Genomic DNA, 72,089 nt, shown 5'->3' with positions numbered 1-72,089 from the left:
CTGATTTCTAAACAAAACCGTTTGATAAAAAGAGATTTTATTATCTTTTAAAATTGAATGGGATGAAAAATTTGCGTTCTGGGAGGGTCGAAGAATGTGAAGCCGAGGAGGGCGACGATCTGATGTGAACTAAGTCGTGTTGTCAACTTTGTTTGTACAGTTTATTTTCTGCTTTTCGATAAAGACAAAAACACAAAAATATGTTTTTATTTTTAGGGGGAGAAAGTTGCAGAAAAATACAAAAACATGATAAAACTAGAAAAATCCAAAAACATTGAAAAATTGAAAAAGAGTTTGTGTATAATAGGGGAAATGATAGTACATCAGCTAGACAGACACAGTACGCTAAAGAAATGTAATGTTTAATATGCGTTAAGCAGTCTCGCTGATGATGTGCCGACAGGTTTTTACAAAATTAGTAGATTTGTTTGGGATATAAACATAAAAATTACTTGCTTTTACTTGGGGAACATCTCCAATATATGGGTAACCCCTGAAATCTTGTTTGAAAGGTCCCTCTTTCTGAGATACTAGGTTTTTATGCTTAGTGATATCTGGGGTATTATCCTGGGACTTCTGCTGAATGGAAATTCTGACCTAGTCCCCGTATAATACTTTGCACAATGCTTTAATTGTAAAGCCTACCCTCAGCATAAAAAATGATAACACATTGCAAAATGTTAATCATGTGCTGTTGTAAAAAAGATTCCCTAAAGGGAACCCACCAAAAGTCGAGCCGTCATCTCTCTGCTGAAGGGAAGTTCTGACCTGAGCTCTCACGGCCTCGCAATTCACCCCATTACAGATATCATCTAGGTATACTCACCTGTAAGACTGATTATTGGGATCTGGATACAGGAGTATATACTGAGGTGGGACACATGTAAAAGTTTAAGTCCTAAAACACTAAATTCGTATCCTAAACAGATTGAAAGTTGTGTGAAACTTTATGAGGATCAGTATATCGACAATCTATGCGAACTGTTTAAAGTTGAGTATGAAATATAAGCTTAACGGTGCGTGTGTCTTGTTGGAAGCTCATATGATCCCCTAACACGCTCACAAAAATATTGTGTGTACAGATTTCTGCATATCATATTCTAAAAACCAAAAAGATTTTATTTTCATCTTATTTTCGACAACAGACGTTGGGGATCAGATGATCAAAGTCTTGTGCAGAACATGTCTGATTCATGAGGTTTGGGTAAACAGGAGATTCTGAAAAGTGACTGGTACATGTTTTGAAAGTTTGAAAAGTTCAAAAGTTCATTAATTTGAACTGATTTCAAGATCAAAAAGTCAGCATACTTCATAATCTGGTCAACCAAGGTCATTAATTTGGACTTGGTTGGCTGAACAGTTGACCAAGGTCATTAACTTGGACTTGGTTAACTGGGTGTGTAGGTAAATAATCAAAAAATGCCAAAAAGTTAAATTTTTGAAAAAGTTGAATCTGATTCCGCTTGAAAACAAGATTTCACATTAAGTTGTGTAATTCCGCTTGAAGCTGCTTTATAGTGATTCCGCTTGAATCAGCATCGAGGGTCATTTCAAGCAAAATTAGGACGGCTATAAATAGGCCAGCTGATTCCGCTTGAAAGCCATTTATCTTATTCCGCTTTAGTGTCTTTGCTCCCGGTGATTCAAGCGAAACCCTAAGAACATCGATTTACAGCCGAAACTCTGCTTGTTTGTTGATTGATTTCCTGTTTTTAGTTGGTGTACTCAACTACTAACATGGGAAAGGTGAGAAAACGGTCTAATATGACCCAAATCATGGTTAATTTTGACTGTCGGCGATGTTCAAAACTGATAACGTAGATTTAGGGTTTAAAGTTGATAAAAATGAACAAAGAACATGTGTGTGTTGTCGGATTGTATTATAGTTCATGTGTTTGAGTGTTGATTGTACCAGATCTGAGAAAATTGTATGTTTGACGATGAATCGGTTTTACAAACTTAGATCTAGGTGGTTTTTTGAGGGTAAAATTGAAATTAAATCATAATACCATGATCGGATTTCACTTATAAACATTCCAACATGTTTAATTTGATCATCAGAAAGTGTTTGAGTGTTTGATCATAATCCCGCTTAAATCTCATGATTCTGCTTCAAAATGTGTTATGAGATTCCGCTTCAAATGATGTTCACTGATGGTTTATAATTCCGCTTCTGAGTGTGTTATCTGATTCCGCTTCAACTTATCTCTTGTGATTTCGCTTAAAATGTTATTGCATTTCATGTGATTTCGCTTGAAAATGGTTTGATGATGAAATTTTTAAAATTTTTGATTACTCTGTTGTGTGTTGATTTGCAGGCTTCGAATGTGATCTTTGATCCATTGCACAATAGTTGCTGTGACTTTGACGAGGATAAGAATACAAAATGGTCGGAGTTCAGTAGCATTCTGGAATTTATGAGGAGAGTACCAATTCAGAAAGCACTAACGGATCAACATCTGGTGTATAGATCACATGTGAAACGTTTCTGGAAGTATGCAACTTATGACGAAGCAAACAAAGTGATTCATTCAGTTGTGAAGCAGTATGATGAGAAGAAGTCAATTATTGTTACTGAGGCGCTTGTTTGAGAAGTGTTGAATTTTTCAGATGATGCAGATTCACCAACTAAATTTCCTGAGAGGATAGTCAAGGGGTGTATGCTGAGAATGGGATATGATGGTGCTTTGAACAACGCAAATTATTTGAAGTCAAAGTTTCGAAAGCCATACAAGTTCATTGTTCATTTAGTACTGCAGGCTTTAAGCCATTGCAAAGGAGGATATGATGCCATGAGGGATTATCAGATGAATATGGTTACAGCGTTGGTTTTAAACAAAAAGTACAATTTCTCTCACATCGTGTTTCATTACATGGCTGAGAACATTACAACAAAGAGTAGAACTTGGATTTATCCAAGATTTGTGCAAATGTTGATAGATCATGCGTATTCTGACATTGAAAGAGATGTAAACAATGATTTGTTGGTATTATCACACATGAGCAATGCTTCGTTGAAGCAGCTAGCTAGATATCATCCGAATCATCCTGAGCCGAAGAAGATAGCTGAATTTTTCGGATTCATCAAGGATGTGAACCAGTTGATCCAGATCCAGTGAATCACCAAAACTGGAGGAATGAAGAGGAGATGAAAGAAGCTGCTTATGCTGATGAGTTAAATGCTCTTGAAGAATTCAAAAGTACACGAAATGATTGGTTTGTGAAAGAACAGAGGAAGAGAGGCAAGAAAGCTACTCCCAAAGCACAAAAGGGAGAGGGTTCATCTTCACAGCCCAAGAAACGTCAAAAGAAAGTTGCAAAGACTTTGCTTATTGATGAGCCTGATGTGGAAGAACCAGTACCAGAAGCTGAGGTTGAAGTTGAACATGATGTTGAAGCTGAAGCTGAGACTGAAGCTGAAGCTAATATTGAGTTGATGTTCGTTTATCGCCTAATTCTCAGAGTTTGCTAAAGAAACTTAAGGCGTTTAATGCACAGAAAGACAAAGCAGCTGTTGATGCTCAGAAAGGAAAAGCTGTTGATGATATAAAAGGTGATGATGTGAACAAAAGTACAACAAGTTCTTCTAGTTCTTCTGAAGATGAAATTGATGAGGTAGAGCATGAAAAGAGAATTCAAGAAGAGATTGCAAAATAAAGGCAGTTAAGAAGGAGAAAAAGACAGGAGAAGGATGATGATGCATATATTCCATCTCCTGAACATGTATCTGAATCTCAATCAACTCCTTCAGGTGGAAGGAAGAAAGCTGGTGCTAGAAAAAGGATTGTGTCTCCAAAGATAAAGAAGGTTACTCCAAAGATCAAGAAACCAACGAAGATTGTACTAAAGAAGAAACCTTCCCAAGAACCAAGTAAACCACCATCACCACCACCTGAACCTATACCACATCAATCACCTATACACTCACCACCTCATCAATCACCTCCAAAACATCCAACACCACCAAGACAACCATCACCATTACATCTCTCACCACCTCATTCACCACAACAAATTCATACTATTACACCACCACAACAACATACTTTACTTACATTACAACCAATCTTCCAAACACAACCACCTTCGCAACCACTTATTCAAACCACACCTGGTTCTTCGGGGTACAAAGGTTTTCCACCCATTCCTCCGAACTTGAGTATGGGTCTTGATGAGATTGGAGACTTTGATTTTGCGAGTAATGTTCAAGTGAAGAATGTGGAGAGTAAAGTTGATGATATTGTAGTTGAAAGCAAAAGAGTGGCTGATCGTGAAAAGATTCTCGAAATGCGTGTAAAGAAATTAGAATCTGAAAACAAGTCATTGTTGAAGAAAATAGAATCCGATCAGACAGAGACTGATATCTTGAAGGTGAGGGTGGCAGAGTTAGAGGAAGAAAAGACTCGCCGAGATGAACAGAACAAGTACTTTGAACTGAAGAACAAAGAACTTGAAGCTGCAAAGGCTTTGAAGGAACATGAATTTTATATGATGAACAAAGTGATAGAGAGTATGCTCGGGAAGTCGATAGAGCAAAGATTTGAGGAAATTCAAGTAGAGGAAGTAAGGGCTAAACGCCAAGCTGAACTGGAAGCTCAAATGAGAGATAAAGGCAAGAGTGCTGCAGGCAGTGTTGCAGTAGCTGAAAGATCAATTGTTCCATCACTAGTTGTTGAAAATCCTATTCCTATATCTTCTGTGTCAGCTATTTTTGAAGAAAATGTATCACTCGAAGATATTGCTGGGAATGACGATGAAGAAGATGATGAGGAGGATAATGATGAAGAGGATGAAGATGAAGGGGATGATGATGAAGGAGGTGATGACGGAGAGGATGATGATGATGAAAAAGTGTTTTCTGCGAGTAGTCATGGTTCTGATGATGATAATCAGGGAGGTACAGGTGTTACTGTGAATGAAGCTTCAAATGAAAAGATTGTTGATGACTACATGAATGATGATGCTAATGAAGTTTCAGAGGGAGCTGATGGAGAGGGGGAGCATGTAGATGATCAGAATGTTGATCAAGTTGAAAAGTTAATTCTTCGAATCGAGCCTCATGTTGAAGAGGGTGAAATCAGGCATACTTACACGTTGGATGAAGCCCTGAAGATGTTTAATGTAAATGAAGATGAATATTCGTTTGATTTTGAAGAGGAGCTGAATGCATTCAATATCAATTATCAACCGGAGTATGAATACAAGTATGTTGAAGATGCAAATGTTTATGACAGGGTTGAGGTTGAAGATTGTTCTGATGAAGAGAATCTGAATGAAGACACTTCTGAATTTCCAACACTGATGGAATTCTTTAGTGAAGAAAACACTGATGAACTTAGAAGAAAAGTCGCTAAGATACTGAAAGATAAGAATTTCGATGGTACTCCAAAAGATCTTCAGAAAGAAGAACATAAAAAGTGGTTCAAAGATAGTCATGAAAGAAAATTCAAGCGCCCGCTGAAGTATTATCAAAGAGATAGAAGCATTTCACTTGGTGATATCATTAGCTGGGGTTTTCTACCTCATGTTAATGCATATGCGATTAGAAGAGAATGTGGCGTGCAGTATTTCGAACGTTTATATGATATTATGTCCCTGCCATGGTGGGATGTAGAGGAATTATCGAAGGTGAGAACCTTAGGGTATCCAGTGAGGAAAAATGATGCAGCTATGTGGGGCTTGATAAAGTTTGAAGCTCTGAAAGACTTCAAGCATTGGAAGCCGCATTACCCTAAGAAAGTTAGAAGAGTGAATCCTGAAACTGGTAATGTAGAGATTATCTTGAATGTGAAGAAGCCGAAAGCGATGAAGAATATACCAGTGCCCAAGATGGAACAGGAGTTCTATAAAGGTTTCATGGGCTGTGATCACTTATCGAGCTGGGAAGGAGATCAGAGAGATTTTTGTTTACAACCCGATGTGGTTGGTAAATTGTTCAAGGAAAGATATAGAGTGCTTTTTGTGAACAAAATTCGCTTCCAATCTAAAGATAGAGAGCAAGCGATGTAGTTCCAGAAAGTTGTAACTATTTGCTTTCGGAAAGACATAAATTCTGAAAGTAAATGGAATTCAAATTGGTGGTCGCTTGAGGAAAAAGAAAAGAAGAAAGCTGAAAAGGAAAGAAAGAAACTTGATGAAAATAGAGGAAAGTGGATGAAGAAGCAAGCTGATGAAGCTAAGAAAGCGAAGAAAGAAAATGAAAGGCTGAGGAACTTGCTGAAGAAAAAGCCAAAGCCAAGAGAAGAAAGTTTTAAGTCACTGTGAAGAGCTGAAGACCCGAAGACCAAGACTGAAGACTCCGGCTGTATCCAAGGGGGAGTTTGTTAGTGCACGATGTCTAAAGCCTACGTCTTAGTCTTAGTCATTTTTGTATAGGGTCTAGGGGTCTGATATGTCAGTTATGTATAGTGCTGGGGTCAAAATGTAAAAGTTATGGTTTAAGGTAGTGATTCCGCTTGAAATGACATGTCATTTCAAGCGAAATCAGATGCTAGTGATTCCGCTCGAAATGACAGCATGTCATTTCAAGTGGAATTAGATCAGTATATATATGTGTAGTTGTTTCTCATTTGGCACGGAATCAGAAAGTGTGTACTGAACTGCTGCCCGATTTTCAAGTGAATGTTAATGAGAAACAAGTGTTAAAAGTGATATTCTTCTGTTTTCTACTCATTTCTCTCTGATTCAAACTGTTTGTTTGTTTCCACCACTCAAACAGTGGTATTTTGACTCTGATTGACTCACTAGATCGTCAATATCGATCCTACAACACTGTTGATAGATGTTTTGAGTTGGTTGGATATCCTTCAGGGTTCAAAAGAAAACCTGGAGGTCAGGTTGGGAAAAATTTTTCAAATTCTAGATCAAATGTGTCTTCTGTTCCATCTGTATCTCCTTTTTCTCCAGAACAGGTTGCTAAACTTGTTGGTGCATACATCTGTCGACTTCGTCTTGTATCGAGTCTTAGAATACATTGTATAGATTAGGGCACGTTTTACGAGAAAATAGGAAAGTGTATATGTGTTAAATGCTGATTTTGCTCCTAATGCATTTGTATGTGATTTCGCCCGAAATCACAAGTGCTGATTCCGCTCCAAATGATTTCATGTCATTTCGGGCGAAATCAGAAGCACTATATATAGTGTCCTCTGGAGCGAAATCAGGAAGAAGAGCCTTGTATTCCATGCCGAAGTGCTGCCGGTGTGAGATTTGAATGTAAACGTTGTCAGATCAATATAATCAGTGAGTTAAGTGAAGATTTAGCTGTTTCTACCTTTGTTTCTTGTTTTCCGCACTTGAAACGAAGTAAAACTCCTCTGAACGACTCATTTGGGTCAGTAGCACGATCCTACAATTGGTATCAGAGCCAGTTGGAGGAGTTCTGCAGTTTACAGCCGAATTTCATTGAAATTTCTCAGCTTCTACACCTTCTTTCATCATTTCAGGAAGTTCTAACGGTCAAAACCAGATCAAATTTTCACAGATTGTTTAAAATTGGACATAGACAAACCCTTGAAAGTTTCATAGCTAAATTCGAACTAAAAATAGACCAAAATGGACCTCGAGCTAATTTCGCTCAAAATAACCATTTCTGATTTCGCTCGAGATAAGGTTTTGATTTCGCTCCAGGAGACAATTTTTGTCTAATTTCGCTCCAAAACTATGTTCTAATTTCGCTCCAGGATAATTATCTAGAGGTTTCGCTCCAAAGTTGTTTCTGATTTCGCTCCTAGATACCAAACATCTGATTTCGCTCCTGTGTTTAGTGTGATTTCGCTCCTAACAACCAAAGTCCAGATTTCGCTCCAAACATTAGATAGTGATTTCGCTCTAAGGGTGTTTGCAATTTCGCTCGAACTGGTTATTTGTTAATTTCGCTCGAAACCAACTGTTTTTGATAAACGTGATACGTAATCATGAGTGAAGAGTTTTACAACGCGTTCGCTTCATCTCCGACTACTCCGGCTTCTATTGCTCAAGTCATGAATTTGGAAAATGAGACAGGAACTACACAGAAGCCCCCGAAACTGATGAGTATTGAAGAATACTATGGGTGGAAAGACAGATTCGAAAACTGGGTTCAGGCAAATCATCTAAGGTCTTGGGAATGTATTCTGAAGAAATATGTGTTGCCATGAACAGATTTGCATGTTATCAAAGAGCTATCAGAGTTTACAGATCAAGAACGGAATATGTACAAAGCCGAGAAGATGATGATTAGTCTGCTTCAACAAGCTATTAAAGAAGACATCTTTATATTGCTTCAGCATGACAAAACATCAAAATCGATTTGGGATGCACTCAAAGTCAAGTTTGAGGGTAGTGAGAACATGATTAAGAGCAAGAAAGCATTGCTCAAGAAAGAGTTTGATTTGTTTAGCAGTTTACCGGGTGAAGACACAAAGAAATTGATTGAGCGATACTGCCACTTAGTGCGATCCATGTCAATGCTGAGTATTACAAAAGATCGTGAAGAGTGGGTAGACAAGTTAGCTGATGCGTTACCGCAAAAAGAATGGGGTACCTACTTGATGATTCTGAAAAATACCGGGGTTTATGATGGGTTAACGATTTCTCAGTTTATTGAAAAGATTGAAAGTCAGGATTTGGAACAGAAGAAGATCGCGAGGATGAATAGTCCAAGTGGTCAACAAGATGTAAAGATGTATTACAAAGGCAGTGTTCCGGAAGCTGAAAGAAGCCCGAAAATCCAAACTGCTTTTAGTGCTGGGGATTCAATCGAAAAGGTTGATCAGGGTTCAAACAAAAGCAGCAGTGGATTCTCTTCATTTTCGAGTGTTAATCCGAAAGAATGAACTACAAGTTTCCATTCTCAAAGCACAAAGACAGGAAATGGTTATGTGATCCAGTGTAATATTGCTTTGAATCTTCCAGAGGGTCAAAGTTTTTCTGAAGAAACTGCTAAAGACCACATGGCTTTACTTGGTTCTGTGCTTCTCTCGTATGAAGGTCTAGTTGCAGGTCGGATCGGGAATCCTATGCTCACAAAGGAGGATTACGATCAGATAGACGCCGAAGAGATGGATTTAATGGATATCAAATGGTGTCTAGCTAGTGTTCTTAGACGAGTTGAAAAGTTCAAGCTTATTACTGGGAGAAATGACTTTCTTGATGCACATGTTTCTACTTTAGGTTTTGATAAATCTAAAGTTACTTGTTTTCGTTGCAGGGAGAAAGGCCATTTCAAGCGAGAGTGCAAGAACAGGGAAGCTAGTGGAGCTCAGAATCCGTTCGGAAAAGACGATTACTACTGGAAAGCCATTTATCAGCAAGTGGGTCAGCAACAACTAAAAGAACCACAGGCGGCTCATGGTAGAAAAATCGAGGATTCTAAGAGAGCATGTTTGGTGCATTTTAACTGGAACAACTACATATCACCAGAAAGCAAAGTCTGTTTAGTCAATCAGGATGATGAAAGATTACCTGAAGGCTTCAGCTGGGATATGTTTGTTGATGAAAAAGGAGAATTCAAAGCATTCATTGCTAAGATTGTTAAAGAACCAGATATGTTTGCCACATAGATGAAGTCTATTGGAGAGAATGTGAAGAATGTGGAGAAAGAGTCTGTTGTTTCTGATGAAAGCTTAGAAACTTCTGATGAAAGTTCACAGAGTTCAGATGAGAGTGTACAAAGTAATGACAGTTCTAAAAAGGAAATTGTTTTTGATAAAACTCCATCTGATACTGGTTCATCGGATGATAGTTCTGAAAAGTCTGTAGAGTTTGATCAGTCACCTCCAGATGACAGCAGCGATGATGAGGAAGAAAAACATATTAACATTGCAAAATGTCATCTATCTCCTGAAAGTTTTCATTTCTATTTTGCAGATCGATTGGAGAAACTAAAGGAGAAACGAACTGCAAAAGAGCAACAAGAAATGAAGATTGAAAGTGTTGTTCAAAATGAGAAAGTTGAAAGTGTTGCTGAGGAGATTGAAGAGACTGAGCAGGATAATGAAGCAGAAAAGGTGACTGAAACTAAGAAAGTTGTCGAAGTTGAAAAGATTGTTGAAGTCATCAAGCCTTGCACAAAGTGTTTGGAATCTTGCAAGGAATGTGCAGTTAAAGATGAGATGATAGCTGAATATGAGAAGAAGAAAGAGCAGTTGTTGTTCAATCTCAACTATGTAAAAGAATCTTATGATGTCTTGAACAAAACTGTAACAGGTCTTCAAAAGACAAATTCTGAGAGAGAACAAGCACTAATGATGATGAATGCTGTTATGATGACAAAGCAAAAAAACTATCAATTTCTACATCGAAGAAAGTGCAAAGTGGAAGCAAGAGTTGGAAGCTGAAAAGATTGAAAATGAGAGAATCAGAAGATTATTGCAGAGTTATTCTAGTTCCGATTTCCTTATTGATCGAATTTATCCAACTGTTGCAGGTATGGAAGCTTTTCAAGATGAGAAGCCAAAGAAGAAGGATACTGGTAAGAAACCGACTGTTAGCTATAACAAGTGTCCGCCTCCAATCTGGGAAGGGTATTCTCCTAGAAAACCAAACGAGGAGCAACTTGAAAAAGCAGTCAATATAAAGCTAAAAACCGACACAACTGATGAATTACCAGAAAACATTGACGTCACGTTTACCTCGTCTCACATTGATCATGAGTCTGAGTTAATCAAAAAGGTGGTCGATCAGGTGTTAGATACTGATGAGGAGGCTGAGTCAAAGTCTGAATCTGGAGGGTCAAGTTCGTCAGTCAATGGTCCAAAGTCGTCGGTCAAAAAGGCTTATAGTAAAGAGTTCTTGATATCCAAATCAAATTTGAATGATGAAACATTCGAAGTAGTTTATACTTTGAATGATTCTGACAAATTATATTACAACAAAGAGTTTCCTATAATAAGTGTTAAAACGGAATTGATTAACAAGACTTTCAAACTAATAGAAATTAATATTCCAGAATTGAAAGCTTTGAAAAATCTTGAAAAACCTAAAAATACACTTCTAGAGTTCAACAACGTTTAAACAAGAAAAAGGGTTACAATTCTGGTTCTGGTTTTCAAAAGAAACCAAACCATAATCGTAGCTACAAAAAAGAAAGGTTTAGGTTTTATTCCACCAAAAAATTCAAAAAATGACAAAAATTCTAAAACAAAAACAGAATTTGTTTCAGGTGGAAGTTCAGAAGATGAACAGAAGAAACCATTCTGGAAACAATCTAACTAGGAGTTTCTTGCTGAGAGGAAAAGAAATGGAACTGGAGTGTTTCATCCAAGAGAAACTCGCACCTGTTTCAAATGCAATGAAGCTGGTCACATTGCATGGAACTGTCCAAAAAATGCAAAAATAAAACAGGGAGTTTCTGAGAAACTAAAAGAGAAAGTTGTTGATGTTGAACCACCAACCAAAAACGTTAAAATTTTTGAAAACTCAACTTATGAGGTTGGTGAGTGTTCTAAAAAGAATCTTTACAAAAAGAAAGCCAAAGACAACCAAGTGTGGGTTGTTAAAAGGGTTGATGAGAAAGTCGGCAATGATTCTGGTTCCACAAAGCCAGAGGAGCCACAAGGTGAGGTAAAAGAGGTAAATTCTGTGTTTTCAGTGAATGATGATGAATTTCCATCACTAAAGTTTGAAGAAATTAAAAAGAAAATTGGTAAAGTTGAGATCTTGGATCAGTTTTATTCCGAGAAAAATGAGTTTGATGTCGAGAAAACATTCAATGGGAATGTTAAGAAATTTTTTAGGAAAATGCTTAATGGGAAAGCAAAAGGGGTTAAAGATTTCTATGCAACGAAAAAGGCAACTTTTAACCCAACAGAACAAGAACTGAAAGAGCTAAAAACACCCAAGGTTGGTCAGACTTGGGTGGAAATTCTTTTCCCTTAAACATCTGACTATGCCGGAGATCCCAAGTTTGTAATCGTGGATCAGGAATCGGCATCATTCTTGTAAAATGTTTTTGTGAAAGATTTAAAAAATTGTTGAAATTTTACAGGTGAAAGACTACGCCGGAGCTTCCAGGTTGGTAAGTGTGAAGCAGGAATCGGCATTCTGTTCTTACAGTTGGTAAATGATATAGTGTAGATGTTCTATTCCTACACTGGACAATGGTGATGGTTTTTACAATTGGTACAGAGTGTGCATACTTGCATATGGTAAATCAGGGACATTAATTTGTACTTAATCTACTACAAGTGTTTGATGAACAAGATGATGAACCATATCCCCGAATTTATTAATGATGATTCTACAATTGGTAAAAACAAACTTATTTTCCAGAAAAATCATGTTGATTAAAACAAACTTAAGTGTTTTGAAATCTAAATGAGAAAATAGTTTGTTGAAAGGGGGAGTTCTGAGTGTTTATGCCTAAGTGGATGGCGAATTGATGTGATTCGATATCGGTTGTCAACTTACTGTATAATTTTATTTTTCAATTGAGTCAAAGAGTCTAGTAGTGTTTTCAATTTTTCTTTAATGTGTTTGCATTTTAGGGGGAGTAGAAAATTTCAGAAAATCCAAAAACATTAGAAAATTTGAAAAAGCCAAAAACATTATAAAATTAAAAATGAGTTTGGTTGTGAAAAGAGGAAATGATAGTACATCAGTGGACTGTCACAACATGCTAAAGAAATGAAAAGTATAAACGTGATAAACAATCTCACTGTGGATATGTCAGTAGGTTTTTACACATTTAGTAGATTGTGACAAGATATAAACCTAAAAATTCAAACTTGCTTATTTTGTGGGTAACAACTTCTTGGATATATAGGTAACCCCTGAAATCTTGTTTGAAAGGTCCCTTATTCTGAGATACTAGGTCTTTATGCTCAGTGATATCTGGGGTATTATCCCGGGACTTCTGCTGTATGGAAATACAGACCTAGTCCCCGGATAATACTTTCTACAAATGCTTTGAAATATAAGCTCGCCCTCAGCAAATTGATGAAACAATAAAATTGATAGTCATTGCTGTTGAAACAAAAGATCCTCTAAAGGGGACACACCAAAAGTCGAAACCGTCATCTCTTTGCGTATACGGAAGTATCGACCTGAGCTCTCACGGCCCTCGCAATTAACCCCTTAACAGATATCATCCGTGGTATACTCACCTGTAAGACTGAATATTGGGATCTGGATACGGGAGTATATTCAAGTGGTGGGACACACAAATAAGTTTAAGTCATTAAGACATTAATATCGTATCTTGAAACAGTTGAACTTTGTGTGAAAATTTAAGTGGACAAATATACTGACAATCTAGGTGAATTGTTTAAAACTTAAAATGAAATGAAGCTTAACGGTGTTTGTGATTAGTCTCATAAACTGATATGATCCTCTTACACAAACTCACAAAAATATTGTCTGTAAATATTTTTTTACGACATTTTATTTCCCCTATTTCAAAATCCAAAAAGATTTTTAGTGTGTTTTAGCATAAACTTTTGAAAATTCAAAAAGATTTTCGACAACTGGTATTGAAAAGTTGATTTTCAAAATTCCGAGTGCTAAACATGATGAACAGAATTTAAGGGGGGTGTGTTCTTTGAAATTAAATGTTTTCAAAATCTAATTTTTCAATTGGTTCATCAAAAATCTTTATTTAATCTGAGGGAGAGTCAGTGTTGGTGCATATTCTCTAAATTGTTAGCTTTGTAAAACTTACTTTGAGGTAGAGTTTATGCAGGTTAATTTTGAGCTGAGTTATTGATCCTGAGCAGAACTAGAGACAAATTTTCAATCTTGAAACAATCTTCTGAAGAGCCAGGTCATTCGAGTCTGAGAAGCTTTTGAGAGCTAGATTCAGATACCTGAGGACTCTATAGATAGAGCATGTGCCAGGTTTTGATTCGGTGGATAAAGCTTGAGCCAGGATAACGATCAATGAACCTGTGAAAGCCAGACAACAATCCTAAAGCAGATGATGCTGAAGAACTAAAGGAATGCCGGCATATCGCAAGGGGGAGTCTGAAGATGTGAAAGAGAAGAAATAGTAAAGCCCAGAGGCTGATCAAGACTGAAGTTTGAGAAGACTCGACACAGTCAGACTCGTCAACATCTGAGGGGGAGTCTGTTGGTGCATACATCTGTCGACTTCGTCTTGTATCGAGTCTTAGAATACATTGTATAGATTAGTGTAACACCTCGTGTTTTCGAATGTCTAAGTCAAAGTCAAAGTCCAAGTCAACTTTGACTTCCTTGACTTTAATCAGTCGATTTTGTGTTTTATTTGTATTATGTGGAGTAAGTGTTGTCTAAATGAAATGATCGAATGTTTAATCAATGCGACCGATTTACGACTGTGAATAATAGGAAGTAACAATGCGATAAAGTTAATCAATCAATAATCAAGTTAATTGAATCAATCAATCGAACTCGAGGCTCGAACTATGCGAAACTGGTGTGGTAATACTTACATGTGTGTGTGCCTTATGTGTTACTTGTGCATGTTTAATTTATGTTTGTGTGGTATTCAATCGAGTCAATCGAAACTCGAATCGAAACTCGGAAAGCAATTAAACTCGATCGAAACCGACATCGAAATGTGACTTATAGATGATTGTATGTTAGGTATAGTCCCAACTACTGAAAGTAATTTGACTAGGAACTCTATCGTATTCGTATCATCGTCTATCGAAATCGAAATATCGAAAATCGTCGTGAAACATTCGAAAAGGGTTGCTGATCGAACAGGACGCATCCTGATCGAACAGGCCAGCCGATCGGCTAGCACTTCTTGGCCGATCGAGCAGGCCATTCGATCGGAGATCCTGGCCGATCGGTTGACACTTTCCTCTTTGGGAGGCCTATAAATAGCCCTGTCATTGTCACTCTTTCTATTTTTGGAAATCTCTGACCGAACTAGCCTTGTTCTTCACCTTTTCTCAGATTTCTCTCAACTCCGGTAAGTTTTCACTCTAATTCTTGTACGTTTTTTATCATTACATGATTCTACACCTTTCTATCTTTCAAAACTCGACTTCTAACCGTGAAATCACCAAGATCTAAGTGTTCTTGGGTGATGTCATCATGGTGTTCTTGAAGAACATCATGCTTTAGCCTCATTCAACCATGAATAGCTTAGATCTGACCGATTTCCACATGAACAACTAGGATTTTGCAAGAATCTTAACATTTCATGGAAAGATTTCCAACTTTTCGTCAACATTTTACACTCAAAACCTTAAAACCGATAGAAGCTGTGACAAATGGCAAATAACCGGAAATTCCGTACAGTCTAATCACTATTCTTAGTATATAATCTCATGCAATTAGCATAATTTAATTACGTAACTGTGTCGTACATTAGACGACAGTGTTAGGACAAGAAAACAATGAGATAATATATGTTGGTTTTCGTCGTATTGCGAAATCAATTAAATAATGTCCTAAAAGTGTTGGTAAAAAGTGTTGCGTGCACTATTCACGGTCACACTATTCATGCCAGCAAAACCGTGAAAACAGAACGAAACAAGGAAAAACGACACACATCTAACATAACTGAGTCCGTTTATATAAGAAAACACTAATACGAAAACATATCTTACAAAGATACAAGACTTTCCGGTACAACGCCCTAATCGCTAAATCGTCCGTTTCACTAAAAATAAGACAATTTTAAATCGTCCAAAATAATAATTTAGCATTTCTGGGACTCCGGAAATATGACAAATGATGATAAACATATGGAAACAATATGAGGATATTAATGGGGTGTCCGAAACATAAGCTTTCGACGCTGCGTTGCAACCCCCACAACTTGTCCGTTTCTGCACCGACAAGCTAATAAATGGCATTTCCGACATCGAAAACAACCAAATGAAAGCTTTGGTGAACTAGTTAAGATTATTTTGAGATTCCATATCCCTTTATACATCTCTTGGTTGCGGATTTACAACTTACGGAAAAACTTCGTCGGTAGGAATTAAAAGTGCTTTTATCGAACCGACGACCAAACGGAAGTCGTTTAAGAAAAAAAAAACATTTCTACTAGTTTAGTGAATTTGTTAATAATAATTAACATTCCGAATCACTAATTACCTCCTAATGGTGAAAGATTACCCCTAATCACCATACTTAGCCTAATTACCAAAATATCTACATGTTTAAGACATTTTTATAAAAATGCTACACTTTACCCCCTCCCCCATTCTTGACCGCCATTTGTGGGTCCCACACCCTTATTTCCCTTGCAAAATATCTAGATATTTTCTAGTTAATCAAGTGGAGTTTTGGTAAAGGATTAAAGATGCATGAATCTTATCATAACTAGATATTTTCCCATAACTTACACCTTGAAAAACACACACTTATGATCCCATTTTCCTTCCCCAAAAATTCAGCCATGAACACCCTTATTCCATATTCATTTCAAGCCATTTTTATAAAGATCAAAGTGTACTTTCATGGATGATATGAAGATCTAAGACACCTACAAGTTAAAGCAAGCATTTTCATCCATTCAAGAGCTTTCTACCATCAAGATCATCATCTTCTTTGTTTCTTTATCATCATCGAGATCATCCCTAGCCACAAGTGCTAGAAGTGAGCTTCTAAATCTATTTTTTATACTTATTTATGTATATGATGATTTAAGAACATAATATAACTAAAAGAATCATACATAATAATATGAAAATACAAAGAAGCAAATTAATAATCATGATCTATGTTTGTTTATGTGGTGATTTGAGACTTATTACTTGCATATTTGATCTTGTCATGATGATTAGCATATGAATAAATTGTTAGATGATGTTTAAATACATGATTTAACAAGTATACATGTTTATGTTAAAAGGGTTTTTGTTAAACATAAAGTTTATATGGATGATCATAATCTATGGTGTTGTTAAAGTATTTAGTGTTTTTCATTAAAAATAATACTTCTACAAGATTATGAAAACAAACATATAAGATGGGATTTTTGTAAAAGTGGATGAAACTAGAAGTAAACATGGACTTTGAAATAGTTAACATATGTTATGATCATACCAAAAATCCTACATGATTTTGAGATCATCTTAATGAGGTTATGTTATAAATCTCATGTGATATTCTTTAAGAATGTTATGAGGAAATTCAATGGTGAATTCGAAAAGAAAATGATATGTTTATTTAAACATGGTAAAGTGCATATTACAAAGGTTATATGGCCGATTTTTATTAAAAATCATATGTAAACAAAACCGTTATTCTTGGCTAAATCTTTACAAGACTAAAAAGATTTTAAAGAATGGTTTTTATAAAAACAAAGTTAGATATATATATTTTTGAGAAAATATATATTTGCTCACTTTAACAACTTATGTGCAATATGATACTTGGTGTATTAGTTATACATATCAAAACTAGGAACTTGAATTCAATGTAACAAATAAACATAAGATACATTACAATCAAAGTCTTACAAGACTACATAGAAATATATCCTAAAAACAAGTTACGGACGATCCGAATGATCGGATACAAATTATGGTCAAAACGGACGATGGACACATCTATAACGTAACGCCAATCCGAGAACTTACTACGACGTTTAGACGATCTTTCGAGGCGGACACAAATATTACGTTACCATTAACAAAATTCGGACATTTTGAAACATATAAAAACTATGATGTTTTTATTAATTAAAAAGTATACTTAGTGAATTTTTATAAAAATGTTTTTATAAAAATGAAAGACTTATACTTACAAGTGGGCTATTTTATACAAATGGGCTTACTTTTCTTAGTGGGCTATTTTATACAAATGGGCTTACATTTCTTAATGGGCTTATCTTCATAATGGGCTTAACATAAATACATGGGCTAAGCCAATATCAAAAACTCATGGGCTAAGCCCAATACCAAACATATGGGCCAAGGCCCAATAACATTAAAGCCCAACACTGTTTAAGCCCAACACTATTTAAGCGCAACACCATTTAAGCCCAACACTATTTAGGCCCAACACTATTGAGGCCCCACACTATTTGAGCCCAATAACATGAATTCTTGGGCTAAGCCCAATGACATTTAATTGGTAAAAATTACAATTATACAATTTACTTATACAAAGACACGAAATCAAGAAGACAATACCGATGATACAACTCACAAGATACAAGATTACATATATATATATATATATGTATATATATATATATTTGGTGAAATATATATATAACAGCTTAACAATTCATACATCTAATACACAGTTCAACGAATAACAAAGACATACAAGTCTTAATACATATTCAAGATAGAAGACTTGTACATGAGTCAATACAAAGACCGTAGTGTCTAACAATTCTAGGACCTTTGTAGGTTATGATACAATTCAAGGACAATGCAAGTGAGGTTACAGTTACATACAGTTTACGGAATGCAATTCAGTGAGTTCATGTCCCATTTTCATCTTAAATGCTTTTCAAGCTTTACAACTATCGGGGAAAATACATCTACAATAGTATGTTAAGTCAAGGAATGAAACACCTTAGATCATGTGAGAAATTAGGGCCATAACTAAAGCACCATTAATCCAAGTTTGGACCAAGGAACAAAGGGTTAGATCTAATGGGTTTTGGCGAGCCCCACTCATGGCCATTCATTTGCCTAGGAGTGCATTTGTTGCCCTACGACATGGTGTCGATACAACTAAAATCGTCTAGGGTTGGATTGCTTCCTATTTCGTCACACATATTAATGTCCTCGCGAAACATTAATGATCAACGATTTCATTGACACTTTACATACTACATCATTTCATACGGATACATTTTATACAACTCACATTTTACAGATACATCTCATACAACTAAACTGCATAAACTCGCCAACTTTTGTTGATGTTTTCAAACTTAACATGTATTTCAGGAAATTAGTGGACCTGTCAAACATTTCAGTCAAGGAAAGCAAGTATCAAGACTCCATGCCACCATTTGAAGGGTTTGTCCGTTATATACCGCCTCTTTGCGGTGATATAGTGGTCAAAGCCTTGACATTTTAAGACTTACATTTTGACGTATAGAACGATGAAATTTAATTTCATTTGATGGTTTATAACCAATACATTTAACTTATGTTGCGTTCTTTTGAAACAATTATGACAATGGCATTGGAGCTTGTTTTTATTCATTTAGTATGTTCACTTATATTGTTATGCAATGAGAACCGATCAGATCACACCTCATGCTTCCGCTACGAGCGAGTGTGACAGAAGCGGAGCTCGAACCAACTAACTAATCATTCTAACGGTTAAAAGGGTTCAAGATTCGGTTACTATCTACAAGGTTCACCGATTTTGGGTTAAACATCAAACTACCGTTCCGAACAGTTCACCGGCCGGACTGGGGTGATTCCTGTCCGAACCGGTGAGGCAAGTAATGACCCACGTTCTATGGTTTAACTCGATGTCAGAATACCTTAAAATCATGACAAATAATTAAACAGCCAAGTGTTAGACGAAAGGCCGACCAGGTCAGAATTGCTGGCCGAACGGCTAGGCTGTTCGAACGAACGGCCCAGCCGATCGAACGTACCAGCCAATCGGCCGGGCCAGCCGATCGGCTAGCACATGGTTCCACACTTTTCAAATCTTATGAAGTATGCTATTGACGAAGTGATGTTCGATCGAATACGCTACTCGATTGATAAACATTACTCTTCGGACCATGAGATACTATTCTTCAACACTTAATCGATTTTGCAACTCGTTCGTAGTATGGAATGCCAGCCGATCGAACAGGCTGTTCGATCGAGTGACATTTTGCTGAGAACCACTTCTGAAGTTCCTAACCGATCGGTTAAGCCGGCTGATCAAACAGACCGTTCGATCGATCGACCTGAAAGGTAAGAACACTTCAGTGTTCTCAAATGCTACAACAAAAACTTCAAAAGTTCAAACCATCATACACAAACACATCAGAGGATGAAACAATCCACTCGAATGGACCAGCCGATCGAGCCTACCGGCCGATCGAACAGGACTGTTCAAACGGACTTTCAAGCCGGTCGAACAGCCCGTTCGATCGAACCTGCTGTTCGATCGACCAGGCTATTCGATCCATTTACACTTGTTTGCATTTCCGCGTTACTCATCGTTATGCTATCGAACTATTCAGGTTAACCCTACTCTCAGCGCTCCCTTCAATCCATAACCAATCACTGTGAGAATACTCGAACCCTTTTTGCTTTAGCACGTTTGGGTGTTACATACGTTACCTATCAAAATCACAATCGAGCACACTATTCAAACTATTTGAACGCTAACCGATTGCATGTATTACGTGACTAAATGTATGCTTGTTGTTATGTTTACACGTGGAATGCTGTCTACTTGCCTTAGCAACGTAGTACTATAGTTTGGACTCAGCACCCGTTCACACGGGGGTTGTTAAGGACAATTACTTGCATGGATTACGGTGGTAATCATGTATTGCGAACTGTCTCGGACAGTCAACCCGCAGTCGTTGGTATCGATAGGTCCATGTCGATAATTAACATGCATCATTTCCCTCTGTGTACGTGATGGTTATGCGTAAACTATTCGAACTCTATATGCTATTATCAAACTTGTATGCTCACCTTTACATTTTATGTATTGACTTTATTTTAATGTATGTGACAGGTGTTTAGGATATCTGCTTGCTAGGGAAGTGAAGCTAGAATAAGTCTCTAGAGTCCCCCAACAAATAGTTGTCTGTCAAGAACAAGCTGCTAGTGCATAGTTGTTTGTAGATCTTGTCAGTCTGGGTCTTTAGGGGCATTGAACAACATTTATGTTTAATTTGAATCTGAGTTGTCAGAACAGGATTAATTGTTTGGATGTTATCTATAATAACTTGTTATTTATCCGGGATACGGTATGGGACGTATCATTTTAAACTGAATTTGTATTAACAGTTGTTGTGGAAACTTCTGTACAATCTGTTTCGCTCAGTGCCGCGCCCCGATGATGCCGCCATCGGTTGGGGTGTAACAGATTGGTATCAGAGCCATAACTATAGGGAATTAGGTTAGACACGACCTAGTCCGGGTTGCTGTCTTAGAGACCTAGACTATAGTTAGGAACCAACAGACCAAGTTTATGTGCCTTATTCTACAATTCTTCGCTATCACTGCACTCGAATTTTCAATAGAAGTTAAGCACTTTGGTCAGGAATAGGTGTGAAAACCGCAAACTCCCGACTAAATTGCCTGACTTATACTGATTTTTATCCATTTACTCATGCTCATCCCGATATTTTCAACAACATACGAGGAGAATTATACCAAATCAAGAGTGAAATCCCCATTTTGATGAAAATTCTCCTTAGATTTTCTAAAAACAAGGAAGAAATTGCTAAGCCAGGGGTGAGACCCTAACCTTGGCAATTTATTCCGGACATGCTTCCTCTCACCGAAGCTTCGACGGACTCCAACGACCTGAACTCACCAGTATGACCTAGGAGGCGCGTGTGGAATGCCCGAGAATCGAGGCAGAAACACGACCCTTAAAGTCGAAAGTGACGACAAGTCTAATGTGAATAGTCGTATCGCTTTGGGTAGTCGATGTCTAGTAGCCGCAGACGATCCAATTTTCGATTTTGGTATTTTTGACTCGCCGATTTTATGTGTTCTGTGTGCTTTATCTGTATACATGTTTATATTTTGGACATTATTCGATTGTGCTGTCATTTCGATCAACACACACGACTCGCATTGCTATTCTATCTCAATTCGATATCCAATTACGATATAAACGGTGTTATGCTATGCTGTGACTAAGGTATACTATATTATACGATGCTATCCAGTATGCTATACGCGATCGCTATACGAACGACACGCGAGCTTTGAAGGATAGGTTTCTGTTTTCTGAGTGCTTCTGTGATTAAGTGGTTACGTGCTTTTGTGTTTATGTGACTCTGTGCTTTACGTGCCTACGTGCTTCTGTGCTTACATGTATTTGTGGTTATGTGCCTATACGTTTATGTGATATATGTTCCGACGTTTTCGTAAGCTTTAGTAGTCTAGACGTGAGAGGTACGACTTCGTTGTGTTGAGTCCTGTGACGATGTCTATTGTATACCATGTCGTCGTCGGGATCCCGACACCACTTGACCCGTAAGGAAAAGAGAGATAAGCGACTCGCCGCTATCATCGCCAAAAGCGTAGCAAAGGCTGTGAGTAACGTTTATGAAAACGCCAGCAAGTCGTCTGAAGAATCGCGAACAGATGCACCCAAAGATGCTAGCAAGGCTGCTTTCAGCTTCAAGCAGTTCAAAGCATGCGGACCCAAAGAGTTCACTGGCGAGGATGGCCCTACCGCCATGTTTCACTGGTTTGACTCGGTTGAAGTCACTCTGCGCCAAAGCGGCTGTCCTGAGAATCTCCGCACACTCAATGCTACAGGCGTCTTCCAGTCCCATGCTCTAGACTGGTGGACGGCCGAACGAAATAAGCGCGGAAATGATGCAGCTTACGAGCTAACATGGGAGGAGTTGAAGGCAATTATGATCGACGAATTCTGCCCTCCTCATGAACGCCAAAAGCTGGAGGACGAATTTTGGACCATCAAGCAGAAGGATGGAGACAACGCTGCTCTCACTGCTCGTTTCAAGCAGCTTAGCATCATATGTCCCGATCAGGTCAAAACCCCAGATCAAACCATCAAGAAGTACATTCGAGCCCTGCCCGACTGTGTAGCCGACTTTGTTCACGCCGCCAAGCCAGCAACGATTGAAGAGACTTACCTACTCGCCACTGAGATCAATGACAAGCGAGTGAAGTCTGGTTTTTGGGATAAGCAAACCAAGTCTCTGCACCAAGCCACCGCAGCACCCACCGACTCATCTGCTCAATCTTCCAAGTCATCAAGAAGAAAGAAGAAGAACAACAACAACAGCTCCAGCAACAAGAGCTATGCTGCCGCAACAACTGCTGCTCCTCTACAAGCTGTACTAGCTCAGCAGCAACAGCACCACCACTCAGCTCCAGTGATCAATGCACCGCCAGCGAAGCGTGCATACACAGGCCCTCACCCACTCTGCCCGACATGCTCGTATCATCATCCAGTGGGTCTAGCCTGTCGTTTTTGCGCTCACTGCAACCTTTACGGTCATTTCACGGCGAACTGTCGTTTTGGTCCCCGTCAAGCCCGAGTTCAAGCTACTGTCAATCAAGCTCTACTCCCCGCCCCTCAAGGCTAACAAGCAGCTCAAGCACCTGCAGTCAATGCTCGAGTCTGCTTTGCATGTGGTGATCCTAACCACTTTGCAAATAGGTGCCCGAACAGGGTAGTTAAGCAAGAACCCCAGCAGCCCCAGCAGCAACAACAGCAGCCTCAGTAACAGCAGCAAGCAGCCCATGCTCGAACCTTCAACATCAATGCCCGTCAGGCTCAGGCGGATAACAACGTGGTTAATGGTACGTTCCTTGTGAATGGTATTTATGCATCATGTTTGTTTGATACTGGAGCCGATAACTGCTTTTTATCGTTTGAATTCGAGAAGCTCCTTAGTTGTAAGCGCTCTTATCTGTCCTCGTCATTCGAAGTCGAAGTCGCTACTGGAAGAACTGTCGCAGTTAACTTTGTTCTTCGTGATTGCACTCTCGAGCTCAACAACCACGTCTTTCCAATCGATCTTATTCCTATGCAACTCGGAAGTTTTGATATCATAGTAGGCATGGACTTTCTTCGTGAAAACCATGCTGAAGTTGTGTGCTTCGAAAAGATGATTCGATTCTCGCTAGCAAATGGTGATCTTCTATGTGTATACGGTGAAACAGTGTCGAAAGGTCTCAAGCTCATGTCGTGCGTTCAAGCCAGCAAGTATCCCCGCAAGGAATACCGAGCCTTCTTGGCCAACATTGTAGTAGCGGAGAAGGGAAAGAAAAAGAAAGTTGAAGTCAAAGATGTTCCAGTGGTCTGTGAGTTTCCTCGGGTGTTCCCTGACGATCTCCCCGGACTACCGCCAAGTCGTGATATCGACTTTCGTATTGACCTCATTCCTGGAGCTAACCCCGTTGCCAAAGCTCCGTATCGACTCGCTCCATCCGAAATGCGGGAACTCTCGAATCAACTCCAGGAATTACTCGAAAAAGGCTTTATTCGCCCAAGCACCTCTCCCTGGGGTGCGCCAGTCCTTTTCGTCAAAAAGAAGGACGGGTTGTTCCAGATGTGCATCGATTATAGGGAGTTGAATAAGCTAACCATTAAGAATCGATACCCTTTGCCCCAAATCGATGACTTATTTGATCAGCTGCAAGGTGCCAAGTGTTTCTCGAAGATCGATCTACGTTCAGGCTATCATAAATTGCGGATTCAAGATGGAGACATCCCCAAAACCGCTTTTCGAACCCGTTATGGCCACTATGAGTTCGTGGTAATGCCTTTTGGTTTAACTAATGCACCCGCGGTCTTTATGGATCTGATGAATCGCGTGTGTAAGCCTTTCTTAGACCGTTTCGTCATCGTGTTCATTGACGATGTCTTGATCTATTCCAAATCGAAAGCCGAACACGCGCAACATCTACGTTTGGTTCTCGAGTTACTTCAGGGGAACCAACTCTATGCCAAGTTCTCCAAGTGTGAATTCTGGTTAGAGGAGGTTCAGTTTCTGGGTCACATCGTGAATAGTCAGGGAATACACGTCGACCCCGCGAAGATTGAAGCCGTCAAAAGTTGGATTACGCCTAAGAACCCGTCCGAAGTTCGTTCTTTTCTCGGACTAGCGGGCTATTACCGACGATTTATTGAAGGATTCTCCAAAATCGCTGTGCCGCTTACCGCTATTACTCATAAAGACAAGCCTTTTGTGTGGGGAACCGCACAAGAATCTGCCTTTCAAACCCTCAAGCACATGCTGTGTAACGCTCCGATTCTTACGCTGCCCGACGGAAGCAACGATTTCATTGTCTACTGTGATGCTTCCAACCTTGGTCTTGGATGCGCCCTCATGCAGCGAGACAAGGTTATAGCGTACGCATCTCGACAGCTCAAGATCCACGAGAAGAACTATACAACCCATGACCTCGAGCTAGGCGCGGTTGTCTTTGCATTAAAGATTTGGCGACACTACCTATATGGCACTAAGTGCACAATCTACACTGATCACAGGAGTTTACAATATATCTTCAATCAAAGGGAACTTAATATGCGTCAACGCCGATGGGTAGAACTCCTCAACGATTACGACTGTGAGATTCGTTATCACCCAGGCAAGGCAAATGTTGTTGCCGACGCGCTCAACAGAAAGAGTTACGTGCTCAGTATCCGAAACGTTCAAGCCCAGCACAACCTCGAAGCCCTTATCCGCGAAGCACAACATGCTTGCTTTAACGAGCGTACATTGAAGAGAGAGAGGATCTACCACGATGGAGCTCAGTTAGTAAGCAAGTCAGATGGGATATTCTATTATCTGGACCGAATTTGGATCCCTAAGCGGACCGATTTGCGAAAGATTATCATGAATGAAGCCCACAAATCTCGATACTCCATTCATCCCGGTGCTGACAAGATGTACCAGGATCTTCGTTATAAGTACTGGTGGCCGAGCATGAAAAGGGATATCGCTCTCTACGTTGGAAGTTGCTTAACTTGCGCAAGAGTCAAGGCTGAACATCAAAGACCTTCTGGCTTACTCGAACAACCGCCGATACCTATATGGAAGTGGGAGAGTATAGCTATGGATTTCATAACAAAACTCCCGCCCACGCCATCAGGTCACGACAGTATTTGGGTTATAGTAAATCGTCTAACCAAATCAGCCCACTTTTTGCCGATACGAGAAGACTACAAGGTAGAACGAGTAGCCCAAATCTACACCGACGAGATTATTTGTAATCATGGTACGCCTCGCGACATCATCTCTGACCGTGATGCTCGGTTTACTTCTCGGTTGTGGGAAACGTTTCAAGCGGCTCTTGGTACGTCGCTTAACCCGAGTACTGCATTCCATCCACAAACCACTGGACAGACTGAAAGAACGATCCGTACTCTTGAAGACATGCTCCGAGCGTGTGTCATAGATTTTGGTGGTAGTTGGAACAAACACCTGCCACTAGTCGAATTCTCGTACAATAACAGCTATCATGCCAGCATTCAAATGGCACCCTTCGAAGCGTTGTATGGAAGGAGATGTCGATCGCCTATTGTGTGGCACGAGATCGGTCATTCGCAACTAACCGGTCCCGAGATTCTACAAGAAACGACTGACAAAATCCACCAGATTCGAGACAACTTGGTGAAAGCTCGGAACAGACAGAAAAGTTATGCTGATAGAAGACGCAAGCCCCTTGAATTTGACGTTGGCGACTACGTACTCCTAAAGGTATCCCCTTGGAAGGGTGTAGTTAGATTCGGCAAGAAAGGGAAACTAGCACCTCGATATGTTGGACCTTTTAAGATTCTGGAAAGAATCGGAAAAGTCGCCTACAGACTCGAACTACCGGAGGAACTCAGTAACGTCCACCCGACTTTCCATGTGTTTAACCTCCGAAAATGCCTTGCTGATCATGATCTAATCGTACCACTCGACGATCTTCAGGTCAACGAAACCTTACACTTCGTGGAAAAGCCTGTCGAAATCATGGATCGCCAAACCAAGCAACTCAGGCGCTCGGGCATCCCTATCGTGAAAGTCCGATGGGAAGGCAAGCGAGGCGCGAAGTTCGCTTGGGAACTCGAAAGCGACATGAAGGCCAAGTACCCGCAGTTGTTTAAATAGATCTGAAGCATCAAATTGGTAAAATGACTCACGGTGATGTGTAGCTTCGAGCCTAATTTCGGGACGAAATTCCCTAAACAAGGGGAGGCTGCGAATGTCTAAGTCAAAGTCAAAGTCCAAGTCAACTTTGACTTCCTTGACTTTAATCAGTCGATTTTTTGTTTTATTTGTATTATGTGGAGTAAGTGTTGTCTAAATGAAATGATCGAATGTTTAATCAATGCGACCAATTTACGACTGTGAATAATAGGAAGTAACAATGCGATAAAGTTAATCAATCAATAATCAAATTAATCGAATCAATCAATCGAAATCGAGGCTCGAACTATGCGAAACTGGTGTGGTAATACTTACATGTGTGTGTGCCTTATGTGTTACTTGTGCATGTTTACTTTATGTTTGTGTGGTATTCAATCGAATCAATCGAAATTCGAATCGAAAATCGGAAAGCAATTAAACTCGATCGAAACCGACATCAAAACGTGACTTATAGATGATTGTATGTTAGGTATAGTCCCAACTACTGAAAGTAATTTGACTAGGAACTCTATCGTATTCGTATCATCGTCTATCGAAATCGAAATATCGAAAACCGTCGCGAAACATTCGAAAAGGGTTGCTGATCGAACAGGACGCATCCTGATCGAACAGGCCAGTCGATCGGCTAGCACTTCCTGGCCGATCGAGCAGGCCATTCGATCGGAGATCCTGGCCGATCGGTTGACACTTTCCTCTTTGGGAGGCCTATAAATAGCCCTGTCATTGTCACTCTTTCTATTTTTGGAAAGCTCTGACCGAACCAGCCTTGTTCTTCACCTTTTCTCAGATTTCTCTCAACTCCGGTAAGTTTTCACTCTAATTCTTGTACCTTTTTTATCATTACATGATTCTACACCTTTCTATCTTTCAAAACTCGACTTCTAACCGTGAAATCACCAAGATCTAAGTGTTCTTGGGTGATGTCATCATGATGTTCTTGAAGAACATCATGCTTTGGCCTCATTCAACCATGAATAGCTTAGATCTGACCGATTTCCACATGAAGAACTAGGATTTTGCAAGAATCTTAACATTTCATGGAAAGATTTCCAACTTTTCGTCAACATTTTACACTCAAAACCTTAAAATCGATAGAAGCGGAGCTCGAACCAACTAACTAATCATTCTAACGGTTAAAAGGGTTCAAGATTCGGTTACTATCTACAAGGCTCACCGATTTCGGGTTAACCATCAAACTACCGTTCCGAACAGTTCACCGGCCGGACTTGGGTGATTCCTGTCCGAACCGGTGAGGCAAGTAAGGACCCACGTTCTATGGTTTAACTCGATGTCATAATACCTTAAAATCATGACAAATAATTAAACAACCAAGTGTTAGACGAAAGGCCGACCAGGTCAGAATTGCTGGCCGAACGGCTAGGCTGTTCGAACGAACGGCCCAGCCGATCGAACATACCAGCCGATCGGCCGGGCCAGCCGATCGGCTAGCACATGGTTCCACACTTTTCAAATCTTATGAAGTATGCTATTGACGAAGTGATGTTCGATCGAATACGCTACTCGATTGATAAACATTACTCTTCGGATCATGAGATACTATGCTTCAACATTTAATCGATTTTGCAACTCGTTCGTAGTATGGAATGCCAGCCGATCGAACAGGGTGTTCGATCGAGTGACATTCTGCTGAGAACCACTTCTGAAGTTCCTAACCGATCGGTTAAGCCGGCCGATCGAACAGACCGTTCGATCGATCAAACTGAAAGGTAAGAACACTTCAGTGTTCTCAAATGCTACAACAAAAACTTCAAAAGTTCAAACCATCATACACAAACACATCAGAGGAAGAAACAATCCACTCGAATGGACCAGCCGATCGAGCCTACCGGCCGATCGAACAGGACTGTTCAAACGGACTTTCAAGCCGGTCGAACAGCCCGTTCGATCGAACCTGCTGTTCGATCGACCAGGCTATTCGATCCCTTTACACTTGTTTGCATTTCCGCGTTACTCATCGTTATGCTATCGAACTATTCAGGTTAACCCTACTCTCAGCGCTCCCTTCAATCCATAACCAATCACTGTGAGTATACTCGAACCCTTTTTGCTTTAGCACGTTTGGGTGTTACATACGTTACCTATCAAAATCACAATCGAGCACACTATTCAAACTATTTGAACGCTAACTGATTGCATGTATTACGTGACTAAATGTATGCTTGTTGTTATGTTTACACGTGGAATGCTGTCTACCTGCCTTAGCAACGTAGTACTATAGTTTGGACTCAGCACCCGTTCACACGGGGGTTGTTAAGGACAATTACTTGCATGAATTACGGTGGTAATCATGTATTGCGAACTGTCTCGGACAGTCAACCCGCAGTCGTTGGTATCGATAGGTCCATGTCGATAATTAACATGCATCATTTCCCTCTGTGTACGTGCTGGTTATGCGTAAACTATTCGAACTCTATATGCTATTATCAAACTTGTATGCTCACCTTTACATTTTATATATTGACTTTATTTTAACGTATGTGACAGGTGTTTATGATATCTGCTTGCTAGGGAAGTGAAGCTAGAATAAGTCTCTAGAGGCCCCCAACAAATAGCTGTCTGTCAAGAACAAGCTGCTAGTGCATAGTTGTTTGTAGATCTTGTCAGTCTGGGTCTTTAGGGGCATTGAACAACATTTATGTTTAATTTGAATCTGAGTTGTCGGAACAGGATTAATTGTTTGGATGTTATCTGTAATAACTTGTTATTTATTCGGGATACGGTATGGGACGTATCATTTTAAACTGAATTTGTATTAATAGTTGTTGTGGAAACTTCTGGACAATCTGTTTTGCTCAGTGCCGCGCTCCGATGATTCCGCCATCGGTTGGGGTGTGATAATTAGGGCACGTTTTACGAGAAAATAGGAAAGTGTGTATGTGTTAAATGCTGATTTCGCTCCTAATGCATTTGTATGTGATTTCGCCCGAAATCACAAGAGCTGATTCCGCTCCAAATGACTTCATGTCATTTCGGGCGAAATCAGAAGCACTATATATAGTGTCCTCTGGAGCGAAATCAGGAAGAAGAGCCTTGTATTCCATACCGAAGTGCTGCCGGTGTGAGATTTGAATGTAAACGTTGTCAGATCAATACAATCAGTGAGTTAAGTGAAGATTTAGCTGTTTCTACCTTTGTTTCTTGTTTTCCGCACTTGAAACGAAGTAAAACTCCTCTGAACGACTCATTTGGGTCAGTAGCACGATTCTACAAAACTGTTGAGTCTTGTGGGTGAAAAAACAAATGTTGAGTCTCAACCTTCTAATATGGGAGGTGAGTCTAGTTGTGTTTTTAATTCTTCAAGTGAGTTTGTGTGTTGTTCTAGTTTAATCAATTTTGGTTTTGACTATAATTGGATTTGTGATTCTGGTGCAAATCAGCACATGGTTAAAACTGATAAGGATATGTTTAATAGTATTGATGTGTCTGAGTATGATTTGACTGTATCTCATCCAAATGGTACCAAGGCTAAAGTGTCTAAAATTGGGAGCATAAAACTTGCTAAAGATGTAATTTTAAATGATGTGTTTTTTGTTCCAATATACAGTGTTAATCTCTTGTCTGTCTATAAATTGTCTAAAGATAATCAAATAACTGTTGTTTTTAATGAAAATACTTGTATACTTCAGGATTCTAAATCAAGGAGAATCCTGGTGACTGGTAAACAGGATAATGGTCTTTACTTTGTAAACAAAGGTGGTAATTCTATAAATTTTTGCTTTAATAGTTTGAACAACAGTAATTTGTGGCATAGTAGATTAGGTCATCCTGCTGATCAAGTCTTGTCAATTTTAAAAGGTGATCTAGGTGTTATTGATGTTGCAAAACATCCTTGTGAAACTTGTCATAAAGCTAAACAAGTTAGAGTTTCATTCCCATTAAGTGAATATAAAACTAAAAATATAGGTGATATTATTCATTTAGATGTTTGGGGACCATATAAGGTTACTAGTAGAGATGGTTTTAAATATTTCTTAACCATTGTTGATGATTATTCTCGTACTGTTTGGTGTTATTTACTAAGAAATAAAATGGAAGTATTTGAGAATATTGAAAACTTTTATGAGTTAGTATCAACTCAGTTTAAAAAAAGGGTCAAGGTTTTTAGAAGTAATAATGGGACCGAGTTTGTAAATAGTAAAATGGAAAGTTTTTGTAAAACTAAAGGAATTTTGCGTCAAACATCTTGTTCTTACACACCACAACAAAATGGTGTTGTTGAAAGAAAACATCGACATCTTTTAAATTTGGCAAGATCTCTGTTGTTCCAAAGTGGTGTTCCACTGAATTTTTGGTCTGATTGTGTGTTGACTGATGTTTATCTTATTAACAGGTTACCTTCATCAGTGCTTTTAGGTAAAAGTCCATATGAGTTAATGTTTGGTTTTAAACCCTCTTTTTCACATCTTAGGGTATTTGGTTGTTTATGCTTTAGCACTATTTTAAATAATTCAGATAAGTTGTCTTATAATGCTGAAAAATGTATCTTGATTGGTTATTCTAATGTTAAAGAAGATTATAAACTGTGGAGTTTAGATAATAAAAAGGAATTTTATTCTAGAGATGTAAAGTTTTATGAGACTGTTTTTCCTTATAAATCAAATAAGTTAACCAATCAAGATGAAATTTTAACTGATAAATTGAATCATTTGAATTTTTTTGATAGTGTTGAGGTATTAACAACTAATCCTATAGTTCCCAATGATGAAGAGGGGAGTCATGAATCTCATGAGGTTACTGGTGAGGATCAGCAACCAATCCCCTCTACATCTGCCACTCCAAGTAATGTTGAACATCAACATTCTATAGTTGGAGTTGAAAGTAGTAGTAGTGAAGGATCTGGTAGGGCCGAGGACACTAGTACCTCAAATGATGAGATCAACCCATCTGAGGGAACAAGTCCTTCTCTTAGAAGGTCAAATAGAAAAGTTGTTGTGCCAAAAAGATTTGAGCATTTTGTGTTGGATAGTAAAGTGAAATATAGTTTAGATAAAGTTGTCGATTATTCTTGTTTGTCCTCTGATAATATGTGCTTTACTGCTTCCTTAAACAAAATAGTTGAGCCTTCATGTTATGAGGAAGCAGCAAGTGATCCCAGGTGGGTAGAGACAATGAACAAAGAAATGGAAGCTTTGTTCAGAAATAACACCTGGGTTCTAACTGATCTTCCTCAAGGCAGGAAGGCTATTAGTTGTAAATGGGTATTTAGAGTCAAATACAAGTCAAATGGTGAAGTAGAAAGGTTTAAAGCTAGACTAGTAGCTAAGGGTTTTAATCAAAGAGAAGGTCTTGATTTTGGAGAGACTTTCTCACCTGTTGTTAAAATGGTTACTGTTAGAACCATTATAACCTTAGCTGTTCATTTTAACTTGCCTTTATATCAGCTTGATGTTGATAATGCTTTCTTACATGGTACTATTACTGAAGATGTGTACATGAAGTTACCCCAAGGGTACTATTCTAAAAATGAGTCAAAAGTGTGCAAGCTTGTTAAGTCTTTGTATGGTCTTAAACAAGCACCTAGGAAATGGAATGAAAGGTTAACTGATGTGTTGTTGAACTTTGGCTTTGTACAAAGCAAATGTGATCATTCTTTATTTATATTGTCAAAACAGAATGTGACTGTGTTTTTATTAGTATATGTGGATGATATTGTTGTTACTGGTAACTCTGTTGATGAAATCAAAAGGATTAAACATGTACTAAATGAAACTTTTAAAATTAAAGATTTAGGAGTGTTAAAATATTTTCTTGGCATTGAAGTGTTGTATGATAATAATAGTGTCTATCTGAGTCAAAGGAAGTATTGTTTGGAGCTTTTAAATGAGTTTGGTTATTTAGGTTGCAAACCTGTTAACACACCAATAGAACAAAGTTATTTAGTCACTTCTATACTTGATAAAGATAAAAAAATTACTTAAAAATATAACAGGTTTTCAAAAATTGATTGGTAAACTTATATACTTGTCTTTAACAAGACTTGATATAAGTTACACAGTTCAATTTTTAAGTCAGTTTATGCATAGTCCAAATGAAGTGCATTTAAGTTTAGCTTTAAGACTGTTAAGGTACTTGAAACAAAGTCCTGGTAAAGGACTAAGTTTTAAGAAAAGTGTTAAACTTGATTTACTTGGATTTGTTGATTCTGACTGGGCAAAGTGTTTATCTACTAGGAAATCTGTTACTGGTTTTTGCATTTTCTTGGGAGAATGCCTTGTTTCTTGGAAAAGTAAGAAACAAAGCACAGTTTCCAGGTCAACTGCAGAAGCTGAATACCGTGCAATGTGTTCTGCTACTTGTGAACTTATGTGGCTAAAAAATTTGCTGTCTGAGTTGTCTGTTAGTTGCAGTTTACCTATGTCTTTAAAATGTGATAGTCCCTACTAAAGTTGACTCAGAAAGTCAACTTGCAGACATTTTTACCAAAGGTCTTGGTGTTGTACAGCATGAAGAATTTTGTAAGAAACTAGGGTTAGTTGATTTGTTTAAGTTGGTTATGTTGTTGCAACAGATAAAATATCTCAAGGGGCTGAACTGTAACTTTGAGGGGCTTTGTTCATCGAGCAGCATACTTGTGGACTAAAGTGAAACTTCCAAAGTTTCAGTGTATATAAGACTTGTTCATTGATCAGTGTGTACTTGTAATCATTTTCTTCATTCTCTCTGCTAGGGTTTCGGTCATCTTAGAGATTTGTATAAACAATCTCTCATCTGTATCTGAGAGATTGTTTGGTTGTTGTTTGTATTGTTCTGTTGATGATCATCAGTGGATGATCATCTTTATACTTTCTGTATTCTGTTTTGATCTTACTTTTGTAAGATCTTTGGGTATTTGGGGGGCAAATCTCTTTGGGTTGGTTTAATAAGATTTTGTCACATATTTTTGTCGTTTTTTCTGGTGTTATCTTGTGTTTGTATATTGGATCATAATTTTCTACAGCATCCCAACATATGATTTCAATAGTCAATGTCATTATATTGTTGAGTGTCAATTTAATTGACTCCATCTCAGCCTAATAGTGGTTGTGGACAAATATCATTCATCCTGTTTATGATGAATGTGTTCACCAACTTGACTCGAGTTAAAGGTTTTTATGAGGCAATCGTGATGCTTTGAAGATTAAGGCAAACGAACAAAATAATATTGGTTTTGTGATCACCACCTTTAGACACTCTCACAAACATCAATAACAAAAAAAGCTGATGCCTATCATATCTTCATCTTCAAGATGCATTTACAACGACTCTGGTGTACATAATTCTGCCGAATCCATATTCCATTTTGTGCATGATAATACATTAATACATGAAATTTATTTTATAGTTGGGTGGATAATATAAAATAATGAAAATGCTTATTTCAATACAGAAAATAGCAGTATTGAACGAAGCTCCAATTTCCTTTCAGATTTGAGTACAGAAAACGTTAACGAGGGTTTGCCTGATGAGAGAAACTACAATTTCTTTCGGGTCGAGACGATGAAAAATCAAGATGTTTATGTTCTGATTTCTGTTTAAAATTAAAAAGAAATAAAGATGTTCAAATAATCAAATTTCTTTAAGCGATTCTTTTATGTAATTTCTATCTTTTTCATAGATGTTCAAGTATTTTTATTTTTTCTTTTTGTAAAAAGGTAGTGACATTCCCTCTCGTAATTAATTAAGGTATAAGGCCACACGGGGCCATGCGTTATATCACGAGTGATATAAAACCATAACGCGTGGAACGTCATAAATCCCACCCCGACCTCATTCTATAACGCGTTAATATATAACGAAAATCCAATTTCGTTATTTTTACAACGCGTGATGTTTTTTTTTTTGTGAGTGTATTGTTGGTTGGGGGGGAAATTGTTGGGTGTGGTGGTGAGTGATGACCACCCCCACTAAAAAAGGTTGTGAGTGATGAAAAAATGGTTGATGACATGACGGAACTTGATTGGTGCTTGTAAGTGATAGAATTTTATCACTAGTGACCACTCCTCCCCTAAAAAGGCATTTAAGCAAAGCAACCTGTACAACCGGTTTCAAGTATTTTTCTTTCTTAAATTTCACATATTTGTTTAAAATTAACAAATTATGGGATTTTGCTATGCAAAAACTAAGTTGAAGGACTTTGTGAGAGAAACTAAAAAATATGTTGATTTTTTTTTAATGATATTCGCTCTTGAAAACGTTGCTTGGCAAGAAAAGGTACCATGAAATAAAGGTTGACAGTTGACTACACGGTTTGGACCAATTCACTCGCAGCCGCAAGTTTTGAGTTTTCTTTGACTCGCTTCTTCCATAGTAACCGACCAAAACGTGATTCTTGTTTTATGCAACAAATTTATGAAGAATTGTAATTTATACAGCGTTTTCAAAAAATATAAGGATGCATGGCAAAACTTCTAATCAGTTGTCCGGCTCTTCAACAACTATGGGTTAACGGGTCACGAGATTTGGTAAATGTAAAAATTAGTGGAACAATTCTTGTATTAAAATACATTGAAATAATTCTTTGTTTTTAGTGTTAAGTCCATTGAGATAATACATTCATCTCTGGAATTGTTTAGCTATATAGGTCCCGGATTACTATAAACTCAATTATCTTCTTAGGCTTGAAGAAATTTCAATTGGTGAATGGCAAATAATGTGTTTGGGCAAATATCATGTTGTATTTCTCACCTTCAGATCCTTACATTCGACATTTACCCTTCAGACTTCAGAGGTACGTTAGTATTTTGTTTTCAAGGTGCTTTTGTAGGTCTTCTCTTAATTTGATAACAGGGTGTTTGGAATTACGTTTTAAAGTGATTATTTGATTATTGCGTTTGTAAAACATAAATAATCTAAAAAAGTGTTTGGATGAAAAAGTGATTATCTGCCTTCAAAACGCAGTTTTGGAGAAGCGTGTACCTACATGCTTTTTCAAAAAACAGTTTTTAAAACGCATAATCTATTTTGAAAACGCATAATCTATTTTAAAAACACAAAATGTGCCAGGTCTGGGTTTATGTTGAAATAGGCTGTGTTGGGTTGGGTTGGCCTAATACATCTCTTTCTCTATTTTTATAAATAGTTAACATGTTAAATATGATTACAAGAATTGTGTTACTACAATACATCTTGGACAACTTTCAACCCATTTAGTAAATGGTCAAGAGAGCTGAAATGGGCCAAAAGGCCCAAAACTTGTTTGGATTGAAACGTATTGGATTGGTTTGGCCTACACACATTTCCAACCTATAAATAAGCAACCAATTGCTGCTTACTCTTGTTGTAAATTATGCATAGTGAGTTTTTCAAAAAACTTTTGAGATTTTCTATTTTTAGTTTGAAGGTTTTATGTTTTACATTTTAACCCCTTTGACTTTTTTAACTTTAACCCAAAACTTTTCATCTTTTACAATTTAACCCCAACATTTTTTTTTCAACTTCCTAACCCCATAATTTTCATCTTTCGCAAGTTTTTCATTTTACGTTTCGTTTTAAAATTTTGTGAGTTAACACGCCGCAACGTGCATGTGGGGTTCAACGTTTTTTTCGTCTGTGCTTTCCCGTTTGACAGGCCCGTCGCAACGCGTCAATTTTTTCTGTTTGATAGATTCGTAGCAACATGCGGGTCGTAAATCGATTTAGTTATTTTTTCCTACGTTTCTACGTTTCGGTCTAATTTCTTCGCATTAACACGCCACAACGAATGTGTGTGGTTCAACGTTTTTACGACCTTTTCTAATGTTGGTGGTCGTTGGCAGTGGTGTGGTATTGGTGCTATTTGGAACGGTTTTACGAAGGTCTTTAATATATTAAGTTTTTTTATTAATAATCTGTTTCAAGTTTACCCTATACTTTCTTTACTTAAAAAAACAAATTATTTACGTGCATATTTTTATGTACGTGTCGGTATAAATTTGATTTGCTCTACGTTTTGACGTAAACTTTTTTTGAAAATGAATTAACTCAAATATAATACATTTTCTTTAAAAAAATTATTTTGCGTGCATATTTTAATGTAAGTTTTGGTATAAATTAGAGTTAGTCTACGATTCAACGTAAGTTTTTTTGGGAAACGAGTCAGGTCAAATATAATATGTTTTCGGGCTTATATTATGGATGTTTCGGAATTTTGTTTCGAACCGAGTGAAGTCAAATTGTGGTTTCATCTTTTTCTTTTTTCAAAAGTTATAATTAATCCCTTTTAATTTTACTTGTCAATTTTTTTCTTTTATACCTGTTATGTTTCCAATGTACGATTTGGGTCACATACACGTGTTAGTTTTTTTCTTTTATATCCGTTACGTTTTCTATGTACGAGTCGGGTGACATATAATACGTTATGATTGTACATTATAAACTCGATTTACTTTACGTTTTGATCCAATCGCAATGCTTGTATAAGTTACATAGAGTTCACTTGGATACGTTGGAACGCGTATTTTCATATGGTTAACGTATCGCATAACGTTTGGACTAATTGATTCAATATTTATAATGTACCCGCGTTGCATCGCGCGCGGGTGTTATTCCTAGTTTTTTTTTAAATAGTTAATTCGTTAAATATGACTACAAAACTTATGTTATTACAATACTAATCGAATGTACTAGGAAAACACAATTTAGGAATTTGTAAACATTAGAGTGAGTCTTTGGGCGACTTTCAACGCCTTTTTGCCATTTGACATGTTTCCCCTTTATTTATTTATTTATTTTTGTAATTTGACTCATTAGGTACAAACAGTTTATAAATGAACTGACTACTGAGACCTCTAATAATAATGTTTTTAAGTTTCCCTTAGATTTTTTTTTTTTTTTCATTTTTAGAGGAAAATATATAACTTTCTTTCCCGGAAATGCCGAAGCTGTAGCAACATATATTGAAAGTTGGAGCACGGGATGGCGATAGTCTCCTTAAGTTCATTTCTTTGGCAAAGGCGTGTCCAAAGTTGGTAGATAAAATCTTAATAGAATATATATTTAAGCTTATGATAAATATTATTAGAGTAAATTGCTAAAATCATCCCTGAGGTTTGACTCAAATTGCTAGATCAGTCCAAAATCAACTTTTTTTTGCTAAAACACTCCCTGAGCCTAGTTTATGTTGCTATTTCAGTCCAATAAATTAACACCGTTAGAACCTCCGTTAATGAATGGGTAAAACTGCTAAATTCGTTCCTGAGGTTTGATTCAAGTTACTAGATCAGTCCAAAATCAAGTTTTTTGAATTTGTTAATTATAAACTTATTTAGGTATATAATTTTTCTAGACTTGCATTAATTTTTTGAATTTGTTAATTATAAACTTATGTAGATTATAAACTTATTTAGTAAACATTTAATGATAATAATAATAATAATAATCAAAATAACTAACAAATAATTTTTCAAAATAACTAACAAAAAGATTTTTTCTCTTGTGATATTAATGATTTATATACCTAAATAAGTTTATAATCTAAATAAGTTTATAATTAACAAATTCAAAAAATTAGTGCAAGCTCCTTGATGCCTATCATAACTAGTTATTTCGGTTTTCTACTAACGGCTTTAACTATAGCCTCAGCTCTATTTATTGGTCTCTAGAAAAATTATATACCTAAATAAGTTTATAATCTAAATAAGTTTATAATTAACAAATTCAAAAAAATTAATGCAAGTCTAGAAAAATTATATACCTAAATAAGTTTATAATTAACAAATTCAAAAAACTTGATTTTGGACTGATCTAGCAACTTGAATCAAACCTCAGGGACGAATTTAGCAGTTTTACCCATTCATTAACGGAGGTTCTAACAGTGTTAATTTATTGGACTGAAATAGCAACAGAAACTAGGCTCAGGGACTGTTTTCGCAAAAAAAAGTTGATTTCGGACTGATCTAGCAATTTGAGTCAAACCACAGGGACGATTTTAGCAGTTTACTCATATTATTGACATATCAAGTGTGTTACAATGTATCAGTAAATATAGACATAATATAAAACCTTAAACCTAGTGGACTAAGCTAACTACCTAACTGTAATCACGACTAACACTAATATGGTCTAAAAGTTTAATTCCTGCTAGTGAATTCACCTTGTGCAATGTAGTCTATCATTCATTTTGTTGTTGTATAATTTGCAGCTAATCTGGATGTAACCAGCCAAGAGAAGAAGAAAATAAGGCGGAAGGTTAAGCATCCCCATGAACACTTTCAGGTGGTGGAAATAGTGGGTTATTATGGTCGTACTAGCAAAGTTAAACGTGCTGTTTACTTCTTTGAAAACGCCATTTCGTTCAAGAAATTAATTGTTGATCCTCGTTTATCAGGTTTTAGAACAAACATAGATTCTAAATGACTAGTTAAAGGATAGAAAGCTGCTAGATCTTGCGTGTAAAAAAGCATTTTAAACTAATTGAATTGGTAATACTTTAATCCACCTTTACACTATTTTGGAACAACTAATTTTGTGTTGGTTTTTATGTTGAATTTGAATCCTCAAGTGAAGCAACGTTTTGGGTTATTTTGATATGTTTTCATTTTGTACTTATTAATCGAGTTTAAAATGTCTGGTTTTGTGGTAAATTGTATAATATCGTTGTAATGACTTTGACGAACATGTCCAGAAAAATGTATTTTAGTTTAGGTCGAGTTCTTCCATTCATCCGTTAAGTTTGATGTAGCATTAAATACGAGTGATTTATTAACTACTAAAAGGGTTATTCACTACTTAGACCATATGTAATGAGGCTTTATAAGGGCATGAAAGATTTTGATAATGCCCTTACACCATTACTTATGGGCATTATAGGGGCATGAAGAGTGAGGGACATTTCTATAATAATGCCCAAAGAGAAGAAAAATAATGGAAAGTAATAAATGAAATGGACATTAACCATTACACCTTTTTTAAAAGGGCATTATGATGATGATGTGGTGAAAATGCCCCTTAGTGGGCATTAACCATTACCTATGGTCTTATAACAATAACAATCAATGACAGAATCATTAAACCAGTTACTTTAGAGTAGTATTCTTATTCAACACATAGTTGTAGTAATGTTTTCAATCACGTCTAAAAAGAGTTCGAATCATCATACATGACGTTTTCCAGAAAATTTTAAAATAAATCCATTTTGGGGAAGTTTTCAGTGGTAACGAGGAATCCAAAACATATACTAAACGTTCATGATTATAAATACTTCCCGTTATATAAAGTCATTTCTTTACCACGTAGAATCGCTACCACATTTTATAGATTTTTATAAAATAAAACTCTATTAGATCGGTTATAGTTTGTTTTATAAAAAATGCATCCTATACACACTTTGAATTTTATACGGAGGTCATGGTTAAAGACGATAGTGGATTCGGATGTGTCTTAGCTTTGCACTAGGAACTTAGATTTTATACACTTTATGTGAACCTTACATATGAATGTAAATTTACATCACTGTGGTGTGTATCATGTTATATCTATTCTTGTATTTACAATGTTACTCCTAGATCACCGATCTTTTAAGGGTAGCTTTTTATGCATATGTATTTTAGTTTTGTTTCCTTCAGTGCTGTTTGTTTGGAGAGGAAGGACTTTCTAAAATCAATTTCTCTATCCATAAAGATCGAGGTAAAGTTTCACGTACCTACATCTCACCCTTCCCGTATCATACAAATAACTTTACTTACAAGATTTAGTGGGTATTGTTGTTATATATGATGATCATGGACAAGGTTTGACATGTAACTACAATAATCTTGGAATCTTATATATGCTTAAAGTTATCCCATTTAACATCCACGTACTTTATCCTTCATGCTTTGGTTCAAAAGTGTAAAATATCGTCACATAATTCTACATACTCTTATCTCCAATGCCACCGACAAAAACAAGCTGGTTGCCTTTTTTGCCCTTTGATTTTGTGTTACTATCCTTTATACCCCTAACTTTGTTATAGTTTCTTTTTAACCCTCAACTTTGTCAAATCTCATTCTTACTCTCTCTTAGCCCTTAAGTTTAAAAAATGTAATTTTTAACCCCATAACTTTTTATGAACTTTATAAAATGTCACTTTGACAGCTCAAGAGTTTATGACTTGACGGTATAAATTCAATTTAGTCGGGTTACATATAATACATTATGATTGTACGGTATAGATTTGATTTACGCTATGTTTTGATCCAATCGCAATGCAGCTAGCTATATGTTACGTTGAGTTCAACCGGATAAGTCGAAACACGTGTTTTCACGATGTTTGCAATGTACCCGCGCCGCAACCTTATTACTAGTTTACCCTAAATCCCTAGTGTAGATATCTTTTCCATCATTCGTTTTATATACTTTTTATATAGAATTCACAACGGACTATGTTACATAGCTACTTGGATTAACATTACAATCCACAACAAAACAAAACAAAACAAATCAGACCAAGCACTCGTTTTGTTACAAGCTTAATGTATCCTTGTAAAAAAACAAACAGAGATAATGTGACTAGAGGGTTGGTTTATTATTCCATCTTATATGCACAAAAACTGAAGATGCAAACAGCTCAGCCAGTGGACTTATGAACGTCCATTTCTTCACCAGTCTTCCCACGATTCCGGTCGCCTTGATCACCGCTGCTCAAACCGCCCTTCCGGCCTATCACCTGATATCCTTCGGTTCCCAGCTGATCTCTTCTCGTCTGCCCACCTCTACTCCTCCCTTTCAGCCAATATTTTAACAACAAAAACACAATTTAATATCTCATCACAGAAACCATGCACTTGTGTTAAGTTTAGGTTACCTTCAGCAAGGTGTTGTTGAGCCTCGTAGCTTTTGCCACCGGTGCCGCCAGGCACCACCGTCTCTCCTCTCCTCGCTCTATCGTCTAGCTCCTTCCGCTGCTGCTCTGATGTCATCTGTTGTATACTGAATGAATTATGATGATCGATGGTTAACGATATGGAATTATTATATAGATGATGTGGCGGCGGTGGAGATGCCACGTAAATGACGGCGGTTTGTAAGGAAGCTGGTGTTCCGACACGTATGAAGAGGAGATTCCACAGTTGCTCGTTCAGGATAGCCCTATCTGGGTTTATTCTTGGGACTTGATCGCAAAACGGACAAAGATGTGAGTTATTCTTGTTCTTTGTTTATTTTGAACTAGGATTTATAAAGGTGGCGCGTTTCAGCGGCTTCGAAACCTAAAGTAACTTGAATTTATAACGTTAAATGTCTCACCCGACTTATTTTCGAGCAAAACTTACGTCAAAACATAAACTAACTGAAAACATATATAAAATAAGCACAAAAATATATTATATTTCACACAACTCATTACCAAAAAAAATTTACGTTAAAACATAAATCAATTTGGATTTATACCGAAATGTACTTAAATGAAGCATATAAAAAAATAATATTTTATAAGTTAAAAAATGGTATCGCGTGTACATAAAATAAGCACGAATATCTATTGCAAAAACATAGACAAACTAAAACCATACATAAAAACAAGTATGAAAACATTTTATATGTGACTTACGTACATAAAAATAAGCATCTAAAACTCGATGGGGTCCAAATAATACTTCACAAAGTTTCTATAAAGGTAAGGGGGTGTAATTGATAACATGTTCAAAGTTAAGTGTAGATAAAAGAAAAAAAACCGAAAAAATAAAACATTAAAGAAAAGAAAAAAGTTGGTTCAGATTTTGAATCAGATCAATCCTACTAGTGGTTAATCAAGGTCATTAAATTGAACTTGAGTTAACTACATGATTTGATCCCCAAACATTACAAGTGGTAAAATCAACCAAACTTATTTTCCGGAAAAACCATTTTGATTAAAACAAAATTAAGTGTTTTGAGATCACAATGGGAAATAGTTTGTTGAGAGAGGGAGTTCTGATTGTTTATGCCAAATGGATGGAGAATTGAAGTGATTCTCATCAAGTTGTCAAGTTTGTACAGTTTGTTTCAAATTTTCCCAGAAAATCAAAATTGAAACATATTTTGATTTTAGGGGGAGAAAAAGAAAATTTTTTAAAAAAAAAATCAGAAAATTTGAAAATGTCAAAAACATCGAAAAAATTAAAAATGAGTTTTAGTGCAAAAAGGGGAAATGATAGTACATCAGCTAGACTGACATAGTACGCTAAAGATTTGTAATGTATAAATGCAATTAAGCAGTCTCGATAAAGATGTGCCGATAGGTTTTCACAGAATTAGTAGATCAGTTTGGGATATAAATATAAATTTCACTTGCGTCTACGTGGGGAACACCTCCAGGATATATAGGTAACCCCTGAAATCCTGTTTGAAGGGTCCCGTATTCTGAGATACTAGGTCTTTATGCTTAGTGATATCTGGGGTATTACCCCGGACTTCTGCTGTATGGAAGTACTGACCTAGTCCCCGTATAATACTTTCTGCAAAAAGCTTTGAAATAGAAGGTCGCCCTCAGCAATTTGATTAAACAATAAAATTGATAATCTTTGCTGTTGAAACAAAAAGATCCTCTAAAGGGGACACACCTAAAGTCGAAGCCGTCATCTCTCTGCGTATACGGAAGTATCGACCTGAGCTCTCACGGCCCTCGCACATAACCCCTTAACAGATATCAGCTGTGGTATACTCACCTGTAAGACTGAATACTGGGGTCTGGATCGGGAGTATATACTGAGGTGAGACACATGTAGATGTTTAAGTTCTAAAACACTAAATCTGTATCCCGAACAGGTTGAACATTTTGTGAGAATTTAAGTGGATCAAAATATCGACAATCAACGCGAACTGTTTAAAAGCTTAAAATGAAATAACAGCTTAACGGTGCTAGTGTCTAGTCAGCAGCTGATATGATCCTCTTGCACAAACTCGCAAAAATATGTTTGTATATATTTCATTTCTGCATTTTAATTGTTGTTATTGCATTTGTGTTTCATATTTGAAAAATTCAAAAAGATTTTCGACAACTGATGTTGGAAAGCTGAAAATTCAAAATCTCAAAAGCTAAACATGATGATCAGAGGTTTGGTTAAATTGGTTTGAAATGATTAATCAGATTTTGGAAAGTTTAATAAATTGTTAAATGTGATAAATTCTTGAATATTCTTAGATTATTAGTTGATTCATTAAGTTGAATCAGAATTATGTTGGTTTGTGATAGAGTGTTTGAGTTGTGCAGGTTTCTGATCCTGTTGCTACGGAAAGCCAGGAGATACATCAGAACCTGAGAAGAAGTTTAAACTGATAAAGCCAGGAGTTGATTTCAATGGTGATAACGAATTCCAGACGGCGATCCCAGCATGATGATAGGGGGAGTCTGATGAAAGTTAGAGCCAGAGAAAGATCCAGGTACTTAATTCCAGGAAGAGTTCCTGAAGAAGACCGATTAAGAGTGAAGAGTTGTCAATGTTTGAAGACTCTCACTGAAGATTCCGTCAACATTCAAGGGGGAGTCTGTTGGTGCAGTTGTCTGTCGACTACATCTTAGTTCGAGTCTTAGGTTCGGGTTAATTGTATAGTGAACGAAAATCAAGAAACACATAAGATTAGATAGGTCTGCTTATATGTCAATATTGTAGGTCCGCTTATGTGTCACTTGATAGGTCCGCTCATATGTCACTTGATAGGTCCGCTTTTATGGTCATGTCCATATAAGCGAACCCATCAGTCTATAAATAGGGGACTGATGAGCGGATCTAAAGGGTAGTTGTGTGGTGTAACGGCGAAGCCCTGCCAGTTTGTCTCCGGAACTTGTAACCTGTTATAAAGTGCAATAAACAGAGACGTTAAATAGTGAAATCAAGCTGAACGAAGACCGAATCAATGAATTCCGCCTCTGATTCTGTCTAAGCACTCTTCTGATCGACTCATCAGGTCGTCTAACGATCCTACAGAAAAAACCAAGAAAATCTTTGCTCCAGTAATAATATGCCTTGTGTGATTTAACCAGGTTTATAACCCAGGTTCAAACTCTAGATATATAATAAAACTAATTAAGTTATATCTTCATCAAACAAAAATATATATATATATATATATATATATATATATATATATATATATATATATATATATATATATATATATATATATATATATAGGGGAAGGATGTATAGAAAACCCACTTTAATTTAGAAAACCCGGGAAACTCAAAGCTCCCGATGTTTTTTTGTTTTGAAAAAATTTACACATGTTATATGCATGTTTTTAAGGGTTTTGGGCAAAAAAAATCAAAAAAGCGCCGAGTAGATATTTTTAAAAAAAAATAAACAAGTTTTGGTGTAACACATGTTACATTCATCTGACATATTTGTAACATGTGTTACACCAAAACTTGTTTATTTTTTTTAAAAATATCTACTCGGCGCTTTTTTGATTTTTTTTGCCCAAAACCCTTAAAAACATGTATATAACATGTGTAAATTTTTTCAAAAGAAAAAAACATCGGGAGCTTTGAGTTTCCCGGATTTTCTAAATTAAAGTGGGTTTTCTATAGATAATTACATTATATATATATATATATATATTTCAAACTTTGTGGTTTTACAATATTTTCAAAAGTTATTTTAATAACTTATTATAAAAAAAACACAAATTGACCTTATTAGTTTTTTTTAAAGGCATTTTTTTTTGAAAGGCAATTGACCTTATTAGTTATTAGTAAGGATGTTCAAAATTCGATTTAAAACCGTGAAAACGATCAAAATGGTTATCGGTTTTATTTCACGGTCGGGTTTGTTATTAACTTTCGATTTATGTATTAAGTTTGCTAATATATTACTTCCGGATTCAAATTTAAAATTTTAATTAAAAAAATTAATAATATCTTATTACAAAAAACGTATGTAGTTACTAAGTATATTTATTTTATTCAACCCGTGTAGTTAATATTATAAATGAGAAGTATGCATTAAATTTAAAATAAATAATAATTATCTATAGTTAAGTAAAAGAGATTAAACAAAATAATATTTAGTAGAAAAGTTATCTTTAATTAATTAGAAAAGATTAAACTAAATAATATTTAGTAGGAGAGTTATCTATAATTAGTTAAAAGAGATTAAATTAATAGTAATTATCCATAAGATATTAAACTAAATAATATTTAATAGGATGATTATCTATAATTAATTATTAATTAAAAAAGATTAAACTAAAATAACAATTATCTATAAGATAAGGCCTAATATAATAACAAGTATCCCTAATATGGTTTCTTTTATTATATCTATAGATAGATGTTTAGTGATGACCGTTTATATCTCGAACTCTTGCTAAAAGTTGAAACAAGTAATTTAGTAGAGCTGGCTTGTTTAAAATTTGAGCAGGAGCAAATTAGGCCGTTGATTCACTTGAATGCTTTTTTTTCTTTTTTTAAAGAAGCACAAATGTAACTAGCCTAAGCCAAATAAAAGAAGCATAATATCCTTCCAATGCATTTCTTTTTCTTAGTGTGCCAATTTAGTGGAATCGGGGGATGGGTTTAATAACTTAATATGTGTGGTTCGAAAATATTGTTGAAATTAGAATTTGAATTTCATTTTTAATGTGATTGATTGGAAAAACAATTGTAACTGTAATTAAATATAATTCATGAACGTCCATCTTTTTACCGGTATTTTCAGGTTAAACCCATATCCCCAAATAACAAGGTTATAGACGCACCCAGCTATTCGGTTCTAAGTACGTAACTAAGTTATTTACAAATCTCTTATGATCTAAGATTCTCTTATATTGTTCTAGCAACCACAGATTAACGAACCGAGCGAATTACTATCTAGGCTACTCAATTTAAAGTAAATCCTTAACTAGTTTCTAAATCTTTTTAATCAGATTCTTCCCGTTGGTGACCCATATGATTACCAACACCTAAACAAGTTTGTCCATGGCCTACTAAGCTTCCAACCCTAGACTAACAATCGATACATAGTCTAAAGATAAACAAAGTAGATCTAACAACCTCATAAAAAGATCAAAATCATCCAGACAAACTCATTTGATCATCAATACTCAACATACAAATTACACTATTACAAGATCATACGCAAACCTTACTAAAACACACTTTCATAACAAAATCAACCAATTCAATGCAAAATACTGAAAATCATCATACCCTAATTGGCTAATTGGCTATGGCGCAGTTAGCTACTCATAATAACAAGCATAACTATTGAATTCGGTGAATACATGATTGAAATAAAAAGGAAACGATAATATGAAGGGTCTAACTCAGTAAGGTTCGATTGCTCGACCTTTTGTACGATATTCTTCCTTCAATATTCCTCCGAATGATCCGACCTTGAATCCGTGTTCTTCAACAGCTCGTTTTTTGCTATTCTCTTATGAGTTCGTCACTTCTTACGGTTTCAACGACATCTCATTCCATAAATACGGTCCATGGTAGTTTGGGTGGGTTACGACCCGTAAACTTATCACGTGTCACCTTCTCGCTCTAGGGTTTCCAATCTTTAGGCGGGTGCACTAACATGGGCCCCACGACTCGTAGTCCACACTCTTCTTCACGACCCATAAACATGTGGATTGGGCCTGTCTTCTACTCAATTTCATTAATCTCCAATTCTGGCCTGGAAATCCTTCATTTCACGTAAGAACTTGTAAACCATTTAGAAACAAACATTTAATCCATTCCAAGCAATATTTACAACAAACAACAATCAAAATGCTGGTTTAAAAACTTTGAAAAGAAGTTGTTTTTCAAACACATCAAATATTCCCACACTTAAACTTTGCTTGTCCCTAAACAACTCATTTCATAAAAGATCAACTTAACAACCACATGCACAAAACTCAAACCAAGATCAATGTTATTTCCAAAATCATAAACCCCCGGCCCAACTCCCAAAATTAACAAAGGCAAGCGGTTGACATCCTCTACAATTCATTTCGATGATATATTTTAAAAACAAGAAGATACTAAGCTTCGATCAGTCCACCTTCTTAGAATACCTACATAGTACATACCCCAAACAATTTTCACCCCTCTTGAGTATTTTTCTAAAAAATAGCATATAATATGCTAGATAAACTACTAACCTCACTACCTAGATATAACTACCATTATCGTAAGCTTGTACATAATCAACAACTTATTAAAATAAGTAACCCTAAATAGATCATAAGGACTTTATATTGGTTTTTTTTTTTTTTTTTGGTTTAAGGGTAAAGGTGGTAAATGAACAAACGAAATTGAGTACAAAGTGGCTAAACAAGCAACAATTCAACTTATTCTTTCAGCTTTTTACTTCCTTTGCAAATCTTCAACTTTCTTTATTTTTTTCTATAACATCTTTTACATCATGATCTTTCTCATTTTTTTGGATCTTTGATCCCCACACTTATCTTTTTCTTTATCCCTTCTCTTATCTTTTTAGCTTCTTTTCTTTGACTACCTTCTCTTCATATTTTGTTAAATTGTACTATCCAGGGTAATGAAAAGAGTAGGCTAACAAAAGGTACACTTGGCTCAAATAATAGGGTAAACAAATAAAAAGGTTTAGGCTCAACAGGGCTTCTAATGGAAATATTATAAGGTAGCAAAATGAAATGAACATGGTAAACAAGGGCTCATAATTATCATACTTTTGCCTTAATCATATCTATATAGAAATTACTATATCTACTAGCTAATCATAACATGCACAAGTTCTGCAACGAATAATTATACTAGTATCTCTCAATATGTAACATCCCAAAAACGGGTTTGGTAAATTAGAACCCGGATGATATAAAGAAATGAGTTTTTTTAGTCTCTTATATAATCAAAATGAAACCGTTAAGTGGGGAACATGAGTTAAATAAAGTAAGGTTAAAGCACCACACACACATAGTATATGTGTGTGTATCGATGTCCAGGAAGAAGAAAAAGGGTTCAAACCCTAGTCTCTCTAAAATCTTCAAATTGGAAGGCTAAATGAAGCTTAAATTCATAACCGAGCATGGATTAATGATCACCTTCACAAGGAGATCATAAGGTATGTTTTAAAACCTAGATTGGTGATCTTGCACGAAGTGGGTTATGTTCTAATCCATGAATTGGTATGAAATTAAGTATGAGCATGTGTTAGAATCATCATATAGAATATGGATTATGAACGGTTTGGAGTAATTTGATGTTTGGAGGTGAAACCCACTTCTAGTGGTGAAGATGGCGACATGGGTGTGTCACCCATGTCCAATCCTTGTTCAAATATTGTTGTGCTATGTTGCATGTAATGCGTTCTTGTTAGGTAGATTGAATGTGATATGAATTTGTTGATGTTTTTGTGTTAATTGATGAATGAAAGCATGAAGTAGGAAGTAGAGCATGAAACACTTATACATTATGCATAAATTGTCGTATGCACACCAAGTGTTTGATGAAATGACTAGATGATTAATAGATGAAATGGTATGCAAGTAATGGATGAAATCGTATAATATGGGGATATGATGTATTAGATGGAATTCATGTAAGATTTGGTTGGCCATGTTATTTGGTAAAAGTATGCATTAGAATACTGTACTCTATGTTGGAGTGGTATGATGTTTACTACATGTTTGAATAATTGCTTAATCAAATTTGATAAGTAAAAGTACACTAAATGTGAAGCATATGAGATCATTAGAACAGGATGAAGTTAGAATGATGTTGGGTTGTTAAGCATAGGTCATGGTGTTAGTTGTAGAATTATGTTACTAGAATGAACGGAATTAAATATGTTTGGTATGTGCATATAACTAGATGATCATGTGGTTGTATGCTTATTGCATCGTAAGTATGAAATGTATATAGTGTCATTAGTATAGTCTACTATAATGACATGGATGTATGAGGTTAAGTCGAAAGTTCATATGATAAATTGTTGACTTTTTGAAAGTCAACTGTGCATAAGTAGCAATGTTAGACTTTTGTCACAATTGTAATATTATAGAAAGTTATATGATGCGTGTTATATCCATATGTGTTATATGTGATGACATGATGAATTATATGAGTTTGAAAGATTGACTTGTGGAAATATGCCTTATGCTTGTTAGAATTGACTAATGAAAGTCAAATGTGAAACATGAATTTGATATGATTGTTAATATGTACAATCATGTATGCTAACAAGAATGTGAATGCGATGACATGAAAGTATAGGTATCATGTCAAGATGGATGGAAGCATGGAAGGTTAACGGGTAAAAAGGAGGCGAGGAAACGAATGCGAATACGAACACTTAAGGTAAGTGATTTCTGAAATCACTTCTTATTTATAAATGAAGTTTAATATGTGGTATATAGGGAAACAAAGTAAGAATTTACAGGTAAGGGTAAATTAAGATGATAGTTTCATCATGTTAATGGAATGTGCATGATGTTGCTGAATGTTCATTGTGTTAATGGAATGTGCATTATGTTGCTGAATGTTCATTGTGTTAATGGAATGTGCATTATGTTGCTGAATGTTCATCGTGTTAAGGGAATGTATATTTTGTTGCTGAGTGTTCACCATGTTAATAGAATGTTCATTATGCTGCTGAATGTTCATCGTGTTAATAGAATGTTCATTATGTTGCTGAATGTTCACCGTGTTAATGGAATGTTCATTATGTTGCTAAATGTTCATCGTGTTAATAGAATGTTCATTATGTTGCTGAATGTTCACCGTGTTAATGGAATGTTCATTATGTTGCTGAATGTTCATCGTGTTAATAGAATGTTCACTATGTTGCTGAATGTTCATCGTGTTAAGGGAATGTTCATTATGTTGCTGAATGTTCACCGTGTTAATGGAATGTTCATTATGTTGCTGAATGTTCATCGTGTTAATAGAATGTTCATTATGTTGCTGAATGTTCATCGTGTTAATGGAATGTTCATTATGTTGCTGAATGTTCACCGTGTTAAAGGAATGTTCATTATGTTGCTGAATGTTCATCGTGTTAATAGAATGTTCATTATGTTGCTGAATGTTCATCGTGTTTAGGGAACGTTCATTATGTTGCTGAATGTTCACCGTGTTAATGGAATGTTCATTATGTTGCTGAATGTTCATCGTGTTAATAGAATGTTCATTATGTTGCTGAATGTTCACCGTGTTAATGGAATGTTCATTATGTTGCTGAATGTTCATCGTGTTAATAGAATGTTCATTATGTTGCGGAATGTTCACCATGTTAATGGAATGTTCATTATGTTGCTGAATGTTGATCGTGTTAATAGAATGTTCATTATGTTGCTGAATGTTCATCGTGTTAATAGAATGTTCATTATGTTGCTGAATGTTCACCGTGTTAATAGAATGTTCATTATGTTGCTGAATGTTCACCGTGTTAATGGAATGTTCATTATGTTGCTGAATGTTCATCGTGTTAATAGAATGTTCATTATGTTGCTAAATGTTCACCGTGTTAATGGAATGTTCATCATGTTTGTTGGAAGTTAGTCGGTTATGTTTGTTTGTAATTGCATTGATTTATGTTGATATGTTTATAGATAAGGCTCAACTTACAATAAGTGAATGTGACTTGTATGTATGTATGTAGATATGGAACTGTAGCGTGTGTAAGTAGTGTGAACTTGTATGTACGCACGTATGAATGGGATACGTATGAATGTACTTAGATATATGAAAGTGTATACACGTGTTGTAATCTAATGATTGTAGATCACTAGTATAAGTATATGTGAAGATGTGGGTTTTCAATATGTTTGAGATTACGTATCCCTAACCATGTTACTATTGAGAATGAAATGGAGTGCAGGTATGGGAACATCGGACTCTCGAGGAATTGATGTCGTACTCGAGTAAATAAAATTGAGAGGATGTTTCAATGGAATACCTTACGTAGTTAGAATGTGATATAGCCTTTTAAGTATATGTATTAAATTATATATGATGTCACCATGTACTAACGTGTTGGTTATATATGGTGATCGCAGGTTAGTCAGATATTCATGATGGACAAGTGAACGAGGGTCGAGTTAAAGATCATGGATTGTACGGGAAAGTGGTCACGTTGTTTGTAATTATTTGTTAACTTAGTTACATTAAATAAATGATGAATGATGTATTTATGTTAAAAGGGTTGACCTAAATGGCTATTCAAGTATGATAGAGTAGTTAAAAGAAAAGAAATTTTATGGTACGTATTTCCGCTGCGTCTTTTCAGTTAAAGCGTGTTAGAGTCTTAGAAGTTGGTATCAGAGCCCTGGTTTGAGGGAAATCAAGTATGAGGAAGTAAATACTTGAACTCAAACCTGTGTGCTCTTGTGACAAGGAACCCGTACAATCCGAGACTCGATCAAGATCTAAGGGTAGAAGCAAAGGTAAGTATGTACTTAAGTATGCATTTGAAGAAAACTAATAGTATGTTATGTGTAAGGTAAGCATGATTGCTTGGAAAGGATGATCCGTGAATGCGGTCTAGGACCGACGTCAAGGCATGTAATAAGATTGACCCCAGGTACGTAAATTTAACATGTGGGTGCACGTAATGGTATGATCTTGCAAGTGAAAGAAAATTTTGAATGAATAATGGAATGGTAATGAAGAGTTGAAAACGTTACACGTGCCGAAACTTATTTCTTCGGACATAAGGTGGCGATTACACGAAGACACGAAACTAGTATGTGGATTGTGTACCTGGCCAGTACACAAGAAACATATGACATTCGTGAGACCGTGATAATTGTTACAGGTATGTCAGTTAGAATTAGGAAGTAGGTGGACGTGAGGGTGAAGAGAAATGTAAGACTTTCAGGAATGAAAGTATGAATGATTTGTTAAAATCCACGAGACGGATTCGAAACATGAAAGGAATGAAAGCATGAATGATGTGTTAGAATCCGCGAGATGGATTCGAGACCAAGAAGTAATAAAAGTATGAATGATATCCTAGAAACCGCGCGACGGGTTCGAAACATGATGAATGATAAGAATGAAAAGATTCGAATGTGTAAGCAATTACAGACTAAGCAAGTAAATATAAAGTAACTGAATGAAAGAATGATCATACTTGCCACGCAAACCTAAATTTTAAAAGAAAGGAAGAAGTTTCGAACAAGTTATGTGTTAAATGTGTTAGAAATTGACTCTTAGGAGTCATAATAAATGACGGGCTACGACCCGGACAATAATTTAAGTATGAATGAGAAGGGTGAGTTTTGTTAAGAATACCAAAATGATGTAATGGATGTCCTTGTAGATAAACATGAAGGGAAAGACGTACGAATGTGTACCTCTTTACATCTACGGTAAGTAAGAAATGTTGGTTTGACCTTGAAAAGTTAAACTGCAAAGGTCGACAAAATAAGTAACCAAAAAATAATTGCATGTAAGGAATGAAGTGTGGAAAATGTTATAGCATGTACGTAGGAAATTGTAAAAGAATTATAGGTGAGTAATCACCTAGTATAATGAATGTTTGAATGAAAAGTGCTAACCGGTAATTTTGTAGATGTCAATGGTAGAACTCTCAATGTGATGAAACCAAACGAATTGGTGAATGAATGTGCACGAGTAACAGCTCAGTATAGGATGAATGAAAGCTGGCCTGGTACGGTTAGTACACGCGAAGGAGCCGATCGATCTGGTTTACGGATCTCAAAAGCACGAAATGAAATCAAAGTAAGTATAAAGTTTTAACTCATACCGGATAGATATGGATTAGTAAATTTAAAAGCGACCTACTAGATGAATAATTGAATAGGTATGGTAGGGTATTGAATGTATGACTTTTAATAGTTGATGTAAGAAGAGAACTATGTCATTAATTAAGAAGTAAATCTCAAAAGTTGTGAGTGAAAGTTTTGAGTACTGATTAAACTCTCGTATGACTAACTTGCACGACACGCTTAGTTGTGTATATTAAGTAATACAGCATGAAGTGAAAGCAATAGTAATGTGAAATGAACGAAATGATTTAAAAGTAATGTAAAGGTATGCAAGGTACGAGTAACCGTAGAAAACGTAGAATGAGGTTAACGTTGGAGTTAAGCATGTAGGTGGGATTATGTAATAGTAGTTTTGTTATGGTAACAAAACAAAAGTTAAATGTTATACAGTGCATGTAGAGAATGTAATTTTTTTATGAGATAAAGATATTAGATCCGTTAAGAACGGGTCATACGAATGTATGTCTGATTACAAGTTGAAGGAGCATGTGTATTGGCCCGTTGTTGACAGGTCAAGGAAATGAAAATGATATGTGAAAGTATGATAAGGAAAGTATTGATTTATTAGGAAGAAGTCAATTATTTGAATAATTTATGAATCAAGAATGAATAGTCACCCATTTTTATGGTGTACCAGTTAGAGTTAAGCATATATGAGCATGTATAAATTACAAAGTAAGATCGTATAGTCGATGAAAACGATATGAATATCGAAATAAACAAAAAGGAATGTTATTAATAGGATGTTGGAATTGTTTCAAGTAAACAAAATGGTATATTGCACGTGATATACGAGTATTGGAATGATGAATAAACGCTAGCTATGAAGCGCGATAGACACTAGCAATATCTAGTGAAAGTGACACTAATAAGAACTCTGGGACGGGTTCTTAGATGGGCTCGTGGTCTTGTTGATGGGCCGGGAAGGAAAGATAATTAGTGTTAAATGGAAATGAGAAAGGTTTCGGGGACGAAACCTCATTTAAGGGGGGTAGACTTGTAACACCCCAAAAACGGGTTTGGTAAATTAGAACCCGGTTGATATAAAGAAATGAGTTTTTTTAGTCTCTTATATAATCAAAATGAAACTTGAGGGACCAAAACCGTTAAGTGGGGAACATGAGTTTTATAAACTAAGGTTAAAGCACCACACACACATAGTATATGTGTGTGTATCGATGTCCAGGAAGAAGAAAAAGGGTTCAAACCCTAGTCTCTCTAAAATCTTCAAATTGGAAGGCTAAATGAAGCTTAAATTCGTAACCGAGCATGGATTAATGATCACCTTCACAAGGGGATCATAAGGTATGTTTTAAAACCTAGATTGGTGATCTTGCACGAAGGGGATTATGTTCTAATCCATGAATTGGTATGAAATTAAGTATGAGCATGTGTTAGAATCATCATATAGAATATGGATTATGAACGATTTGGAGTAATTTGATGTTTGGAGGTGGAACCCACTTCTAGTGGTGAAGATGGCGACATGGGTGTGTCACCCATGTCCAATCCTTGTTCAAATATTGTTGTGCTATGTTGCATGTAATGCGTTCTTGTTAGGTAGATTGAATGTGATATGAATTTGTTGATGTTTTTGTGTTAATTGATGAATGAAAGCATGAAGTAGGAAGTAAAGCATGAAACACTTGTACATTATGCATAAATTGTGGTATGCACACCAAGTGTTTGATGAAATGCCTAGGTGAGATTAATAGATGAAATGGTATGCAAGTAATGGATGAAATCGTATAATATGGGGATATGATGTATTTGATGATAAATAAACATGAGAAATCTATTTTTAGATGGAATTCATGTAGGATTTGGTTGGCCATGTTATTTGGTAAAAGTATGCATTAGAATACTGTACTCTATGTTGGAGTGGTATGACGTTTACTACATGTTTGAATAATTGCTTAACCAAAATTGATAAGTAAAAGTACACTAAATGTGAAGCATATGAGATCATTAGAATTGGATGAAGTTAGAATGATGTTGGGTTGTTAAGCATAGGTCATGGTGTTAGTTGTAGAATTATGTTACTAGAATGAATGGAATTAAATATGTTTGGTATGTGCATATAACTAGATGATCATGTGGTTGTATGCTTATTGCATCGTAAGTATGAAATGTATATAGTGTCATTAGTATAGTCTACTATAATGACATGGATGTATGAGGTTAAGTCGAAAGTTCATATGATAAATTGTTGACTTTTTGAAAGTCAACTGTGCATAAGTAGCAATTGTCACAATTGTAATATTATAGAAAGTCATATGATGCGTGTTATATCCATATGTGTTATATGTGATGACATGATGAATTATATGAGTTTGAAAGATTGACTTGTGGAAATATGCCTTATGCTTGTTAGAATTGACTAATGAAAGTCAAATGTGCAACATGAATTTGATATGATTGTTAGTATGTACAATCATGTATGCTAACAAGAATGTGAATGCGATGACATGAAAGTATAGGGATCATATCAAGATGGATGGAAGCATGGAAGGTTAACGGGTAAAAAGGAGGCGAGGAAAGGAATGCGAATACGAACACTTAAGGTAAGTGATTTCTGAAATCACTTCTTGTTTATAAAGGAAGTTTAATATGTGGTATATAGGGAAACCAAGTAAGAATTTACAGGTAAGGGTAAATTAAGATGATAGTTTCATCATGTTAATGGAATGTGGATGATGTTGCTGAATGTTCATTGTGTTAATGGAATGTGCATTATGTTGCTGAATGTTCATTGTGTTAATGGAATGTGCATTATGTTGCTGAATGTTCATCGTGTTAAGGGAATGTGCATTTTGTTGCTGAATGTTCACCGTGTTAATAGAATGTTCATTATGCTGCTGAATGTTCATCGTGTTAATAGAATGTTCATTATGTTGCTGAATGTTCACCGTGTTAATGGAATGTTCATTATGTTGCTGAATGTTCATCGTGTTAATAGAATGTTCATTATGTTGCTGAATGTTCACCGTGTTAATGGAATGTTCATTATGTTGCTGAATGTTCATCGTGTTAATAGAATGTTCATTATGTTGTTGAATGTTCACCGTGTTAAGGGAATGTTCATTATGTTGCTGAATGTTCACTGTGTTAATGGAATGTTCATTATGTTTGTTGGAAGTTAGTCGGTTATGTTTGTTTGTAATTGCATTGATTTATGTTGATATGTTTATAGATAAGGCTCAACTTACAATAAGTGAATGTGACTTGTATGTATATATGTAGATATGGAACTGTAGCGTGTGTAAGTAGTGTGAACTTGTATGTACGCACGTATGAATGGGATACGTATGAATGTACTTAGATATATGAAAGTGTATACACGTGTTGTAATCTAATGATTGTAGATCACTAGTATACGTATATGTGAAGATGTGGGTTTTCAATATGTTTGAGATTACGTATCTGTAACACCTCGAAAAATTTCGTACAATAATGTCTTGACACGTGTCATAAGGTTCCGTTATGTGAAAACATACTTTAGAGGGACTAAAAGTGACAAACAGTGAAAACTATGGAACGTAAGGGTCCAAAGTGTCAACAATGGATAAATAGACTCTATGATAACCCCACATAATGTTTATAACCTTTAACGGATGGTTCATGGATCATACGACGCGGGAATTGCACAAAGTGAAGTATTGTAAACTATAGGGGCCAAAAGTGTCAACATGTTTAATTTATACCTCTGAGTGAACTTTTGGCAGACCCGAAGCTTTGTATAGCTAAAATATACTCACTAGAATATGTGGTAAAAATTTCATGAAATTTCGTCAACGTATGAGAAAGTTATGGCCAAAACCGTACTTAAGGGACTAAAAGCGTCAACGTCGAATTTCAGGGCTTTTCGGTTGAGCGCAAAGTTATCCGAGGGCATTACCATGTTGGTAAAAGTCCTAAGGTTCTTAGAAACCAAGTTTGGGGGTTTACGGGTCAAGATAAGTAGCCAAACCATCGCATCTAAAGTACAGGGACCAAACATGCAACAAATGAGCCAAGTTTGGATCAGCAGACCCCAGGCGCCCGCCTGAGGTGCTACGCGGGCCGCGACCCAGTGCCCAGCGACAGAAGTCGCGAACTGGGCTGATTTGGGTCCGATTTTGGGTGCATTCCAGCTGGTTTCGCCTCCAATTGAGCCAATAACGTTCCTTGCATGCCTACAACTACACTGGCCTCGAAAATTTGTGTTTAAATCAGATTATTGATCACTTTTGGTCATTTGCAATTGAAGAACATAAGCTCTCAACATTCAAGAACTTCAAGCAAGCTTTCTGGAGCATTTCTGAAGATCAAGGCCGACTCCTAGTGATCATTTAACATCTATAGGACTCTTGTAAGCCTTCAATTCGTTCTTTAATCCGTTTTTGTAGTGTTTATTGCTAAAAGTCAAACTGGGTGTTCATAACCTTTGACTTTCTGATTAAACGGATTTCTTTCAGTAATTTCTCGAATTGAAACTTGTTATAGATTGGTATTTATGTGGGAAACAAACCCTCTAAAGGTTACTAACTGATTCCCACTACATGCATGCTTAATGTCGAGTCAAACCTGTTTCTAAAAAGTCAACAGAAGTGATTTTTGTGAAAAATGACATGATTAATGATATAGATGACATGCAAACTGATTGATCATTAAAAATGACTTGTAATATATATATAAAGGTGTTTTAATCATCATCAACTCGACAATCTATAGTATAGCCACGAATCGGAACCGAAAGTCTTGTAAAACGATTATTTCGTAGACTATCGATTCGGATTCATACATGCATGTTCGAGATCTGTATTGGAAAGTATTTTTGACTATTTTTATTTTAGTTAAACTTTCTGGAATTTTCTTTGATTGAGTCTATGCTTAGCCTATTCGAATGCTTGTTTCCGGTTTATGCATAAAGTTGACTATTTTGCCCTTTTTGATTTAAAACGGGATTTTTGGAAAAGTGAAAGGATAGAAATCTTTATTTTTATTATATAAACTTGCACCGAAAGTTTCGGATCAGTTGGTGGTCCAGATTGTGAGTTATGGCCATTAGCGTAAAACTATATTATAAATTTACATAAACGGTCCTTTTCGCGTAGAACCCGTTTCTGGCCACGTTTTGGTACAAAACTTTTTACCAACTGATTATATATAATATTCTGGGAATTTTGATGATTTTTAAGTAATTTTTGGCTGAACGGATCCTAGATCACCTAGTCATATCGGCTTATGTCGGTTTTGACCGTTTTAGCCATAAAAGGAGTTTTACACATCCGTTTGACCCGAAACCTTTTTCTACTGATTTTGTATGATGAATAAATTATTATAAGACTTCTGGAAATATAAAAATCTCAGATTTACTGTGAAAACCCGAAAACGCCCTTAAATCGTATTTTTAGCGTTTTAAGCGCATAGTAAGCGTTGTACTTGTTTTAAACCTATAAAACTTATACCTACTGATGTAAATCACATATTTTCATATAATAACAGTAAGTATGATATTTTGAACTCAGGTTTCCAGTTTTGGCATTTTTAGCCCTTGTGAAATTACTAAATTGCCCCTACGGTGCATAGTTTGGTTTTAAATGATATATTTGGTATATGGGTCATACCCTACTGATATAATATGTTATATTAAGTATATTTACTGTATGAACCAGACCCGAAACTCAGATTTCTAATTTTATCCATTTATTATCTTTTAAATGACCAAAATGCCCTTCTAAGGCATAAATTGAGTTTAAAATTATCCCGGGCAATATAGGACATAACTTACTGATATAATATCATATTCTAAGCATATTAATTCAGGGAACTTGCATTTGAATCTTTTGGCTACCCGTATCGCCCTTATCGCGTTCGGTTCGGTTTACGTAACTAGTTTGCGTAAATTGACCGAACCGGGTCAAACGATATCATTTTTACTTCAAAATCCAGAATGTATTTAGTATACCCATATTATACAAGTATTCAAACTTGTCGGGTCTAAATCACATTCTATCGGGTCTTTCGTTTAATCATGCGTAAACCGTATCATTCCTAAAACTAACCGGTCAAAGCTTAAGCTTAAATAAAAGACCGTTAGGAATCTAATAGGTTAATTATAAACCTTTGTTCCAGATTAGGAAGCCCGGTAAAAGCTACCACCACTTATCGTTTGTGACTTATACTTGCTCAGGTAAATACATTTTGACTTATTTTCCCTATACGGGCTTGGGGTACGGTATTTAAAATACCGCTTGATCGGGCGCACAAGTCCTGCTCCTTATAGGTGTTCAGTCTTGAATAGCTTGTGCGACTTCGTTTAAACAGTTTTGTCTTACTTAAAGGCTTTGGGGGGTTGTTGACCATGTCCCGGATATCCTTGGCATTATCTTACGAGATGGCCACGACCAGAGCACGGGGTGTAGGCGTACACCCGTCGTGTATAACTCTTTAATGTGGTGTGTCAATTAAATCTCTAGCCCGGACAGTAGATCCCGGGCCACCAGAGATATAAGTGCATGTAATTCGTTCACAAGTTCATATTAAATGATTATCCCAAGTTAATAAAGGTATTTATGCCTTGTGCATTTAAATCAATTTTCAATCATTTTCAAAATGAGTCAGTCGATTTGTATTTACCAGTGTAAACTGACGTATTTTTCCCAAAAGATTAAGTGCAGGTACTATACGGAAATAGGCTGGCTGTTTCCTAGAGAGCGTCCACAATAGTCTCGCAAACTCGGACGACAATTATCTGTTGAACTATTTATTTCCATTTTTATTTGATCCGCCTGTGGATCCATTTCAACTACTGTGATATTATTATTACACTTTATTTAAAAGTTGAAATGTTTCTATTCTGCTTCCGCTGTGCATTATTATATTGTGTTGATTGCCTATGACGATGCCAACTACGTCACTGTACCCCACACCGGGCCCACCGGTGACACGTGGAATTTGGGGGTGTGACAGGTTGGTATCAGAGCCAACGCTGAGTGAATTAAACACTATCCTAATGTGTTTAATCTCAGTTACACAATTGCACATTCCTCGATTTTCGAGTCTAGACAAAGAACTTAGGAAATGTTCGACATTTCGTTTAATTTATTTTTATTTATTAATGCATTGTCTTATATATTTTGTTGTGCAACTTGTTTGACTTTTGACAGGATCAGGATGCCGCCAAGGATGAGAGGTCGTGGAGGATTTCCTACATCGCACGATCATGAGGCTGGTCCCTCGCATAGGCGGGCTCCATCTGCTACACATAACACAGCCGCTAACGACCTTTGGAGGTCTATTGCCGAGCCTGCTAGGCATTCGGTTTCCGCGAGCACTTCTCCGTCATTACCCCACTCGTTTGGGCCCCATTCGGAGAACGGGCCCCATGGTTCGCTTGGATCCTACATACCATTGCACCAGTCACCGCAGCAGTATCCTGCGCCCGTCTACCAGGGTTTGTATAACCCTAATGCTTATGTGGAGGAGCCAGTGGGCCACAACCCACTCGGGCCCGAGGACCATTTTCCGGGAGGGCACGAGATGGACGTAGACGAGGAGACGGACCCTTCGCTCCCACCATCAGGCACACCAAACCACCCGATTGAGATATCGGATGGGTCGCCATACACAGGATCACCATTTAATGGTGTGGACAGCTTCCAGGAGAGGTTCAAGCAGCATGATTGGTACTTCACCCCTAGCCACAACTCTCCTATGCTTCAATCACTCCATGGTACTCCGATGCTTCAATCGCTCCATGGTTCGCCGGTGCACTCGCAGCACCACTCGCAGCAGCAGCAGCTCCAGCCGCAGCCGCCTCTACCGCAGGACCTATCTGAGGCCCTGTGGCGTGACGTGATCACTCCGTCACCACCGCCGCCGCCAGTCTTACCTCCTCCGCCTCAGAGGCCAAGGAGGAACGCGCGCATGTCTACGCGCGGAGGGATTCGCATAGGCACCCCTCCACGTGTTAGTAGCAGCCGCTACACGTCTCTACCCGGGGAGTCTGAGACAGGGGAGTCTCAGCATCCCGTATCGGAGGTTACTTCTGTTCCGATCCCGCCTCTGCCGCCGCAGAATTTTGGAGAGCCGATTCCGGCTTATGCTAGTGCCGCTCAGTTCAACCCGTTCGAGCAGGTATTCCCTCAGGGTTATGATTACACGGGAGACCCTTATTGGCAAGCTGTGAACTACAGCTCACTCCCACATAGTGGTCCACTTGGAGACCCTTGGGCTGCTGGCCCATCTACTTTTGGTTACCCTCCGGGTTACCAACAGCCACCGCAGCCGCAGCCTTACCAGCCGCCGCAGCCGCAGCACTACCAGCCACCACCACCGGCGCCTATGATGTCGCCGCCGCAGGTTCAGGAGATCCTGCAGGGGATTGATAGCATGCGACGCGAGTTTCAGCACAATATGCGAGAGGATCGCCGACGCACCAGTGGCATGTTTAAGAAGGTATTTGATTTGCTCAAGGGTAAGGGCAAGAAGGATCGTTGAATCCTTCGATTATCATTGCATGTACTCATGTCCCTGCGTGGACATTTATTCCAGTACTCTACCCCTGCGTGGGTATATCTATTTTTCTCTACCCCTGTGTGGGTATGTTATCCTGTTAACCCCTGCGTGGGTTTGTTTTATTTTATTTTTATTGTTGCACTTGTTTAGCCCCTGCGCGGGCATGTTATTCATGCTAGTTATGTTATTTCAAAGTCCCGTTTAGGGCAATTATGTACTGGTATTTTATTTGAAATTTGAAATGATTAATTTGAATTTCTCATTTTATTTATATGCATGAATATAATATTAAAATAATGGAAAATATCAATTTTTATTTGATTTGCCATTCTATAAGAATCTTAGTAAGGTATAACCTAGCCTGAATGCCTTATTAACAGGCCTGGCCCTGATGGTAAAACCTGGTTGAAAGGATTCAACTCCCTGTTAACATCTGAAAACATGTTAACATTCTGGCTAAGCGTGATCTGTAGAATCACACGACCCACCTTTTAATAAATTATCTACAGATTCTATCTGTATACAAGTCTATTAATGGCTTGATACCTACGGGTTATAACTATGTTATATAATGACAGTTGTGGTTTATGACTCTCTGTCTAGTAAAGGATTATTTGTTTAATTATACAATTTATAATCCTATAAAAATCTAAATTTATAATTTAGTAATTGTCCTTGTGACTAGGCCTATGGTGCCAATATATATATTTTCATTCCTTGATTGCTATTAAGAGCCTGAATGAAATTTATTAAATTAACTGCTAAGGTTTTTGATACCATGGTTAATAAATCGTCTAGGACGATAATACTGTTAGGTTCTGAATAAGACCTTGTCCTTTATTGTAGCTTAAAGCTACGATGGCCAAATCGGAAGAAACCAACAGTCATTCTGGGGAACGCTCAGATAATGCAAAGATTCACGTTACCGGTGCAGAATTGCAAGCACTGATTGATAATGCTGTCGCCAAGGCTATGGATAGGCAGTTCAAAGAATCTAGTGGTACTCAGAGTAGAACCCGCTCAGTGACGCATGTCAAGGCTAAGACTCATTCTGGGGCTCATAGTAAGCCGCCGTCTAAAAAGAGTGAGCCGAAGAAAGCCGAGGATGATAATCATTCCTCCAACCACAGCAGCGTCCCAAAGCAGGAGATTGAACTGAAACATGACACGTACAGCAGGTCCTGTACGTACAAATACTTTGTATCTTGCAAGCCCAGAGATTTCACTGGGGAAAAAGGAGCCGTCGACTGCATGACGTGGATCGACGAGATGGACACTGTAGTTGATATCAGCGGGTGTGCTGATAGGGACGTCGTTAAGTACGTGTCCCAGTCATTCAAAGGAGATGCGTTAGCATGGTGGAGGTCACTCCTACAAGCTGCCGGTAAGGCCACACTGTACGGTTTGTCATGGGAACAGTTTGTGGCCCTGATTAAAGAAAACTTCTGTCCGCAGCACGAGGTCGAGCGAATTGAATCGGATTTCGTATCCTTAGTCATGAAGAACCTCGATTGTCAAGCGTATCTTACTACGTTCAACACGCTGTCTCGTTTAGTGCCTTACTTGGTGACCCCGGAGCCGCGTAGGATTGCTCGATTCATTGGGGGTCTGGCACCGGAGATTAAAGCCAGCGTCAAAGCTTCAAGACCTACAACATTTAGATCCGTAGCGGATCTATCCCTCTCCCTCACTCAAGACGTGGTTAGATTGAGAGCTATGAGGAGCTCTGAGGAGAACAAACGAAAACGTGAGGATGACACCTCACGAAAATCTGAAAAGCGACATAGAGGGAACAACGACCACAGGAAAGGGTCGGGGTCTAGGAGAAATGATCATCAGTCGGGTGAAAAACCCAGATGCAAGTTTTGTAGGAGACACCACTTTGGGAGGTGTCGGTTTGAAACAAAATCCCAGTCTTCGGAGAAACGATGTGGAATCTGCAAGTCCACAGATCATAAGGCGGTGGATTGCAAGAAGATGAAGGATGCAACGTGTTTTGGTTGCAACGAAAAAGGTCACATTCGGCCCAACTGTCCAAAGTTTGCAAAGAAGGCCGAGGAAGGAAAGAAGACTAATGCGAGAGTCTTCAAGATGGACGCAAAGGAAGCAGTCCTTGATGATAACGTCATTACCGGTACGTTTCTTGTAAATGATGTTTTTGCTAGAGTCTTGTTTGATTCTGGGGCTGATAAGTCGTTTGTAGATAATAAGTTTTGTAAACTGTTGAACCTTCCTGTTAAAACCTTAAGCGTGAAATATGAGGTGGAATTAGCCGATGGAACCTTAGAAACCGCCTCGACTGTTCTAGATGGATGTGTTATATCCATTAGGAATCATTCCTTCCCGTTATCCTTGCTTCCCTTTAAGTTAGCTGGATTCGACATAGTAATAGGCATGGATTGGTTGTCAAGTAACCAAGCCCAGATTCTGTGCAACAGAAAGCAAGTAATAGTTAAGACTCCGTCTGGTGAGTCACTTACTATTCAAGGAGATACCCAGCATGGATTGCCGGAGCAAGTGTCCATGCTCAAGGCATCCAGATGCATGCAGAAGGGATGTGTCATTTATATGGCACAAGTTACCATTGATGAGCCGAAGCCGAAGATGGAGGATATCCCTGTTATATCAGAATATCCTGAAGTATTTCCTGAAGAGCTACCCGGGTTGCCACCGGATAGACAAGTAGAGTTTCGAATAGATATTATTCCAGGTGCTGCACCTATAGCAAGAGCACCATACAGATTGGCACCAACGGAGATGAAGGAGTTGAGGACGCAGTTGGATGAGCTTTTAGCCAAAGGTTTTATTAGACCTAGCTCGTCTCCTTGGGGAGCGCCAATCTTGTTCGTTAAAAAGAAGGATGGTTCGATGCGTCTGTGCATCGATTACCGTGAGCTTAACAAGGTCACTATCAAGAATAGGTATCCGTTACCCAGGATCGACGATCTGTTCGACCAGTTGCAAGGAGCAAGTTACTTCTCCAAGATTGACCTAAGGTCAGGATATCATCAGTTGAAGGTCAAGGATGAAGACGTACACAAGACCGCGTTTAGGACTCGTTATGGACATTACGAGTTCCTAGTGATGCCGTTTGGGCTCACCAACGCACCAGCCGCATTCATGGACCTCATGAATCGCGTCTGCAAGCCTTATTTAGATAAGTTCGTCATCGTCTTCATTGATGACATTCTTATCTATTCGAAGAGCCAAGCTGATCATGAGAAACACCTTCGTTGTATTCTCAAACTTTTAAATCAAGAGAAGCTTTATGCCAAATTCTCGAAGTGTGAATTTTGGCTTCGAGAAGTCCAGTTCCTTGGACATGTTGTAAGTGAGCGTGGTATCCAAGTAGATCCCGCTAAAGTAGAAGCAGTCATGAACTGGCAGGAGCCGAAGACTCCTACCGAAATTCGCAGTTTCCTCGGATTGGCAGGATATTATAGAAGATTCATCGAGAACTTCTCAAGGATTGCTGCGCCCCTAACCTCATTGACCCGTAAGAAGATTAAGTTTGATTGGGGCCCTAAGCAGCAGGAATCCTTTGACATTCTGAAGCAGAAGCTGAGCAATGCGCCGGTGTTGACATTGCCCGATGGTATAGATGAATTTGTGGTGTACTGTGACGCATCACACACTGGCATGGGTTGTGTACTCATGCAGAAAGGCAAAGTCATTGCCTATGCTTCTCGCCAGCTAAAGGTGCACGAGAAGAACTACACCACCCACGATTTAGAATTGGGTGCAGTTGTATTTGCATTGAAGCTATGGAGACATTACTTGTATGGAACCAAGTGTATCATTTATTCGGATCACAAGAGTCTTCAGCATCTGTTCAATCAGAAAGAATTGAACATGCGTCAAAGGCGATGGATGGAAACCCTCAATGATTATGACTGTGAGATAAGATACCATCCAGGCAAGGCAAATGTGGTTGCCGACGCCTTAAGCAGAAAGGAAAGGGTTAAACCGATCAGAATCAATGCCAAGCGCATTGAAATAAGGAATAATTTGAATGAAAGGGTGTTAGCAGCACAGAAGGAAGCTGTGCTGGAAGCTAACTATCCTGCGGAAAAGTTGGGAGTAACTGAGGAGCAGTTATCCCACGACAAAGATGGAATGCTACGTCTAAACGGACGAATATGGGTTCCGGTTTATGGAGGACTTCGGGATGTTATCCTCCAGGAAGCCCACAGCTCTAAATACTCAGTTCATCCTGGAGCTGATAAGATGTACCAGGATTTGAAATCAAACTACTGGTGGATTGGTTTGAAAAAGTCCGTGGCCGAGTATGTGGCCAAATGTTTGACTTGTGCGCAAGTCAAGGCTGAGCATCAGAAGCCGTCAGGTTTGCTTCAACAACCTGAGATCCCCAAATGGAAATGGGAAATGGTGACAATGGATTTCATCACCAAGTTGCCAAAGACGAAAAACGGAAATGATACCATATGGGTCATAGTTGACAGACTGACTAAGTCAGCTCATTTTCTACCCATCAAAGAGACGTATAGCTCAGATATGTTAGCTCAATTATACGTCGATAAGATAGTAGCGCTACATGGTATACCTATATCTATTATCTCCGATAGAGATACTAGATATACGTCACATTTTTTGGAAAAGTTTCCAACAGTCGTTGGGCACTCGTTTGAATTTTAGTACGGCTTACCATCCTCAGACCGATGGCCAGAGTGAGCGTACTATTCAAACTCTGGAAGACATGCTTCGTGCATGTGCGATCGACTTAGGTGGTAGTTGGGATAAGCACCTACCACTGATTGAATTCTCCTACAACAATAGCTACCATTCCAGCATAAAGGCTGCGCCTTTTGAGGCCCTATACGGTAGAAAGTGTAGATCGCCCATTTGTTGGGCAGAAGTTGGAGATGTCCAGTTGTCTGGACCAGATATCGTCTTTGAGACGACAGACAAGATCGTTCAGATCCGTGATCGTTTGAAAGCTGCCAGGGATAGGCAGAAAAGTTATGCGGATCCTAAGCGCAAAGATTTTCACTTTGATGTGGGTGAAAAAGTGTTGCTTAAAGTATCACCTTGGAAAGGTGTAATGCGATTTGGAAAGAAAGGCAAGCTAAGCCCGAGATATATAGGACCTTTCGAGATAATCGAACGTGTCGGGGCAGTCGCTTACAAGTTAAACTTGCCTGAAGAGCTTAGTGCCATTCATAATGTGTTTCACATCTGTAATCTGAAGAAGTGTTTCGCTGACGATTCACTGGTTATACCGCATACAGATATACACATAGACGAAAGTCTAAAGTTTGTTGAAAAACCTTTGTCGATCGAGGATCGACAGGTAAAGAAGCTTCGAAGGAAGCACGTGCCTATTGTTAAGGTCAAGTGGGATGCCCGTAGAGGTCCCGAATACACGTGGGAAGTGGAATCCACGATGCAAGAGAAATATCCCCATTTGTTTGAATAAATCTCGGGGTCGAGATTTCTTTTAAGGGGGTGAGGATGTAACACCTCGAAAAATTTCGTCCAATAATGTCTTGACACGTGTCATAAGGTTCCGTTATGTGAAAACATACTTTAGAGGGACTAAAAGTGACAAACAGTGAAAACTATGGAACGTAAGGGTCCAAAGTGTCAACAATGGATAAATAGACTCTATGATAACCCCACATAATGTTTATAACCTTTAACGGATGGTTCATGGATCATACGACGCGGGAATTGCACAAGTGAAGTATTGTAAACTATAGGGGCCAAAAGTGTCAACATGTTTAATTTATACCTCTGAGTGAACTTTTGGCAGACCCGAAGCTTTGTATAGCTAAAATATACTCACTAGAATATGTGGTAAAAATTTCATGAAGTTTCGTCAACGTATGAGAAAGTTATGGCCAAAACCGTACTTAAGGGACTAAAAGCGTCAACGTCGAATTTCAGGGCTTTTCGGTTGAGCGCAAAGTTATCCGAGGGCATTACCATGTTGGTAAAAGTCCTAAGGTTCTTAGAAACCAAGTTTGGGGGTTTACGGGTCAAGATAAGTAGCCAAACCATCGCATCTAAAGTACAGGGACCAAACATGCAACAAATGAGCCAAGTTTGGATCAGCAGACCCCAGGCGCCCGCCTGAGGTGCTACGCGGGCCGCGACCCAGTGCCCAGCGACAGAAGTCGCGAACTGGGCTGATTTGGGTCCGATTTTGGGTGCATTCCAGCTGGTTTCGCCTCCAATTGAGCCAATAACGTTCCTTGCATGCCTACAACTACACTGGCCTCGAAAATTTGTGTTTAAATCAGATTATTGATCACTTTTGGTCATTTGCAATTGAAGAACATAAGCTCTCAACATTCAAGAACTTCAAGCAAGCTTTCTGGAGCATTTCTGAAGATCAAGGCCGACTCCTAGTGATCATTTAACATCTATAGGACTCTTGTAAGCCTTCAATTCGTTCTTTAATCCGTTTTTGTAGTGTTTATTGCTAAAAGTCAAACTGGGTGTTCATAACCTTTGACTTTCTGATTAAACGGATTTCTTTCAGTAATTTCTCGAATTGAAACTTGTTATAGATTGGTATTTATGTGGGAAACAAACCCTCTAAAGGTTACTAACTGATTCCCACTACATGCATGCTTAATGTCGAGTCAAACCTGTTTCTAAAAAGTCAACAGAAGTGATTTTTGTGAAAAATGACATGATTAATGATATAGATGACATGCAAACTGATTGATCATTAAAAATGACTTGTAATATATATATAAAGGTGTTTTAATCATCATCAACTCGACAATCTATAGTATAGCCACGAATCGGAACCGAAAGTCTTGTAAAACGATTATTTCGTAGACTATCGATTCGGATTCATACATGCATGTTCGAGATCTGTATTGGAAAGTATTTTTGACTATTTTTATTTTAGTTAAACTTTCTGGAATTTTCTTTGATTGAGTCTATGCTTAGCCTATTCGAATGCTTGTTTCCGGTTTATGCATAAAGTTGACTATTTTGCCCTTTTTGATTTAAAACGGGATTTTTGGAAAAGTGAAAGGATAGAAATCTTTATTTTTATTATATAAACTTGCACCGAAAGTTTCGGATCAATTGGTGGTCCAGATTGTGAGTTATGGCCATTAGCGTAAAACTATATTATAAATTTACATAAACGGTCCTTTTCGCGTAGAACCCGTTTCTGGCCACGTTTTGGTACAAAACTTTTTACCAACTGATTATATATAATATTCTGGGAATTTTGATGATTTTTAAGTAATTTTTGGCTGAACGGATCCTAGATCACCTAGTCATATCGGCTTATGTCGGTTTTGACCGTTTTAGCCATAAAAGGAGTTTTACACATCCGTTTGACCCGAAACCTTTTTCTACTGATTTTGTATGATGAATAAATTATTATAAGACTTCTGGAAATATAAAAATCTCAGATTTACTGTGAAAACCCGAAAACGCCCTTAAATCGTATTTTTAGCGTTTTAAGCGCATAGTAAGCGTTGTACTTGTTTTAAACCTATAAAACTTATACCTACTGATGTAAATCACATATTTTCATATAATAACAGTAAGTATGATATTTTGAACTCAGGTTTCCAGTTTTGGCATTTTTAGCCCTTGTGAAATTACTAAATTGCCCCTACGGTGCATAGTTTGGTTTTAAATGATATATTTGGTATATGGGTCATACCCTACTGATATAATATGTTATATTAAGTATATTTACTGTATGAACCAGACCCGAAACTCAGATTTCTAATTTTATCCATTTATTATCTTTTAAATGACCAAAATGCCCTTCTAAGGCATAAATTGAGTTTAAAATTATCCCGGGCAATATAGGACATAACTTACTGATATAATATCATATTCTAAGCATATTAATTCAGGGAACTTGCATTTGAATCTTTTGGCTACCCGTATCGCCCTTATCGCGTTCGGTTCGGTTTACGTAACTAGTTTGCGTAAATTGACCGAACCGGGTCAAACGATATCATTTTTACTTCAAAATCCAGAATGTATTTAGTATACCCATATTATACAAGTATTCAAACTTGTCGGGTCTAAATCACATTCTATCGGGTCTTTCGTTTAATCATGCGTAAACCGTATCATTCCTAAAACTAACCGGTCAAAGCTTAAGCTTAAATAAAAGACCGTTAGGAATCTAATAGGTTAATTATAAACCTTTGTTCCAGATTAGGAAGCCCGGTAAAAGCTACCACCACTTATCGTTTGTGACTTATACTTGCTCAGGTAAATACATTTTGACTTATTTTCCCTATACGGGCTTGGGGTACGGTATTTAAAATACCGCTTGATCGGGCGCACAAGTCCTGCTCCTTATAGGTGTTCAGTCTTGAATAGCTTGTGCGACTTCGTTTAAACAGTTTTGTCTTACTTAAAGGCTTTGGGGGGTTGTTGACCATGTCCCGGATATCCTTGGCATTATCTTACGAGATGGCCACGACCAGAGCACGGGGTGTAGGCGTACACCCGTCGTGTATAACTCTTTAATGTGGAGTGTCAATTAAATCTCTAGCCCGGACAGTAGATCCCGGGCCACCAGAGATATAAGTGCATGTAATTCGTTCACAAGTTCATATTAAATGATTATCCCAAGTTAATAAAGGTATTTATGCCTTGTGCATTTAAATCAATTTTCAATCATTTTCAAAATGAGTCAGTCGATTTGTATTTACCAGTGTAAACTGACGTATTTTTCCCAAAAGATTAAGTGCAGGTACTATACGGAAATAGGCTGGCTGTTTCCTAGAGAGCGTCCACAATAGTCTCGCAAACTCGGACGACAATTATCTGTTGAACTATTTATTTCCATTTTTATTTGATCCGCCTGTGGATCCATTTCAACTACTGTGATATTATTATTACACTTTATTTAAAAGTTGAAATGTTTCTATTCTGCTTCCGCTGTGCATTATTATATTGTGTTGATTGCCTATGACGATGCCAACTACGTCACTGTACCCCACACCGGGCCCACCGGTGACACGTGGAATTTGGGGGTGTGACAGTATCCCTAACCATGTTACTATTGAGAATGAAATGGAGTACAGGTATGGGAACGCCGGACTCTCGAGGAATTGATGTCGTACTCGAGTAAATAAAATTGAGAGGATTTTTCAATGGAATACCTTACGTAGTTAGAATGTGATATAGCCTTTTAAGTATATGTATTAAATTATATATGATGTCACCATATACTAACGTGTTGGTTACATATGGTGACCGCAGGTTAGTCAGATATTCATGATGGACAAGTGAACGAGGGTCGAGTTAAAGATCATGGATTGTACGGGAAAGTGGTCACGTTGTTTGTAATTATTTGTTAACATATTTACATTAAATAAATGATGAATGATGTATTTATGTTAAAAGGGTTGACCTAAATGGTATTCAACTATGATAGAGTAGTTAAAAGAAAAGAAATTTTATGGTACGTATTTCCGCTGCGTCTTTTCAGTTAAAGCGTGTTAGGGTCTTACACAATAACTGAAAAAGTATATACAAAAAGCTCAAACACTCACCTAAACGAAAGGAATTAGGGTTGTCGATATGTCGTCATCATCATCATCATCATCATCATACTCACTAAATCCTAACAATAGCAAAGCTAAGGTAGGGTCTGAGGAGGCTAAAATGTAGATAGCCTTACCTCTACCTCGTAGGAATAGAGAGGCTGCTTCCAGTGAGACCCCCAGCTCGATGGTAGTTGACGTGGTCGAGCGTAGGTATAAATTTTAGATTTTATTTTAAGCACTTTTTACTCATGGACCAAGCTTTAAATTTATAAAACACGAAACAATACTACCATTCTACACACATTAGGGAAAGTGCACCCATCGTAGACGTAGTACAATGCTGGTAAGATACCGAGGTCGTCCAAGGACACAAGAGCTTTTAATACCGTCTTATCGTTAACGTCTAATCTAACCAAATTTTGATAAATGTTTTGAAAGTTTTTAAAAGATAAACTAGAAATAAAAACGTAAATGAAAGAAAAACAAATAGACAAGAACGAATCACTTGGTTCTAACTCCTCTTTTATGTATCCTTTGATGATTTTCGCACTTTGGATTTTTTAAGAGATTATCTTAGTTATAATGGCATGCCCCTCTTGTGAAGGCAGCGCTACCCTCAACCATATTGGTCTGAGTCAGCAAGGATATAATCCCGCAAGGTCGGATTATTTAAAGATAATTAAATAAGTTATTAATGCGAAAAGTGGTAGGCCTCTCTTGTGAAGGCGATATTACCCTCG

At 37.3% G+C, this 72,089-nt stretch overlaps 2 protein-coding genes across 2 annotated transcripts; one reads left to right on the top strand and one right to left on the bottom strand.

Annotated features, from left to right (window-relative positions):
• The first annotated feature begins 35,112 nt into the window (after positions 1-35,112).
• Positions 35,113-39,070, top strand: LOC110925681. The gene is made up of 2 exons (XM_022169565.2): positions 35,113-35,435; positions 38,826-39,070. Exons 1-2 carry the CDS (start codon positions 35,348-35,350, stop codon positions 39,038-39,040), a joined length of 303 nt encoding a protein of 100 aa, XP_022025257.1. The 5' UTR covers positions 35,113-35,347; the 3' UTR covers positions 39,041-39,070.
• Positions 39,071-41,104: 2,034 nt separating this feature from the next.
• On the bottom strand, positions 41,105-41,613 carry LOC110922813 (em-like protein GEA6). The gene is made up of 2 exons (XM_022167017.2): positions 41,469-41,613; positions 41,105-41,386 (listed from the first exon to the last, which is right to left on the bottom strand). The coding sequence occupies exons 1-2, from the start codon at positions 41,581-41,583 to the stop codon at positions 41,232-41,234; spliced, it is 270 nt and encodes an 89-aa protein (XP_022022709.1). The 5' UTR covers positions 41,584-41,613; the 3' UTR covers positions 41,105-41,231.
• Between the last annotated feature and the right edge of the window lie 30,476 nt (positions 41,614-72,089).

The sequence above is a fragment of the Helianthus annuus genome, chromosome 5, assembly GCF_002127325.2.
Source record: "Helianthus annuus cultivar XRQ/B chromosome 5, HanXRQr2.0-SUNRISE, whole genome shotgun sequence".
Classification (NCBI taxonomy): Eukaryota; Viridiplantae; Streptophyta; class Magnoliopsida; order Asterales; family Asteraceae; genus Helianthus; species Helianthus annuus.
Note: the sequence above shows the minus strand (reverse complement) of the source record. Positions and strands in the feature narration are given on the sequence as shown.

Coding starts and splice junctions, on each gene's coding strand:
- LOC110925681 (XM_022169565.2), top strand. CDS start 35,348: ATGGCAAATAATGTGTTTGGGCAAATATCATGTTGTATTTCTCACCTT. Junction 35,436..38,825: donor TTACCCTTCAGACTTCAGAG/GTACGTTAGTAT, acceptor TATAATTTGCAG/CTAATCTGGATGTAACCAGC.
- LOC110922813 (XM_022167017.2), bottom strand. CDS start 41,583: ATGACATCAGAGCAGCAGCGGAAGGAGCTAGACGATAGAGCGAGGAGA. Junction 41,387..41,468: donor TCAACAACACCTTGCTGAAG/GTAACCTAAACT, acceptor ATTGGCTGAAAG/GGAGGAGTAGAGGTGGGCAG.